Source organism: Podarcis vaucheri (genome assembly GCF_965113315.1).
Source record: "Podarcis vaucheri genome assembly, chromosome: 8".
In the NCBI taxonomy this organism is placed as follows: domain Eukaryota; kingdom Metazoa; phylum Chordata; class Lepidosauria; order Squamata; family Lacertidae; genus Podarcis; species Podarcis vaucheri.
In genome coordinates, this window is record NC_138766.1 from 31226153 (window position 1) to 31297619 (window position 71467).

General features: G+C 45.9%; 1 protein-coding gene and 2 long non-coding RNA genes across 6 annotated transcripts; 1 reads left to right on the top strand and 2 right to left on the bottom strand.

Annotated features, from left to right (window-relative positions):
- Positions 1 to 8996: 8996 nt before the first annotated feature.
- Positions 8997 to 9619, bottom strand: LOC309539270. Its single transcript, XR_014222796.1, has 2 exons — positions 9459 to 9619; positions 8997 to 9087 (listed from the first exon to the last, which is right to left on the bottom strand). It is a non-coding gene; the product is annotated as an uncharacterized lncRNA (long non-coding RNA).
- An 11515-nt stretch (positions 9620 to 21134) lies between these two features.
- On the bottom strand, positions 21135 to 50436 carry TFAP2A (transcription factor AP-2 alpha). Of its 4 annotated transcripts, XM_082234501.1 has the most exons (8): positions 44814 to 44980; positions 40519 to 40545; positions 38832 to 39266; positions 35059 to 35110; positions 31842 to 32073; positions 29517 to 29635; positions 24941 to 25082; positions 21135 to 22960 (listed from the first exon to the last, which is right to left on the bottom strand). In XM_082234501.1, exons 1-8 carry the CDS (start codon positions 44862 to 44864, stop codon positions 22672 to 22674), a joined length of 1347 nt encoding a protein of 448 aa, XP_082090627.1. In that variant the 5' UTR covers positions 44865 to 44980; the 3' UTR covers positions 21135 to 22671. The 4 variants fall into 4 exon arrangements, with proteins under 4 accessions (XP_082090627.1, XP_082090629.1, XP_082090628.1 ...); XM_082234503.1 differs by lacking the exons at positions 40519 to 40545; positions 44814 to 44980 and adding an exon at positions 50282 to 50436; XM_082234502.1 differs by lacking the exon at positions 40519 to 40545 and having other exon boundaries at positions 44814 to 44979.
- LOC309538898 lies at positions 45210 to 56837 on the top strand. The gene is made up of 2 exons (XR_014222474.1): positions 45210 to 47846; positions 56178 to 56837. It is a non-coding gene; the product is annotated as an uncharacterized lncRNA (long non-coding RNA).
- The last annotated feature ends 14630 nt before the right edge of the window (positions 56838 to 71467 follow it).

Sequence of the window (71467 nt, forward strand, 5' to 3'; positions counted from 1 at the left end):
AACATCTGGAGGCCCACAGATTCCTCATCCCTGCTATAAGATGTAGGGTAAATGAGTGTTCAGTTATGTCCTGATGTGAAGACACAGCAAGTCTGGGTGGGGTCAGTGCCTGGATGGGTGACTGCCTGGGAACCACATAGAAGAATGATGGAAGAAAGGTGAGAGTGTACAGGTAGTAAATATGTTATAGCCCTGCCATCCAAACAATGATTCAAAGCCAAGACTATATCTGTCCCTCTATCCTTTTCTTAGCTCTCATTCTTTCCTGACCATGCCAAGAGAGACACAGCTAGGCTAACAACTCATCTGACTTTACTCCACTAGTGGCTAAGAATAGACAGGGACAAAGGCAAGGAACAGGAAACCAAATTGTTCTGCTGATGCACCCAGCTTGGCCATGGAAGTGTACTAGGAAAACCCCCAGAGCAAGGAAGGAGGAAACCAGGGTGGGGAGTGGGAGAGACCCAAAGTTCTGGAGCCGGAGTTGGTGTTTCCATTCTGGGTTCTGAGGTCTGGTGCAAGGCCACAACTTCAGAGAGACCTCTGTTCTCCTAAGGTTGGTATATCAGAAGAGATTGCAGCTCTCCTCTGATCTTAGTCCCAAAGAGACATCATATCTGATCACATTTTATTACATATTTGACCATTCATATCCCACCTTTTCTCCAGGGAGCTCAAGGTATGTGCATGGTTCTCCCCATCCCTGTTTTATGCTCACAACAACACTGTAGGCCAGTCACCATTTCTCCACCTCAAAGTCACCAATGAGCTTCATGGCTGGTCTCTCAGTTCCTAGCCCAACACTTTAACCACATCCAACTGGCTGTAGAACTGGGGGGGGTGCTTGCAGGTGTTGTTGGGTTGGAATGCAACACCATCGGCTTGCATGTCAAATGGTTAGAGGTGGTCGGAATTGTTATCCAACAACATCTGGAAGGCCAGACATTACCCATCCCTGCAGTAGGATGAGTTCTATTCCCCCTAATAGTCATCACGCCACTCAGAGGTGCTAGTCAGTCAACACAGGGACTGCGGGGGCCCTTAGGCAGGAGGGTTTATTGGAAGAGGAATAAACTACTTAACCCCAGCTGCCAGTGGCTAAGTTAATCTTCTTGGCAAGCAAGGTTAATGGGGTGACAAATACAGGATCTGGAGCCTCCACTATCCTGGAGGGTGAGAATACAGAAATGGAGGAGGAGGAGTTGTTGTTGTAGTAGTAACAGACACTGTGATCCACAGAAATATCTGCTGAGCTTCCACACATACATGCAGTGTGGATGTAGGTATCCTCACACTTTTACATCCACATCATGATCAAGTAAGTCATGGAACTGGCTAAATGTGCCCTTTCATGTAATTGAGGATCTACCTCACGATCTAAGGCATGATAAATGTATTAGGTGATTAGTTGTTAGGGTTGGGAAAATGTCAACTGGGCCCCAAAACTGTGCCTCTCAGAGCAGCTTGAGCCACAGCGCAGCAGGGGATACTATTTATCCATATAGGAATAGCTTTACTCACAGTTCATATTCAGTAGCAATCTGGAGGCAAGCTTAGCAGTTCGAAAGCACGTCAAAGTGCAAGTAGATAAACAGGTACCGCTCTGGCGGGAAGGTAAACGGCATTTCTGTGCGCTGCTCTGGTTCGCCAGAAGCGGCTCAGTCATGCTGGCCACATGACCTGGAAGCTGTACGCTGGCTCCCTCGGCCAATAAAGTGAGATGAGCACTGCAACCCTAGAGTCGGTCATGACTGGACCTAATGGCCAGGGATCCCTTTACCTTTAAGTCTCAGACTTAGAACATGGGCCTCCATCCTTTGTTATGGAGGAGGCATGAGAGATGAGATCGCAGAAAGCAGATGAAGAGGCACGAGAGTAAGAGAGAGAGAGATGGCGATGTTACCAACCTTTTATATGAGTTTGACAGGAAGTCCTCCCTGTTGGACCCACATTCCTCTGAGTGCCCATTCTAGCAAAGAGGAAATGTTGGACTTGACTGCTCTTTCTGGATATCCCACACACTTGCCAGTTCCCGAATCTCACAACTTTGGTGAAGACACAGCTACCATGATGCAGGTAGAGGGTTGGCAACCATATTCATCATATGTGACTAGAGATAAGATTGTGTTGAATGGGTTTTCTTTACTTTAGAAGAAGCTACCCGCTGATTAAAAACAAGAAAGGAATTTGTATTCTCTTCTTCCCATACCCTACCCCATCATGCACTTCTCTACAAAGGGAAGTGCTATAAAGCTATCTGAAAAGCTACAATGTTCAGATGTGTTTGCCACTAGAAGTCTTTTCAGCTCAGATGTTCTATAATTATGCCTCTTTTCCATTTATTCAATACAGTCAGGGTTAGGCTAAATGGCTTTGGTAAACCACATGAAATACTTTGGGGGCTGTGTATGTATGTTAATGCCTTTTAACGCCATTCCTCCCATATTAAACGAACAAGCTTGCTCTCATTGAAATAATGTCTTCATGGAGATATTTCAGCAGGTTCCCAGTCAATGGGAAAATTAAAGTCTTTTCCAGTTCAAAAATAGCATGTTAGCATTTTTTTTATTTTGTTTCCCTTAAAAGAAAAGAAAAAAAGACCCACCAAACACTGGATAATCAAAATTATCCTGGAGATTTCCCCACCCCCTCCGTTCTGAATGACATTACAAAGATTTTTGTTAAAGAAAGCCAGACTAATTGCTGCCAGAAGACTCTTTTCATAGAAAAGTCTGGTTTTCATAAGGCAGCTTGTGTGGGAGTTGTGGTTACATTTAAACCTAGAGGAGGGTTTTTTTTAAAAGTAGGGTTTTCTTAACAGCCATAGGAAAAGACCTCATTTTAGTGAAAATGGGCCGTAATAACACAGGAAAGATACACTAACAAGACTGCCAACTTTGTTCTTGGCTGTGCTCCTCTAGACATTAACAGTTATAAAATGGGAATAAATCAAGCCAGAGAAGCTTTCTACACCATTTCATGTGGACTAGAGAAAAGAGCTGTTGTTATCTTTCAGCTTGCTATGCACGTGTTGAGAGCACAGGAGCAGTGCTTTGATAAAAGTTGGCATCTATCTATGATAAGCCCCACCAAGCCAAATTCTGTCCACCAGCAATGTATTGTGGCCTGCTAGATGCTTGATAACCTCCCGTCCTGCAGGCCGAGGCAAAATCCTAAAACGGGAGATTCCACCTAAACATCAGGAAGAACTTTCTGACAGTAAAAGCTGTTCAACAGTGGAACAGAGTCCCATGAGAGGCGGCAGCGGTTGAGTGGCCATCTGTCATGTGTAATCTAGTCGAAATTCCTGCATTCCAGTGGGTTGGACTAGATGACCCTCAGGTACCTCCAAACTCTACAATTCTTTCTTCTTCTTTTTTGTATAATTTTTAATTTAATTTTCACATATCATTTTCAACAGTATTTAAACATATTTTGATATCTTAGACAATTTTTTGACTTCCATCAATCTCATCTGAGAATTTTCCAATCTAATCTCTAAATACACATTCCCCACTTCTTCAATTACATTTAATTCATAACTAATATTCCTATTCTTTCTCTAATTTGCAATGTTTCCTACGTTTTTCCTTACACAGCTTCTTGTAATCCTAGTAACGTAATTTGTTGGTTATAGTTGCTCTTCAAATAATTCGTATATTTCTTCCAATCTTCTGTAAATCTCTGGTCCCGCAGGTTTCGAATCTTTCCTGTCATTTTGTCCAATTCTGCATAGTCCATTAATTTTGTTTGCCATTCTTCTTTTGTTGGCATCTCATTTTGTTTCCATCTCTGGGATAACAATATTCTTGCTGCTTACAATTCTATGATTCTGTGAGGTTGTTTGAGTCCAGTTTGGGCTGGCACCAACGGCTACTTGAGTGTTGGGCTTGTTTTACACATAGGCAATAAGAGCAGTCGGGACGCGGGTGGCGCTGTGGGTTAAAGCCTCAGCGCCTAGGGCTTGCCGATCGAAAGGTCGGCGGTTCGAATCCCCGCGGCGGGGTGCGCTCCTGCTGCTCGGTCCCAGCGCCTGCCCACCTAGCAGTTCGAAAGCACCCCCGGGGGCAAGTAGATAAATAGGTACCGCTTACCAGCGGGAAGGTAAACGGCGTTCCGTGTGCGGCTCTGGCTCGCCAGAGCAGCGTTGTCACGCTGGCCACGTGACCCGGAAGTGTCTTCGGACAGCGCTGGCCCCCGGCCTATAGATGTGAGATGGGCGCACAAACCCCAGAGTCTGTCAAGACTGGCCCGTTCGGGCAGGGGTACCTTTACCTTTACCTTTAATAAGAGCAGTGGGACGCAGATGGCGCTGTGGGTTAAACCACAGAGCCTAGGTCTTGCTGATCAGAAGGTCGGTGGTTCAAATCCCCATGACGGGGTGAGCTCCCATTGCTAGGTCCCTGCTCCTGCCAACTTAGCAGTTCAAAAGCATGTCAAAGTGCAAGTAGATAAATAGGTACCGCTCCGGTGGGAAGGTAAACGGCGTTTCCATGCACTGCTCTGGTTCGCCAGAAGTGGCTTAGTCATGCTGGCCACATGACCTGGAAGCTGTACGCCGGCTCCCTCGGCTAGTAAAGCGAGATGAGTGCCACAACCCCAGAGTCTGCCACGACTGGACTTAGTGGTCAGGGGTCCCTTTACCTTTAATAAGAGCAGCAGTTAGACAGATCATCTTGCAAAATCGCTATCACCATCACTGCATGATCATGATCTCTTATGTATGGGCAATCCAGGGCACCTTCTGCCATGTCTAGCGTACTGGTAGGCCTTTATCTCTGGGACAGGATATGCCTATCCCCCCAATAGTGAGAGGAGAATTCTTCCTGTCCAAATTACCAGAGGGTGAGGCCACTTTCTTATCAGTCAGGAAAAGTAAAGTATTGGTTGGGCCCAGAAATCTTCTCCTGAGACGTGCAGCACTGGCCCTTTTTAGCAGAGATTAGTGAAACCCACTCTGATAATTCAGCATTGTTATACAGAATTCTCCGAGTGAGTTCACTAATCTCTGCTGAAAACAATTCCTGCCATCAGATTCTTATGGGGGATTATTCCATGGGAGTGAATGGCAAAGCAAAATGTTTATATAGCACAGCCTGTCAGGATCCCTGACATGCTAGGACTACCCAGTGCTTTCAATGCCCTGATGTGCCTGTGATATTCCTGGGACGTGCAAGGGCTGAAAAGCCTTAGTGCCTGCTGCAGCCTGCATGGTTTATGCATATGTGGTCATCCCTGTGGAGTCATCTAGAGGTCAGAAAGGGTGTGACTTGCACCATACAGGCCACAGCAGGCCTCCAGGCTCTGGATATTCCTCTAAATACGTACTTCCTGGAGGCATCCCAGGCTGCTCTCAGAAACTGAGATACAAGAAGAGGACACCGAATCATTCCTAGGGGATGATCCTGAAGATCATCTTGAGATGGAGCTCAGAAAGAAGCAATAGTTTAGCCAGGCAGGGATGCAGTTAGGCAATTTAGATTCTGAGCTTAGTCAGTGAAAAATTTGGGGCGGGAGACTTAATGATGCAGGCAAGGGGGTGCTTCTCTTTAGATGGTACTTCAACATCAACATCAAAGCGGCTACTCTATTCCAAACTTAAAAATGGAAAGTGAAATGTTGGTGGTCAACAAAGAGGTTTAAAGACTCTCTCATTCAGCTATGAGTGATCACCAAAGAAAAAAGAAGAAGGTACTATATACATCGGTATGTGGTTAGCAGTCTTGCTGTGCCCTCCCAGCGCATTCTGCCTAGTGGGCTCTGGACATCTTTCCCAAAGTCCTGTCCTGATGGTACCACTTCAAGCCAGCAACAGAACACACCCAAGTAGATGTCATGAGGAAAGAACACAGTCTGACTTCAGAGGATGCCTAGCATTTGAATGCCATTATTTGTACACACATATACTCAGATGGTATGATAGCATCATTAGCATTTAATGGAATGTTGGCTCCATGGTTGAGTTTTGGATCCTGTTGCTGAGCAGTCTGTTCACTGATCATCTCAATTTCACTTTTGGAAGTCAAGTCCATGTACATCCTGCATTACAAATACTGGATTGAACAGGGGTTCGGTCTCGTTTACCTCCAAGATCACTTCCAGCACTATGATTCTGTTTATATCCCATGGTTCCCTGCTGTTACTTTTGTTTATAAAACCATATACATTTGTTGGTGATCTGTACTGTAGTTGTACCATGCGTTCAAGAAGGAAGTAATATCATGTGTGCAAAATAGAAGGCTGAAGTGATGTATTGTAATAATAAATTACGGGAATTCAAATTAAAAATATACAATGTATTCTCGTAATTCAAAGTAATCTAAAATGCTGTTATGCTATGCAGCATGATCCATTCTTTGTTAAGTAAAATCTTGCCATTTTTAATCTGAATGTCTCCTCTTTAGGGTGCGGTTAACAGATAGCTGAGTGGTGCTTGTCTCCTGTCATCCAATTTGCTACACCTGGCTTCTCAGGGACCACTTGTTCTCTCTCTAGACTAGGGGTGGGCAGATAGATTCTGATCTCCTGGTAGAGCTCTGGATTCTTTGCAGCAGATCAACAAAGGTTTCTAAATTATTTAACAACAGCAACCACAAAATGGCTTCTCCCCATTAGGCTGCTGGAAAAAAGAAAGCTGACCAGAGAGTGGATTTTTCTGTGAACGGATTATCCTCTCAGTACATTTATGGTGTGGAAGACAGGAGTGCCTGGCGTGCTCTGGTCCATGGGGTCACGAAGAGTCGGACATGACCAAACGACTAAACAACAACAACAACAACAACAACAACAACAACAACAACATTTATGGTCTTGAAAATAAATTCCTAGGCTCAGAATGAGGCATCCTGTTTTTTAAAATTATAACTATTAAATTAAGCTGTTCTTTTGCAGTTAGCACAGGATAATAGATCTTTAGGTTCTAAGTAAAAAGCAAAGTAGATTCAACAAGCCCGAAGTCTGCCAACCCCTGTCTAGATCATGTTTTTCACTCAGGGTTCTTTGTGCTTTCTGTTCATGGATTCTGCAAAATTTTACCATGCCCCACCTCTGGTATCTCACTTTCCACTCCTATGCCAGCCGGTCACCAACATTCCTAGAGTGGGAGCGAGTGCGACAGGGATGGGGAACCTGAGACCCTCCAGGCGAGACAGAAACACTGTTGAACTCCATCTCCCATGAACCTTAGGTAGCATGATCAGTGCTCAAGAATGATAGGCGCTACAGTCCAACAACATTTGGAGGACAACATGGGTTCTCTATCCTTAGTCCATGAGTAACATGTAGCCCAACCTAATCTTTTCAGTTGTAGCACTCCATTTATGGAACTCCCTTCCCTAAGAGTGTCACCTGGTGCCATCTTTATTTTATTTTCAGTAACTGGTGAAAACTTTTTTTAAATTATTTTACCCCAAACTTCTAATACAATATGCATTTTATGCTAGAAATCGTCACTACTGCCACCACCCTCTTCTTGATTTTAATGCTGCTTGATATCACGATTCTTTTCTGGGTTTGATTGCTGAATTGATTGTTAAAGATTTTTTTGGATGTATGAAAGCTGCTCTAGGAGCTTTGTCAATTGAAGAGTGGGACAAATAAATAAAAATACCTTGAATAAAAAGTAGGAAATGTGTAAGGGCTGAAAACAGAGCAAGGGAAACCCAGAGAGTGTCTATATAAAGGTGTGATATAAAATTGAAACTGGCTGGATTGGCTCCTGAGTTCTCTCCCCCCCCCCCCGCCCCCCACCAGAAGCCTGAGGACAGGATTATACACAAATTAATGGATTTAGGACTGAGTTCACAGGGCAAAGTGATAGGCTTTCCCCAAAATAGCCTGGATGGGGGTTTTTTGGGGGGGAGGGGGAGGAGAAGAGCTAACCCAGTAAATCCATTATTAAAGGGACTTGGGGAAGCTAATTTTGGGGTTTTCTCTTTCTTTCTTTCTTTCTTTCTTTCTTTCTTTCTTTCTTTCTTTCTTTCTTTCTTTCCTTCCTTCTTTCTTTCTTTCTTTCTTTCTTTCTTTCTTTCTTTCTTTCTTTCTTGACCATGTGACAAAATTTGCCATGCAAATGAACATGAAGTCACTCACAGAAGACTGTAAAAACAAATTCTGGCATTGGTGCAACTTGCTTTGTTTTCTCCAAAGACTGAGCTGCAGGAGTCTTGGAGAAATCAAAGGGTAAAACTGCCCTTCAAATATTTTAGCAATGCTAAAGCAAACATCAGGCACTGGGAAGAGAACAGAAAACCAACCCAAATCTTTCTTGGTCCACAGCAGATAAGATGAGGAACTCAGAGCAAGATAATGCTAGCTGAATGGTTTTATTCCTCTTCCTTTTACTGTATTTTTGTAGATTTTATATGCCTTTGCATACTACCCTGAAATAGATTTTTGGATGAAGGGTGGTTTATTATCGTATTTAAACAAACAAGCACACAGAATCAAGTAAGGACTTATCCCTACAAACCCTACCCTGTGTCTGGTCTGTACCGTTTCAAATTGCAGGGGTGCACAACTGAATAGTGCATGAAAATCCCCTGCAGTAGAAAAGGTAGAATCAGGGAGATGTGATATCTAATCTAGCCACAATAGATTTCTATGCATAGGGGTAATCTTGTATGCAAACCTTCCCTCATGTGAGCAGTTACCTACAGTTATGAAAGGCAGATCCCAGGCACAGATTTAACACCTCACCTGCTGTTTGTAGGAACTAGGCCTGCAATGCTCAGATCATAGCCTATAGTCCTAGGTCCAGCTGCAAACATTTCTGTTCTTCATAACTTTGTGAACTAAAGGCCTGGTCTTCAACCTAGTGTATATTTTAACAAAAGTGCCAGACTAGTGGAGTGGTCATGGTGTTGAAGACAGGTTCCAACCCCCACTGGGTCTGTCACTATCTCTTATCCTAACCAAAATAGGTGATGATGGACAAATAGGCGATGACTATGTTTCCTACCTTGAGTTTTTTTTTTTTCAAGAAAGGACTAACAATGTCATAAATACAACTTTAATCCAAATAGATGGAATTCAGCTTACACCTAATGCACTGAGGATGTAAGTTTTATGGTAGAAGGTTTTCCCCTTCTACCATAGGGGAACCCTTAGGCTACCCTTAGGGGACGCGGGTGGCGCTGTGGGTTAAACCACAGAGCCTAGGACTTGCTGATCAGAAGGTCGGCGGTTCGAATCCCCGCGACGGGGTGAGCTCCCATTGTTCAGTCCCTGCTCCTGCCCACCTAGCAGTTCGAAAGCCCAGCGGGAAGGTAAACAGCATTTCTGTGTGCTGCTCTGGTTCACCAGAAGCGGCTTAGTCATGCTGGCCACATGACCCAGAAGCTGTCTGCGGACAAACGCCGGCTCCCTCGGCCTATAGAGCAAGATGAGCATGCAACCCAAGAGTCGGTCACGACTGGACCTAATGGTCAGGGGTCCCTTTACCTTTTTTTTTCCCCCACCACCCAGAACCTGATTTTCTATGAAGCAGAAAATGGAACATTGAAAGCAGCCAGTTAAAGAAGTATGCGTCCTTGCTAGCATTATGTACTTGTGCTAGTATATTGAAAGTATTTGGATGTTAGACAGAAAACTATTTAAAGCTGCAGCCCTGTACCCACATACTGAGCTCAGGGAATGTAGTGTTAGTTACCTTGATGGAATAATTTTGAACCCAAACACTCCACATGCAATGGATTGTGTCGTCATTCTAAGCAGGCTTCCTTCTCAGTTACTATGTCATCATTCTAAACAGACACCCAAGGCAATTTCTTCCCACTTCTCTGTCACTGGCGGCAGGGAGTCATTTCAGATTTCAGTAGGCACAGGGCACAAGAGATTTCAGCAGAGACATGCACAGTTCTGAGCAAGAGAGTTAAGAGTTCACTCTTGGATGTAGTCGAGAGTCCACTTCACTGTGTTTTAAGAGCCTTTCTTGAAACCTTCCTTTTTATATCACATAATACCCCATAGCAATGCTGTAAGCACAAATCAAGCGATTCGCCCAATTTTTTTTCTTACGGAAAATGTCGTATCCCATTCACATAATTAAGTAGAACGCAGGGCCATTTAATTGTTTCATAACAATGGGTGCTTTGTGAACGTGGGTGACACTTTAGGATTTTCACAGAGAGAGAGATTTTCCAGCTGGGGTGGGAGATGCAAGATTCGCAGGAAGACCCCCGTCTTAGATACCTTCAGCTGCATCCTACCCAATCTGACCTATCTCAAGTCCTGTGCATTTTAAGAGCATTTTGCTGGAGTTACATTTCATATCTCTTAAAAAAAAAAAAACCCCAGCCAGAGATATAGCTGCTCCTACAGAAGAAAGGCATAATCACATATGTTCTGAATCATGGAAGGTGGGAGAGATTACCTTCCCCCCCCCCGCCCCCCACTCCCAAGTGGCATTGATGATCAATGGGACCAAATGAGAGGACTTCTGTGTAATTGGGTTATAGATCTTGCAGTGAGTGGAATAAAAGATGCTGTGTGTTTGTGTCCCTCTTCGGAAGGGCTGATAACCTTGTGCTCCCGAGAAGGGCTCGGTTTTTTGGTGGATTTTATTGAGAGAGAGAGAGAGATCCATTTTGTTTGAGACTGAAGCTGCCATAAATCGCCTTCTTCACCCTGCTGTGGTCCCCATGACATGTTAGCAGGATGCCCCTGGATTTCGCGTCTGTGTGGGTGTGTGGCTTTTCCGTCTCTTTTCTTCTCTATATCTCTCTCCCCCCACCCCCAATTCCTCTCCAGTGTTCTCTCCTCATTTGCCGAGGCTGGGATTTGATAAAAGCAGACAGTATTAGAGAAAGAATTTGATTGAAATGGCGTGTGCCAAGCGGATGGGAGCCAGCGAGGGACAAAAGCGCCCAGAATCCATGGCCACTCGAGCAATTATTCCTCCACGCTAAAGGTGGATTAGTGCTATGGAAAGAAGCATATGTTTGGCCTGGGGCGACTCTCCCCCTGGCTGGCTTTAGAGAATGAGCGCCGGGAAAGGAGAGAGAGAGAGAAGGAGAGGGAGAGAAAAGGCTGAACCTGGAATATCAAACTAGGAAAAGGCCAGGCAAGCGCGCTCGCAGCCCCCGCCGAAGGGGAAGGGAAAGAGGGGCCAGAGGTGAACATCGCCCTGAAAATGACAATGGGAACAAATAAGCAGCCGGTCTCCAAATCTCATTCCCCAGAAGCCGGCCCTAAATGGAAGGATCGGGGACAAGTCTTTGCTGAGCTCCTTCCTGCCCAGATCTGGTTCTCCAGCAGCATCAACAACCAAAAATCTTGCCCATATTCAGAAGCAGATCAGTTCTAGCTTGTGTTGTGCTTGACCGCATTTCCTCACTCAGATAAAGCGCACACTGGATTTGCAAGCGTCTCTTTTGCAGGTTCTATGTCGCTAGGGCAAAACGCACGAACGTGCCACTCCCCTCCCGTCTTTCAGTGAGTTGGTTCGTTTGACTTATTCTTTGGGGATGTTTTCCTGAGATTTGGTTTCTGCGCGCACGTGACCTTTCAAAAATCCTTTGGCAGTATTGTGCAAAAGAAGCCACATTCTGGAAGGGCGTCAGTCACCAAGACTCTCCAAAGGGCTCTTCTCTCTTGGGTCACCTTCGGGCTGTTCATTTTGCAGATCCACCAGGTGGAAGAAACGGGTTATTTGGAGCATCTCCTCTCTCCCACCGTCCTCTTCCTGCCTGCGTTGATCTTTAAGGCAGCAGGCTGATTCGCCCTCGAAGGCTCCCCTCCGGATTTCTGCACCTTTGCAGGAGGCCCTGTCGAAACACATAGGAAAGTTAAAAGTTCTCGCTGCGTTCACGCCCCAGTCAGCGAATGATGCGAGTCCTCGCGTAAACCGGCCACTCCTTGTCTCCTTTAGGGTGTCGGCTATTCAAGTATCTCCCACGAGGGATCTGCTAAGAAAATATATTGTACTGTGTGGGAAGTCGAGATCAGAGAAGACACCTTCAAAAAAGATACGGTTAGATTCAGAGGTCAAAACCGACGTTCGTTTAACTCAATACAGGCTAGTGTTTTCCAGGTTCAGCTGCGGTCAAAGCTCCAGTTTCATTTCACTTTTAATTTGTATACCGCCTTTCGATATTACTAAACACAAGTCGGTTTACAAAATGAAGAAACAACTAAATAGACACCAAATATCAGACCCCGAGTAACAATCTGATCCAATACAAAAAGTCATAATAAAACATAACTTTAAAATAAACCGATTGTATCAAATAAAGCAATATTCCATATTCCATTAGGATGTTGAACATAAAAAAATCAAGAAGGATGCCCAAGAAACGAATTCCACTGAAACTAGTAGGACTAACAAAAAAACCCCAGCCATAACAACAACAGTGACAATGCTACTTATACTGGTGGTGATAACGATAATAAGTAATAATATTTAATAATTACTACAATACTTTTTATTTTATTTATCTTCCAGGAGTTCAAGGCTGCGTGCATTGCTCTCAAACTCCTCGTTTTAACCCTGGGGGGTAGGTTAGGCGGAGAGACTATGACCTGGACCAAGGTCACCCAGTGAGTGAGCTTCATGGCCGAGTGCAGTTTTGAACACTCTAACCACTGCTCCACGCTGCCTCTCCTAAAAACTGCCCAGTCCTGTTGGGCGATGTATATACTTGATAAATTATCCATGAGTGTGAACAATTAATTGCGGGGGGGGGGGTGTCAAAGATTTCTGAATTCCTGGGCAGGCAGTGCTTGTTGAAATTATCTCTCCTCTTTCTCCTCCTTGAGGAGCCAAGTGTCTACAAACTAGGAAATGAACAAATGCACGCGTCCTGGGTACAGATAACACTTTTCTGAACCTAGTGCAGATCAATTTTCCCTAATTGTATGTTATTTTCATTCAAGTCCCAAATCAAGTCTGTTTTCCCTGGGCAGAGCGAAATAATAAATAGCCCGACAACCTGTATACTACTAGACCAAAAACACTGCAGAAAATCTCCTTGCTCTGGATAACATTCCAAGATTACCCAGAGAGCGAGGGCGGGATCCGGATAAATTGCCATCGAAGTTACAGTAGGAAACCCTCGATCGTCTGCTTGGAATCACCTGTGGAAACTAATCCCAGAGAATACTCCCATGTCTTCTACAAGACCTCCGTGAGATTATCCCCGAAATAATTGCCAGCTGGTAGTGTTTTGCAACAGTGCTCTAATCCTTTTTAGGGTTGTATATGGAAGACAGGGTTAAAATTGACGAATATGATGCCCAGTTATGGTTATAGACGTTGTGTGTTCTCCTCCATTCCTCTTCCAGCTGCGTTACAGCCCGGAAGGAAAAGCTGAAATACTTAGAATCAAAGTCCAGAGGCACAAGAAAGCACCTATATTGCATTGGCTTTCTTCACATTTTTTTTAAGGTGCTTAATTTAGGCTGGGTTGTGCTATTTCAAACAGCTGCGAAGAATACAGAGTGGTTAAAGTGTGGTCGAGGTAACCTGACCCAGGAAGATTTGTTAAGGCGCAACCTTCCAGAATTAATGAGTGTCTGCTGCGATAATAAAAAGAGGTCAACAACAAAGAAAGGGTAGGATCCAGCTGAAGTTAACCACTTTCGGTGCAATCCTATGCATGTCTACCCAGAATTCCTCAGGTAAATGTGTATAATAGGGTGGCAGTCCCTTCCAGTCCCACTGATTTCAATGGCAGAAATTCACTCCCATTAAAATCAATGAGGTTTTCTAGGACTTCGTTTTGGCTGGATTGCTGCTCATGTTAAAGATGAAACTAGGGGTTCGGTCTCATTGAACTCATTGCGTTCATCCTTGAGAAATCTTTCTCCTGTACTTGATTGCTTGGAATAAAAGTAAGATATCCAAAGTTCCTGTGCATCGTTATTAGAACAATAGTTTACAAATGTAAGTATCACGGTGATTTAAGATTGGCGGGTGGGGTTTTTCCCAAAAAATATATTTTTTTAAACATACATATTAAGTTTATTTCATTCTTTGTATACAATGAAAAATCTATTTAAAAAAAACTTTAAAAAATAATCTTAATGTAATGAAAGGTTTGACGTAATGCAGAGTGCAGTCTAAGAAAATTTTCAGAGATTCTGTAGTTCGAAGTAGGGGATCTCTGAAGTTCTTCCATCTTCTAGGGCTTGTGATTAAATATATAAAACACGTTTCTAAAAGTATCTGCAGCCCGGCTATTTTCCAGACCTTGTTTTTCTCCGAGACCCTAAGGAAACGGTTCTATAAAGGCCATTTCCTGTTCAAAATTAAGCGTGCTGATGGTTTTCTTCTTTTAGATGCAGCACAAAGAGTATGGAATAGGCTTGGACCATGTAAAAAGTCCTGTTTCCTTAGGTGAGAATGGTGTTGGGTCTTTATTTGACCTTCTGGCATGAGCTGGTCCATGCTGCACCTGCTGTATCCTCTCTGTCCGACAGCAGATTTCACTAAACACTGAAGCTGGCGACCCAAATCCTTCACGACATTCGCCTACTTTGTCCCAAGTCAGGCTGTTATGCATAGCCTACTTAAACTGGCTGCAATTCTCCAGCGTCTCAGGCGAGGCTCAGCGGCACCACCCAGTCCTTTGAGTTGAAGATGTTAAGGACTGGATCTGGGAATTCCTGCGTCAAGAAGGTGAGCCGCGCCGCTGAGCAGCGGTACCCTAGGATGGAGTGCAGAGTGCTTTGACATAATCTATGGAGCGAAAGCAATCTGGGCCACGAGGCACGCCGACCACTAAAAATAGACTTAACCTGCCAGAGATGCTGCGATCTAATCTTGTTGTGCGCAGAGAGTTTATGGCATTGACCCCACCCCCAACCCAACCATTCTGCATCACAGGGGACCTATTTCGAGAGGGGTGGGGGCAAGATTGTTAGCCCCAGCATATTAAGGGAGGGAGGGGTGTTTGGCTGGATCCGTAGACTTGTGAAATCGAAATTTCGAATCGAAAACGACATGCACCACTGATCCTGGCGCATTTTTACTCTGAAGGAAGTCGCACTGAGCTCAGTGGGTTGCAGCCCTGGAGATAACAGAAGAGGCTCAAAGCGAGTCCAGCTCCGGTTTAAATCGACCGTGGGGTGTGTAATTGCACCCATAGTTAGGATTGGAGGCTCCCAGGGGTACGAGGGGTGCGGCGGGAGTGAAATAAGCAACATTATTTAATTTACTGCGTACAGAGAAGAAACACTGTTTCGAACTTGCTGGTTTCGCTGGCTTCGCGAAACAAATCACGCTGTTTATACACAGCTTCGTGCACCTTTCTCCAAAAACGGCTGAGCAAATCCTCTGCAAACCGATTCCAGGCTTCTTGTCGCGTCCCCCCCCCCCCACACACACACGTAAGCTATCTGACTCCGGATTCGTTTATTCGAAATAACTGACGTGCCTGGTGGTTCAGTGTTCAAAAGCACGAATGAGGAGTGGGATCTGGATCCCATCGTTCTGGGGAAATGAGATGGAGCGAGGGGAATGTTTGTTCCTCGGAGGGATTTCCGGAGCATTTCTGAACGTTCAAAAGAGCAGCTAATTCGGGTGAAGCGAGATTGAGTCCGAATAGGCATTCGCTTCTCCTAGAAATTTAGGCGTGCGAGTGGGAAACACACACACACACACAAGCACACGGTCCAGTCTTCTCTTTCACAGGGGGCTGTTTTCCATTCTTTAAACGGGAGCCACCGAGCGTGACTCACGGAAACGATCAAGAAGTCCTCCTCTCGGTCCTTCTACTCCTCCTATTCCTCTAGCTTGTAGTAAGAAATCAGGTGCGAGGGGATGGGATGGAGGCTATTCTGCAGCGAGAAACATCTCACCTCTGCACGGTGGAAGGGTGTTGGTTTGGGGGTGGGGAGAGAGAGAGGGGGGGGAGCGATTAGTAATCCCGAACCTCTTCGCTTCCAGTCGCAACTCCAGCAGCAGCGGCGATGATGGAAAGTCCTTTGTCATGCCCGGCGCTCCCCCCCCCCCCAAAGTCGTGATCTAACGATCCGTTTCTGCTTTATGGCCCTGACCCCTGCGCCCAAGACTCGCCGGCTTCTCCCCCTATAATGGGCCGATAAAGGGGAAGGGGCTTTAACTGGGGGTGGGAAGGGGAGCAGATGTTGGTTTTCCAGCACTTGTCTAACCTGATTACTCTTTGGACACGTTAGGCAAGCGGGAGTGATGGATAATGACGCTTCGTCGCGGAGGCCCCTTCCATCCCGAAAGAGCAGGGCTGGCTGGGCGGATGACGGCGCGAAGAGATGGAGGCGATGAGATCCATCCATACAGAGGAAGAGATCAGCCGGGGCCCCGGCCAGTAGAAAAGCGTGCAAACGAGTTGATAGTGTGATGGATTCGCGTGTGCCGTGGGCTGCTTTGTCTGTATGGGCGATCTAGCCAGATGTTGCTGCTGCTGCAAACTGCGTTTCTTATGACGAGGCTAATGGAGAGCTGCGGCTGAAGCCCCTGGTCCAAATCTCGATTTATTCACTAGATAAGCCTTGGACAAATGGTTATCTCGCATCCTTGCCTCCTTTGGCTGTAATGTGGCGATAAAAAAAAACAACGGACCTACCACGCAGTGCTGCGCAAATGCCTCCACTTATAGCTCAATAGAGCATGAGACTCTTAATCTCAGGGCGGTGGGTTCGAGCCTCAACTTGGACAAAAGATCCCTGCATTGCAGAGGGGGTTGGACTAGATGGCCCTCGTGTTCCCTTCCAACTCTACGATTCCATGATTCTAGTACTGTAGTAGTGAAGCTGGCAGTTGTCTAAATTGTACGTGGAGAGAGATGCCACGCTCAGCACTAACGAAGTGACGAAAGGGAGGTCTTTCAAGACAGCGATCGTTTCCCGCCTCTTTAACTCCATTAAGCGAGCTGCTGCGCCAAAAACAGGGTTCCTGGTTTTCTTCTAAAAACTCCCTCGAAACATGCATATTCAGCTGTTTATTTAGGCTGTCGTTTTCCTCCGTTAAAATCAATGGGATTCATTCATTCATTCAGTTTCTTTGGCTTCAAGAAAGAGCTGAATTGCGACCGTGCAGCCCAATCCTATGTATGCTGATCTGGAGGAAAATCCCACCGTCTTCAGATAGGATAGTATCCTTCCAGCCCAATCCTGTGCCTGCGCGCCCAGAAGTCTCACGGAGTTCAATAGGCCTTCGCCCCCTTATAGGACTGGAGCATTGGTTGTTAATGGCAAAAAGCCTCCGGGCGTTAATACTCCAAGTTGAGAGGGGCTATGGATTTTGCGACGGCACTTCTTTATTTTGGAAGAGTATATTCGTGAGATATACATTATCCTCATCTTGGTTTTGGCAGTGAGTTAAGTGGCAGCCCAGCTAACGAATGACATACTGAAGAACCAAGCACATTTTCTACTTCATCCTATACATGTTTTGGAACTTCAGCCCGAAACACATTTACTTAAGAGTAGGTTCAGCCGGTTTCAATGAAACTAAATCCACATTCTGTGATCTAGCATCCTAGTTGTTTTAAGTCGAACTCAGCGAAATCGTAGCTTGCCTGTGTGTGTGTGTGTGTGTGTGTGTGTATGTATGTGTGTGTGTTAGAGAGAAAACGAGATATACCCATTATGGAATTTACAGCGATTCCAAGCAAACAAGCAAAGGCTTGATCTGATTATGCACTTAGATTTAACATGGGCAATCAAAGAAATCTCCTTTATATTTAAGGATTTGGATAAATGAATATTCCTAGCAAGTGAATAAAATGTATTCAATTAACTCAAAACCTCCTGCACTTCTGAACTGAAGTGGAATCGACTGTAATTGATTTATTTGAAACCAGAGGTTAAGGACTGAATTAGCTAAGTACAACTGGGTATTTCAAGCCACTGACTTATCAAATGTCAAATCTCTTCTATTTTAAATATTATTTCAGCTGCGGGGCATTGCTGTCCTGATGGCTGTTCCACCAGTTAAATCTCAAATTATATTAATATTCGATTTTGGAGGTTGGAAGGGAGGAGGGATAGATGATGATTTATTACAGAGGAGGGTGGTAACCATTCAACTCGAAGAAGCATTGTGCTACATTTTTAAAAATGCATAAATTAGCATAGCATGAAGGAACTGAGCTATAACTCATTAACATTTAACCATTCATCCTAATTTCAGTTAATCTAAAGAGCAAAGAAAAAAAACCATTTTGGGGTTAGCAGCTAAAAGCATGGCCTAGAATTTGAAAGACTGAAACAATGATTGATTACAATGTGTAAAATACCACCCTCCCCCCCCAAAAAAAGAATGTGAAAGTAATTAGCACGATTTGGTAACTGCACTTTGGTCACAGCAGATGAGCCCCAAACTTCAATGAGCAGCATTTCCATTAATTTCACATGCAAAAGTTACCAGTTCCCTTTGTTGTTTTTTTAAAAAATGGTAAACAAAATGAAATAATAGCAGGATAGAAATTATTCAGTAATTTCATTCAGTTTCTCCAAAGTGAAATAGTGAGGGTACCTTATTAATAATCAACACCATAGTTCTAAGTAGGTTACTTCCACTGAAAATGCAAATGAATGAGATTATGTTCAAGTAAGGATCTAAACAACGACATTGCACTGAAAATACATTTCAAGCTTATTCAGCTTATTTTGAGTGCAATGGAAGTCAGCATATATCAATGGCAAATTTCAAGAAAACTATCAATTAGCAGTTATAATGTTCACTTACTTCAAAGTAGACCCACTGATTTCAATTGACTTTACTTTGAAGTAAAGGTACTTAACATTGGATTGCGGGGGGGGGCATAGAATGCAATGGCAAATCTCTAATTGATTTCACTAGGCCTAGATTGTAGTCTTAAAAATATAGAAGTCTAAAATCAATTGGTTAATTATATATAATACACCTTTTAATATTATATCTGGGCTATGTATAAATGTTAGTCATTCCTTACACTGACTTTGTATAATAATGTTACAAGGCCACAATCATGAAAACATCTTAAAATAGTTGTTTGCAGTGTATCAAATATGCAATATTATTCGTTGCATTTAATTTCTTAAATTGTATTTTATAGCCACATCCTTAAAATTATTAGGACCTCCTTGTGTTTCAAGATTAAGTCTGTTTTTATACATTGCCCAGCTACAGCCTAAAACGATTAGGCAGACTTTTTTTAAAAAAAGAAAAGTAACAAGCATCTGTAAAACCAGATATGAATGAATGGTATTTAATAAGATTGTTTTTACTCATTTAAAAATGAGTATTTATGCATAGCTGGAGAAAGAGCAGCAGTGTGTGCATTGCTGTTTATGAATGCCATTGTGCCTGAGGTTAGGATCCCCCACACAATCTGTGATGCAGCCAACAAAAACAGCCCAGATAGACAATGCTTCACTTCACCTGCTACAACGCTGTGCATTTCATTTATGTCAAGGCTGCGTGTACAGTTAGGGTTCATTCACCTCATTATTTTGTTACATCCACTTTACAGTTAACCAATGTATCTTGGGGAGGAAAAATGAATAAGCATTTTCAAAATGATGCCATCTTTACAAGCAGAAGATCTTCTCTCTCTCTCTCTCTCTCTCTCTCTCTCTCTCTCACACACACACACACACACACACACACACACACCATTTCACCAACAGTCTGTCGCTGTAAAAATAGCATTTCAATTTCACCAGCTCTCCTTCCTCTGCTTGACCACACTGGTTTTCTACTGCCTTCCCTAATGAGATTACCAAACTGGGAGAATGGAACATCTTGTGCTTTATCTTATGCATTTGGCCTCACCCACCTACCAACAGGAAAATCACAGAAGCAACAGGCCCAATTCTCTTTGAAGGCACACTGAGACATGTATCAAGCTTGCTAACCTCTCTCAGTTCTGCCTGAGAAATATAAAGCCTCCAAAAACACACAGTGCAAAGTTGCCTCATAAATACCATCACACATTCACCTATTTTGCAACGCTTCACAAAATACAAGATGGAGCCAACCAGATTGCACTGGGAGTTAAGTTTCACAATGTTTTGCTCACTCAGACGCTTCAGGTTTAGCATTCCAAATAAGCACTGTAAGCAAATTGTTTTGCTGTTTTGTTTTGTTTTTTCAAAGTTACCACAGGGAGAACATCTTAAGGACAGCCCTGGAGGGGTCCCCCACCTCCACTTCTGGTCTATCAAAGCCATCTTTGCATAGACAACCCTGCACCACAAAACACCACAATGAAGCTGAAACAATGAGGCTAACTGCATTTTTTCCACAATTCTACATTCTGAGACCATTTAAGTTGGTTAAAAACAAGCAAGTATCTGTTTCCACTGAATACCTATTCTGACTGGAGCCGGGATCTGCACAATATGAGAATATTCTATATCCAATATTTAATTTGCACTGATAATAATTTGGAACATTTATTGCTGGGATGCCACACTTTTCACATCCTCCCTCATCCAAAACAATAAAAAAGCTGAAATCTATGAATAAATATGTACATCAGATATATATATATATATATATATATATATATATATATATATATATACATACTGAAACACAATTATTATCAAATATGAACAATAAGTATTGCTTCAGTATACCTTTATACCATTATATACTATAGTCACACATTAAATCAATTATTTAAAAGTTGTATGCAAGCATTTGCATGTGTACACTTGCAATTATCCTTAACCAGGTATATGCTTTCCCCTTCCTCCCCAACTGGCTAATAGAGATTAAAAGGCAATGCAAATTAAGATTATGTCGGACATTTATGATAAGTAATACTGATCCTTAATTATGAAGCAGGAATAAAAACCTAAAGATCAAATAAATAAAATAAAACTTTATTTTTTAAAAAATAAAAGTACCTTTCAGTTAAAGAAAAGTACGCCATTTCTTTAACAGTACAATTTTTTTTATCCAAAAGAGTACATTGTGTTTTATTGTGTAATTTGTCTGAATACAGACTCGGTGGAATATCTAAATGATACCCTGCTCTGAACTCCAACTTGAAAGTAAGTTTTTATTATACTTGAGGGAAACAATGGGTTCAGCTGCTTATTGCAAGGAGCAATTGTCAAGGGAGAGTTAAACTCAATTACTGTAACCATACTGAATAAAAAATACTGCCAAGAACAAAAATACGCCTGGGTAAAGACAGCCACTGAATAAAAAAAAATCGACATAAAGCGTATCAAATATTTATTTATCTGGGCAACAAAGGACTATGATACATTGACAGGCATGGAAACTACTGCCAGCACAACTCAATACAATACAACTATAACTGCTTCCAATATGGCTGGTGGAAATAGAGGATACCAGGTGGTCCCAAATGTATGGAAGTTCTTTGAATAAAAAAAAACAACTCAAAATGAAGGGGGGGGAGAAGATCCCTAAATCCTTTATCTGAATAGACAGTATCAATTTATTGCTCTGATGATGCTTTCAGTAGAAGAACACGGGATATCAACTTTTTATTTTCTTTCCTTCTTTTTAAGCCACAACACATAAGGGGTTGTTAGAAACTACTAATACTTGAAAAAATCTGTCCTGAAGGAGACTGAACATCATTTCAGGTGGTGGTTAGGGGTCCTTTTCCGCTTTTATCCATTAGAAACTAAAGGTCATACTAATAATATATATTTTTAAAATCCAGATTATTTTATTTGTTTAGCTGCTTTATTGTTTCCTTTAAAAAAACATGCTACAACAGGGCTGAAGTGATGAATCCCAGAAAAATTCCACCCCCTCCCTCCAAAAAAGCTTCCCCCTCCCTTTTTTTTGATTTCTAAATAAGTAACCATGAACCACAGTGATGGAACTAAGGAGGGGGAAAGATTTAAAAACCCACTAAACAAGAGGCAAACGAGATCACCAGATAAATAAAAAAAAAGTTTCAAACAGACTCACCATATTTACAATTCCCATTAAATTACACATAAATAAATATATACATACATGAACACTGATCCCCTTATAGAACAACTGTGGGTTGGTGTTACCATAAGAAAGTTCAAATTGGTCGCTTTACCTTGGGCAGGAGAAAAGTTCTACAACTGAAGACATGACATGGAACTGCATGTGGTTTGTGTTCAAGTTTATTCACAATACTGATAAAATGTCATCATCCTCCTTTTTGTCTCTCTCTCGCTCTCTCTCTTTTAAATATGGCTACAATCTTAAACAGAAGTTTATGTAAGGGAAGATGGTGATTCAGTCCGATGAAACTCATTTGTTTTCTCCACATTTACTTAATTGTTCATTAATTGTTTGTTTTAGTTCTCTCTCACACACACACTTTGTCTTTTTTTTATAGAAAAAAAGTTCTATTTGTTTTGGGGGTTTTTTTGAATTTTTCATCGTTTTTGTTTGTTTTTGCTTTTTTTAAAAAATGGAAAGTCCACACAAACTGAGTCGACCAGAAATAAAAAATAAAAAATCCTAGGCTGGCTCCATCGCCTTGTTCATCTTCCTAGGCTCCAGACTGGGCAGCAACTGAGAATGAAATGGGAAGTGCAGGAGGGAGAAAGGGAGAGAGGAGATTGGGGGCGGGGAGGGCCGTGGGTTTCCAGTCCTACTACGTGGGGTAGAAGATCTCTGGGCTTCTGCTGCTGTAGCCTTGGGGCTGATGAGGGACGGAGGGAGAGACTGAAAGGAAAATGCAGAGAGAGCCAGGCTGGCTGGTTGGGCAGGGGGGTTTGGAGAAGCAAAAAAAATCCTCATTTTCTGTGCTTCTCCTCTTTGTCGCCGCTTTTGGTGCTGTTGTCTGTGTGGCTGTTCGGGTTGTTGCTGAGGTACATTTTGTCCATGGCCTTGAGCGCCTCGGTGAGATAGTTCTGCAGGGCAGTGACTGCAGCGCACACAGCAGGGCTGCCGAAGCCGTGCGAGATGAGGTTGAAATGGGTCAGGCAGCTCTGGATGCCCGGCTCCAGGATGGGGGTGGGCCGAGAGTTCCCCAGAGGAGATCGGTCCTGAGCCAGCAGGTCGGTGAACTCCTTGCAGATCTGTCTGCAGCACAAATGGAGCAGAGAGAAGGAGAAGAGGAGGAAAATGAGCCAGCCTTGTCAGCAAGCAGCCAAGCCAAGGAGTCAATGCCTTCAGAGATCAGCGGACACAAACACAAACACACACACACACACACACACACACACACCTACCTCCATGTGCACATTTCTTCTCCAGGAGCAATATTTTCCTTTCTGCTTTCTAACACATCTATGCATTTTTAAACTGAAGAAACCTCTCTTTTTTGTCTGCAACACACACATTCTCGGCCAGCTTTCCTTTGTGTTTCTGCTAGTCTCCTAGGCAGTTTGCCTGAAGGAGGGGGCTGTGCCTTTATTTCCTTCTAAGAACAATATTTGATTCCTGTTTACTTTAACTAACAACAACAACACTGTCTCAATAATCTTACTGAGCCACCCACAAAACCTTACGAAAGCACCATACAAATGCTATTAATAAATAAAGTAATCTCAACCCTACTCCCCTACAACTATCAGTTGTAACCTATCTAGCATTTATTCCTCCACTTGCAGGCACTCAGGTTGACTTCAGACACACAATACCTCTCTTACACACACAATACAGGTCTCTCTCCCTTTAACACAGCTCCTCACTTTCATAAACAGATGTGCATCTTCATACACACGCTAAATACAGCAGAAACCACACAGGCACACCCCTTCACTACACAATTTCTCTTTCACTTCCTCTCTACATCTTCCTTTCCCCCCCCCCACAAAATACACCCCTTTCAACCATTTTTAAAAATGCCATACCCAAATTCAATTCAGCAGTTAGCTTATAGCATGATTTTAAAAGCCATTATTTGTTGGAAGTAAGTTGAAGAGATTGCAATAACACTTACACCCAGTAAGATTTTTAAAGAGATGGGGTCCTTTGAAAGTTCTGCTAGGCCTATCGACCCAAGGACTTCCCCTTTGACAGAAGTAAGAGCTACTTTCCCTGGAGCTGAAACATGGAGGGTCTTGAGCAGAAGTCACATTCAGAACAGTATCTGAGCCAATTGTTTTTGGGGGGAATACAGCAGAAAAATAAGTGGCATATTGAAACACTTGGCTCTCTAAAGGCCAGCATTAAATATCTCCCAGGCATAAACTACCTCCAACTTCAGCTGGTGGGTGCCCTCTGGCGCAATGCCCTTTGGTGACATCGCCACCGGTAATTAAGGAGTGCTAAACAAGGCTTTTAATTTCCAGCAAACACATCATGCACAACAGCCGGGGCTTCTCTCTCTTCCTCCCCCACCCCACCCAACCTGGAAGTCTAGTTGGTTTTCTTATCCACTAGACTTTACAAACACATATCCTTCTGCTAAAACAACCCCCACTGGCATTTCTGCAGTTTGCAGGTTCAATTATGTCTTCAAGTTAATGGACAAACTTGTGGGGAAAGGGTAGGAAAATGTTGCCAGTTCTTAAGATCTAGTATGCAGTCTGTCTGATCTTACACGTGTTTTGGGTATCTCAAGTTCCACTGAGATCAATCCTATTTACTCCCAAGTAAGTGAACACAGAATTCTGATATCCTATGTATGTTTACTTGGGAATAAGTCCCACTGTGTTCAGTGAGGCTTTTTCAAGGTAAGTGTGCACAGGCTTACAGACTTAATGAGCCATTTTTACTTCACTGCTAAAAAAATGGAATATCCTCCCTCTTTGAATTTAGAAGCTCAGATCTAACCATCACTTTGCAGACATCACAATCTCGGGGGGGGGCATGTGGAAGGGTCCTTCTCAGTCATCTACACAAACTTGGTTTGGACAGTAATAATAATATACTCTTGAATGAATGCATGTTTTATAAAGTTAATTATACAATGAGAATCTTGTATGCATGGTGAAAGCTACCGCCCACAATTAATAAATGTGAAAGCTAATAATCACACAATATCAGAACAAGCAAGCAAGCAATGGAAAGCCTTCCTTACAGCTCGTTGATACTCCACAAAGGTAAATGTCTTACTTTGTAGCTAGAAGCATGTTTTTTCTTGTGACTTGCTCATTTGGATCGGAATGTTGTCGGTTGAGAAATTCAGCTACTGCTTTGGCAGGAAATTCTGTTTCACAGACATAACCAAAATCTCTTGCTAGATGAACGGCTTCTCCTGAAATGAGGGGTAGGTGGAGTGGGAAGGCAAAGCTAATCAATACACAAAGCTCAAGCAGGGCTGAGAAGGAGAACTTGCTAACATGGTGGAGCAGCTAGGCCACTCCATTACAATCAATGGGAGCTTTCTAGTTGACTTCCCTGGGTGTATAATTGCACCTTTGGACTTTTACCATACACTCCAGACAATGAAGACCCCAAACTACTAAAAAATCTGCAAATGTATAATTTGTAAGTAAAAAAAAAAAAAAAAGCTGGTTTAAAGAAAGTACTATGAAAACCCTGGTGTAAGATTAATCATAACACCTGATTGTTATAAATGTAAGATTTCAGTGCAAGGAATATTTTGTAAGCATTTCCTGCAGGAAATGATCAGTTCCTCATTAGCTGCACTAGGAGAACACAGCTTTTTAAAACCTTGTTTTAAAATCAAGCAATGGGCATTGTTTACATAATGAACATTAACACTGAACACTGTCTCTTCACAGGCAACAGATCATATTAAAGTTTGTTAAAATTTGCTGTGGGAGGGGACTGTGATTAATAAACACCTTGGTTAAACTGCTTATTAATGCACTAAACTCTTTCAGTGTTAAATCATACCGCAATATATTTTATTTTAAAATACACAAATTTTATCTGAAATACTTATTTTCTGCAAAGTGAATAGTGAGCTTGTGTTTGTACTCTTAAGGAGATCCATTCACGCCTTAGATACAGGAAGAAAAAATATATATGCATGCCTGGGCAAAAGCATATGTTTAAACTATGCTAATTCTTCTTATTTCTTATCACATACTAGAGATTAATATTGATTATTGATCACCATTAATTCTAGAGCTCCCCTAAATGGATTGCATTAAACAGTTAAGTGTTTAAAATTTAACTTGATCGCATATAATTATCCACCCTTCCCTTCCCCCCTCCCTTCAAACGATTAACCATAAGAATTTTAGGGTCATTCTGCTGAGTCTGTCTGTTTTGTTGATTTTCAAATCTTTGGTTTTAATTTCCTGAACCAGTTGGTTTTTACTGCAGGGCTTCCTGCCATTAGCTTTAGGTCCGGAAGAACGCATGCGCCAATTAGAGCTTCAAAGCCTCAGTCCAGTGAGCTTGTTTCCATAAAATGGAGCGGATCATAAACAATAACAGTACTTTAGAAACTGCCTCATCGCACAGGGACTCACAGCCAAAACAACTGTATATTATCTCTCAAAGGGGAAAAAATTGCCCACTATTATCAGTTTATCTGAGCATTAGCCTTTACTCCTTTGTTTTTTCTCTAATATAAGTGGATCAAACCCTAGCCAATTGTTATTTTTTATAAAACCTTTATAAAAAAAAGTATGAGGTCAGCAAATAGATCCTATTAAACCTTTTACATATTACTTAACATCGCAAAAGCATTAGAACTGGCCAGTTGCCCCTGCCAATTCTTTTTGCATGTTTCCCATTTTATTATTTTCTTCAGTATACATTGAATTCTTTTTTTCCCTTCAGCTGCTTGTAAACTTTGTTTTGCTTTGCTTGGTTACGCATCAGTTACTTATGCCATGTAAATATACTTTAGTTACAAACGACAAATGAAAATCTCCTTGATACTCTTTCAGTTGTGGCTGGCATTCTTAAAATACTCCAGCTTTACATCTTTGAACCGTTCAATATTTTTTAAAGCAGGCCACAAAGCAAAGAAAACTATTAGGCTATTTCTAAGCAAAACCAAAGCTAACCAGGGGTCCAGAAAAGCTTAAAAAACACTCTACAGTTATTGAAATCGGGGTTAAAGACCTCGAGAATTAAACACTGGAGAAGAAAGGTTGCATGAGTATCAACCCCATATCAACTTCCTTGTGTCAACAGCTGTGGCAAACTAACCCCACTTAAAGCTGGACCAATATGTTTCTTTCCACATTATAAGGCATTTGGCTAAATGAAGCTCCCTAGCCCTTGCACTCTCATTAATGTTAGAATAGTATGTCCTTCCTCCCCCTTTTTACAATTGGAAAAGATATCAAAGAAGGTTCCCCCCATAATATGCAGCAATTGGGAACAAAGGAGGAGTTCAGTGGCTGGCTGCGAAGCTTTCAGGACACCATTAAATCATGACTTAGGTCAAGGATTCCAAAACTAATTCAGGAAGTAATGGTCACGCATTTCTCAAATGCAGATGTCAGAACAACTTAAATTATTTACTGGTATGCAGTTTGAAGCAGCAGAGGCTTACTTCTTTTCGGGTGGCTGCAGCACCTAGCATTTAAAGCTGCCTAGTGATGAACTGAGAATGAAAGGGGAAAGGCTGGAGATCTGCATTGAAAGATGGTCTGCTCAGATAGACCTGTTAGACTGCATCAATGCAGCACATTAATAAACTGCCAAATGAAAACGAAGAAGGGTCCGGCCTAATTTCTAAACAAGTTTCTTTTTTCTACCCAACTTCACAGAAATTGGAAAATTTGTTTGAGGCAGGAATTTGTTGGTGCGGTGGTAGTCTTGGTGCAGCAACTGGCAAAGTCGGCGTCTTCCTAGCGAAGCATAATGATGCCATGCACTCTTTCAACGTAGGCCATTCATATAGAATGTGCGGCCTGCTGGAACCCTTTTAATACGCTATTTAATCCTGAACAATAATCGCATCCCACAGATTAATAGGCCAAGATGTTACTGGTAGTCTAGTACTACCCCTGATATATGTATTGGAGCTGTTGTGGTACAGGGGTCTGATTGCTGGACTAGGTCCAATGAGACCCTAGATCAATTTCCCTCTCACTCATAAAGCTCACGGGGTGTTCTTACCCAGCCTTTCTCAACCTTGGGTCCCCAGATGTTGTCAGACTACAGCTCCCATCATTCCTAGACAGCATGATGGGAGTTGTAGTTCAAGAACATCTGGGGACCTAAGTTTGAGAGAGGTTGGCTCGATCTCACAGGGTTTTTCTGAAGATAAAATGAGGCTGGGGAAAACAGATAAGCCACCTTGACCTCTTTGGAAGAAAGGTTGAATATAAACTCTAATAAATAAGTATTCTGTCCAGCTTTATATTTGTTGCATTTATAAGGTCTTCACGGGTGATGGGATTTTTTGAGATTGGAAGTGGTCAACAACTATTGCAACGTATTAACATTTTGAATTCATTATAATGTCCTTTCTGCAAGCATCTACTCATATAAGCAGCAAAGCAGCATGGGTTTCATTTTACACACAAAGCTCTTGCACAATTAAGAGTCATTTTGAACTTACTTAGGCCCATTCATTTCTGCAAAACTAACAGAACAGAACCACAGGCTTCAACAGTAATACACTTTTCTCTCAGTATTGCAATGAGTATTGTTTGTGCCTGATTGTCATCTGGATTCACAAACTAGCAAAACAGGAATGTTTGAATTCAACCTGATTTGAAGAGTACATACAGGCCTACAATACACTTAAGTTAACATATTTGGCTTTTAACAAATTTACACCCAGTTCCTAAACACATTTAGGCTGCAATCAAACCAGGAGTACGGTATGTCTCATTGAACTCAGTGTGTTTTACTTCTGAGTAGACATTCATAGGATGGTACTGTCATTATGATCTGTTAATTTATTTATAACATAGAGAGAAGTCTATTTGGAGAGCAGCCTTCATTCAATTGATGTGAATGACCTAAACAGGTTTAAATGAAACTGGATTGCAGCTTTACATACCAATTTAAAACAAAAAACTCTACCCATACTGACTGGTGAATTAGAATCCAGTTACCTATAGTAGCACAATTAATCAGTTCATTAATAAACACTAAGTTTCACTTCTCCCAAAAATAAACTTCTTTTGACTAAGAAGTCCAGCTAAGTCATATCTTGTTTATAAAACCATCACAACCCCCAGTTCCTGTTGTCTGAATTAAGATGTGTGCAATGATTGTACACATCACTACCATGCCCCTTTCACTGGGGACTGCACTGATGAAAATCCAATTAAAATCCACCATGTCAATCAGTGATTAATAAATTAATTCATTAATTATGCTTAATTAATATTTTCAGCCCTACTTTTTTTTAATGCAAGTGAACAACCCAGTTAAACTGAACTTTCAGAATTTATAACCAACTTAGTTCCATTCACTTCACTGAGACCTGGCAACCCAGATCCTAACCACATTACAGGGATTTAAGCCCAGATTTCAACAGAGCCGGCTTCAAATTATATTTAGACATAAATGGATTCTGGACTGGGCTGACAGCTTCAATTCACCTTTTGAAAAAGTACAAAGCAAAAAGGTCAAAATGAGCATTTTCCTCAGACATAATGATTTAAATTAAACAATGCCCATAAACATTTCAGCACAGGCCTCCAAAAGGTTCTGGTTTTGTTCAGTGGTAAAAACAAACGATAAAAATACACATTTCCCAAAGAATGCCCTTCTCCTCGCCAAATCCAAAGCCATCACTTACCTTCCACTAGTGATGTCAGCAGGGTAACATTAGCAGCCTTACGTCTCCCGGCTGGCAAATTTAATCCTATTTTGTCCAGTTTTTCTCTCAAAGATCTCCCTCCATTTTTTGATTTCGCCCTGTTCCACACGTTAAAAAAAAACAACAACAACACTTAACGCATGACTAATATCTAGCAGTTCGTATTGCAACTCTTTCAAATATTTTCCTCCAAAGCTATTTTACAAATCCTTATTATAAATGATATAGTGGCATTCCATTTCAGGAAATGCTAGGTGTGGAAGACATGCTATGAAAGGGACAATTAAATGCAAAACAGGGAAATGCCCTGAAATATTTCCTTGTGTCTGAAATAACCATGGAGATAGAACAGCTAAAATTAAGCCCTTTACGTTCTCACAGTGTCTACTGCAAACCATAAACAGGCACTAGGTGGCCCTTACCTTATCCTGGTATGGACCAAAGTCATAACCACTATTAGTGCTTTCACACATTTGCAATCCAGTGGGGACTTGCTTAAGCCAACCCTCCTTGCATTGTTAACTAGCCTAATTCACAATTGTTAAGTGTGTTCATTTGTCTTCCATTATGGAAACTGCACTCAGTTTGCTCAAAACATGAAGTTGGAATGATACCTGCTATTTTGTCCCTGTTCAGGTGTGGTTTTCTTTTTAAAAGAAAATACTTCATCGTATCCCTGTAGCCGGCAACTTGGATCAAATCTTTTTAATATTCCTTATTGTATTGTAGCTTAGCATTACTCGCTTGTTGCAGCATTACTCAGCAAAGCAATGCTGGCAGTGCCCTCAGCTGGTGTGTGTAAGCTTTCAAGAAGCTTTGCTGAGATGCATGCCCTGCTATGATGAGGGGACAGTGTTCATTGCTGAGGCTGCTGACTGGATGCATTGGCGTGTGTGGCAGTGTTGTGTGATTGTGGCACATGCTACATACAACAACAACAACCACAATGATAACAGCAGATATAATCGATGCTTTTTCATATTTAAGGTCATCTCTGCACTTTCAGGAAGCACTTTTCTATCTACAGTTAGAAAAGTGCTTCCTGAAAGTGCAGAGATGACCTTAAATGCTGTGTAATATGATCTCATTATTAACAACCCTGTGAGATGGGTGGTTCATTTTGCAGAGGGGTGTTGCTGTTTTTCAAGGCCCCAAACTAAAACTGAAGAATAGTTACTTGCTCAACACATTTTCCAGGTTCAACGGCTTGAAAGCAAGTGATGCCCTCTCATTAAAGACACTCAGGTCACTACTGAGCTAAGATTCTGATCTCAAAATATTCTGCAGATCTGGTGTGTTCTGAGGTTAACTACTGCCTTCTCGTGCCCCATGTAACAACATATCCACACAAAAGGGATAACTTTTTACATTTGTGGACCCGGAACAAATATTAACACAAGAGGCACGGGGCTTTGCGATTGCACTGAGGCGAGAACAAAACCACTTAACACGTGAGTAATATCAGGTCTGCAATTGTCGGAAGTCAGGTGAGGCCACCACCTTGATGAAACTACACAAGTCTGGGTCTGGTTAGTGGCTGGATGGAGAGACTGTCTGGGAACCACATATATGCTAGCTTGGGTTCCATATTGGAAGAAAGGAGGGAAATAAACAGGTGAAAGATAAATAATACATTTCCCTCCAAAAATCTGTTACAAGGTATCCTTATTATGAAGGATACTTAGCTTATCCTGAAATGAAGCCATAGGCCATGAAGGCAGACTAGGCTGACATGATTTTACTGTTTCAGATAGGTAGCAGTGAGGGTCTGACGCAATCAAAATAAAAAATTAAATTTTAAAAATTGTCCAGTAGCACCTTAGAGACCAACTAACTTTGTTCCAAAGCTTATACCCAGAACAAACCTAGTTGATCTCTAAGGTGCTACTGGACAATTTTAAAAAATAAATAAATATTTATTCTGATTATTTTATTGAAATAATTATGGAACTTGGCTTAAAACGACCAGGTTGGCAGCACCTGCTCTGGTCTCTTCTTGAATGTGACCCTGAAGAGTGTGGAGCATCACTGACAACACAAGCAAGAGCAGTTTCCCCTTCCCTTCTGACTAACCCAAGGCACCGTGGAGGATCTGCCTAGGTTTCTAGCCTAGGGGGATGCACACTGAACAATGGTGCCCCGGGGCTTGGGAATTAAGCACGAGTGGACGAGTGGCGCCCTTTAGCGAGCAAGTGATTGGACGGGGCGCTACCACCTCAAGTCGCGCGCACGGTCCCGTCCAATGGGCTCCCTTCCCTCCAAAAAGAGATCCCGCCCCGTTTCCTGCGGCTGGGGCTGCCTCACCTCCGAAGCACTCCGCCCAGCAGAGACGCGTTGAGGCACTCCGGCGGGGACAGGCGCCTCTGCACTTCCGCCACCGTGACCTTGTACTTGGAGGTGGAGCTGAGGAGGGACAGGCGCCCGGGCACCGAGCAGAAGACTTCGTTGGGGTTCACCACGCCGCCGAAGAGCGTGTCCTTGTTGATGGGGATGGAGGAGACGGCGTTGGCGTTAGACTTGGACAGGGACACGGGGCCTGCAGAGTCCGGGAAGGGGGGGGGCGGGTTGGGTAGGAGAGGAAGAGGGGAGGGCGAGGGGAGGGAGAGCCGCGTTAGTGCACAAATGCTGAGGGGATTAGCAGCTGCCAGCAGCCTGAGGGGGGAGGGGCGCCTGGGAGGGGGAGGGGCTGCCTCGGGATAAACTTCGTGGTGGGGGGGGCGGGGAAGAAGACGACGACAACAAGCCAGGAAAGGTGGCGGCAGATGGAAGACGACAGGGGTGAAGAGGAGGGGGCGCTCAGTCGACCACTATGGCGGAGCCCCCTCGGGCACTGTCCTCCGCGCCAAGGGACGCTGGAAACCCCCCGGGGGTGACTGACTGGCGGCTGCTTCTTTCTCCCCCCCCCCCCAGCTCCAAGCACCACTTCCTCCTACCCCCTCGCTTTTTTTACTTTGAAGGCTGAGAGAAGCAGTTTTCTCCCTTCCTTCCCGCACGTTGCACAGGAGGAGGCAGGGGTGCCAACTCGAATGAAATACTCGGGGGAGCGGGGGCAGGTTAGCCCCCCCCCTACACACACACACATAATCGATCACAGGACACGACACATGCACACCATTTAAATGGCCATGCCCATCTCAGATACTTTATTGGCTCCTATGCGAGGAGAGAGAGAGAGAGAGAGAGGGAATGGGGGACGACGACGACACGAAGGCCTGAAAGCCCAGACTCCGCCGCCTGTTCTGAAATGCCACCAAATAAACAGGCAAACCAGCAGCCGCACCACCTGACTCAACCCAAGATGTTATTTACAGAGCACGCCACGTTTTGTTTTGTTTTGTTTCTGGGGGCGGGGAGACATTGTGGGGAGGTGAAAGCTCAAGGGGCTTGCAATCTCTGGCTTAAAAGCTTGATGCATCCCGATGTATATTGACTATGCCTTGAACTGAATTAAGCTTCTTTAAAGGAGCTGGCATGAGGCAGGGACACAGACAAGGTGAGCGTCTGGGCTGGTTTGTTCTCCGCCCGCCCCCTTCGGGAGAAAGGCCAATCAGAAGCGGGGGTTGTGTCAAGCGGAGAGGAGGGGGCGGAGCTTACGGGGAATTGCCTCTCATCTGCTAAACGGTTCCAGGGGCATCTAAGTCCTATGGATCTCGCTGGAACTTGGAGCCAAATTAATGTTCTCAAGCTGGTAGCCTGATGAACACTTACCATACTCGCTATATCACACACACAGAGAGATGTTACATTCGTCCTTTTAGAGATAAAAGGGAGACGTTCAAACAATGCACCTTAGCCGGTTCTGGAACATCTAAGCGTGCCATTGTTCTAGAGTAGCCTCCCCGCTTCCCCAACACACACTGTCTCCAAGTGTTTCAAATAAACTGGGCCGAGTGTCGCAGCCTCTCTGCGTGCAACTTTTCACACTGGGAAGCGTGAAACAAGGGAGGCGGTTTCTATCGTCAAAAGAACACGACAGTGGAGCGCTTTGTTTTTTAAAAAAAGAAGCACGCAGCCAAAACAAAATAGGAAAACAGAAACTTCCTAGATCCTTAACGAGCTGGTTCTCAAAATGGGAAGAAAACAAAAACAAACCACCTCCCTGCTGCCGCCTTCATATCTTCCCCTTAAGAGACAGAAAGATCTAGGGCTTTGTTAGAAAATATCCAGGACCAGCAGAAAACTCAGCAAGCCTTATTTTTCGTTTCCCAACTTGGCTAAGCATAAGTGAAAAAATAAGGGCAGCCGCCTTTGCATGCGATGGGCGCTGTGCTCACGTTCCAGGCCGGTTACACTATAAATATTTACTCTTTTGTCATCATCTGCTTCTTCCCCTCTTTCCCAATCCCACCCCCGTTTCACATCCTCACTTTAGTGGGCCTAATCCAAATGTTAAAGGGTGGAGCGAGGGGGGGGGATATCTAGGTTTTGGATAGATCACTTGTGACATTAATAGCTCTGGGGAGGCTAATAGAGACAATAGGAGTTAAACGAACTCTTGAGATTACTAATAAAAGAGCCAATTATCATGTCGACTCGGAAAGAGCATCTCTTTAAGATTTATTCCTTGCACATCTAATTTGACGTGACAAAAGCTCCCCAGATTGAGGGGGGTGGGGTGGGTGAAACTTTAGCTTTCACTGTGGCAGTGCTGAGGTTTCCAAAGCTTTGTAGAGCATCAGACCCTGGCGGTGCCTAAAATACCCAGACACTCCGCTAGAGCGAAGGCAAACACGCGCCCCTTTCCCAGCGAATAATAGCCAAGCGCTCAACCCGGAGAGAGCTTCACTCTCTCCAACAGCAGTCTTCCGAGGAGTACCCAAAAGGGGAGCCCATCGTTTCGCTCCCTTGCCAACACTAAGAAACCAAGAAAGGAAAGCCCAAGCCCATGAAACCCCTTGCAAAGTCATTTGAAAGGGGCTGGGAATGAGACCACTCTGTCTTCTAGACACCCAACGACAGCACACCATTAAGAACCAGTAGCAGCAACAACAACCCAGGAGAGACTATTCCAGTTACAAGCGGAAGCCACCGCCGCGGAGACGACACCAAACTCCCCTTCCCATATCCTTAGCTCGCTTGTTACAACAAAGCCTACTGATATAAACAATTCAGAACAATCTCATAAACCTGAAGTCCGCCGTGGGGGTTGGGGGGGGAGAAAGAGAGAGACTAGGGTCTGGAAAGGGTTGGTGTGGGGTTCTGGTCACGAGAGATAATTTCACTGTAGAAATTCGAAGTCAGTTCCGAACCGCGGGTGGGATTATTAGGAAGAATTAAAACCTAGATCCGTTCAAGAGAGATAATATAATCGCACACATACAAAAATCACGGCGCGTTTGGGCTCGCGTGAAAGGTGGTTTGCAACCAGGACTGTCCATGTCGTTGTCCACTTTCAAAAGCCTGTTGTGAATTACATGGAAGGGGGTGAGGAGGGGAGGGGAACAATGGCTTTATCAAGTTCTCTCCGCAACAGCACCGAGCTTGTGAGGACATGCCTGGAATGTTAAAGGAAATGGCTTACCTTTCTTAATTACAGTTTGATCTGGGATGTTAATACCCGGGTCCTCTACGTGCTGCAACAAAAGGGATACACAAGGATGTGAATATTTAAACATACCAAAAGAAACATGTTACGAAGCTGCTTCTCTTTCTTTCTTTCTTTCTTTCTTTCTTTCTTTCTTTCTTTCTTTTTCTGATATTTCTGCCTTACGGTACTTGGATCCAAAACACACAGATATAGATATATATGCAGTGCGGAAATGTTTAATTTCGATGCATTATCGTGCAAGGATTTAACAAAGGGGGGGTAATATTTTAACCACAGCCCCCAGGTCTAATCGGGATGGGGCATTTGGCTGGACTGTTGGAATCTTACAATTAATAGCTCAATCTTTTCACTACGTTTACTCGACAGTAAAGCCGCATCGGTTTCAATGCAACTTACTTCCAAAAACGCATGCACACGATTGCAGCCTGTGCAGGGGAACGCTGAACATATTTACTCGCAAGTAACACCCGCTGGCTACAAATATGGGCGTCTATTTGCAGCCACGCAACGGAATCTTTTGCATGTTTACTCGGAAGTAAGTTGCAATTGTGTCCCCAGGAAATGTGCACAGGACTAGTGTCTTAGTCTTGCAGTATTTTTTTTTTTTAAAAAATGTGATTAAAAGTGATTTGGAGATTTCAGAATGGTAATTTTGTGCCACCACTGGGCACAGAGAACAGAGGGGAAAATACAATGGAAACCAGGGAGAAGAGGCAGAATAATCCGTTTGGGAAGGAGGCACAGAGGTGAGGACATTTTTTAGGGGGAAACGAACTGGAGGGGAAAGGAAGCCAGCTTTATATTAGCTGAATAACCCCAAAACATGAAGCCTCGCTCGCGGCTCTATTGTCCACTAGCAGATTCGGCTGGTGCCTTTTTAATTCTCCTACAGATGGATTTGCGCGCGTGTGTGTGCCCGCGTGCCCGCCAGGCGCGCCCTCGACTTCGAAACGTGATTAGAAAGTAAAATGAAAATCATGTTTTCTAATTCCCAACCTGACAGTCAATCTAATGTGTCTGTCTGTGTTTACAAATTAGCACTAGCGCTGCTGAGAAATAGAACATTTCGCGGCCGCGTTGCAAAAATTGCAGGCGACCGGCCGCCGTTCAAAAGACAGGCGCGCAGAGATACCCCCAAACCCCCTTTCCCCCCCTTCCTTCTCTGTCTCTGTCCAGCAATAATACCGAGCCTAACATTTTCCATTCTGCCTTGGATTTATGCTCCTGTTAATTGTGCCTGATCTCAATGATTCCGGGTGGATGGTACGAAGTTGCTTTATTACGGGTTTTATTGTACTCAATGCTCTCATTTGTAACTTGCCTAAAGTGCTTCTGGATTTGAGCATAATTAAATTGAGAAATGTTCAGAAATGACTAACGCTGCAGTTTTCTTTGGGGGTCTTTTTTTTTTAACTATATAGGGAAATATGATCCTTTCAAGCAGGAGGCCCCAAACCCATAAAGTAAATGTAGTGGGGCGTAACGTTTTTATTTGTCTGATTCCTCTACCTATATGGAGTCCACGCAAGCCGCCGACTGTTAGGTTTTAAAATCCCGCCGAGATATTTATGCTTAAATAATTCTCGCCCTCGACTTAGCATGTCTTCAGAACCGAGGAGTCACTCCTAGGGAAAGGTTAACTGCGGCAGCAACGGGGACGCTGAAAATGACCCTTTTTCTGTGACCCACATTTCTTGATAAAGGGATTCACAACCAACCCCACAAGCGATCTCTCTCTCTCTCTCTCTCTCTCTCTCTCTGTGTGTGTGTGTGTGTTCAGTTGCCAAAGCAGTTTCATGCCACTTTTGTCTGCTTAATGGAACCACAACTCAAAGCAAGGTACTCCTGCTTAACTGTGTTGTGGATCCGGCTCAGTTTAAGGGCGGCCGTGAGGAGTGGGAATTTAAACTAGCTGGCAACTGATTTTTCTGAAAACGTGCCAGCGATAAGTCATCTCTTGCCAGCGCAGGGAATAAAATGGGATGTATTTATCATTCAAATGAAATTTGCGCTTTGCAATAGACTTTGAACAAAACGAAATTCCGAAAGAGGAATATATTTTAGCTCATGTTCCTTGCAAGAACCGAAACCCCAGCTGCTAGCTTCAAAATCGTTTACATCTTGACATGTGTTGGGAAGTCCCATTGGTTTCAACTGTACTCCTTTCTCTTGGAAGTAGATCCCGGCCATTTAAAAGGCGTTTCCATACAGAGAAGTATTTTTAAGAACCGCGGCCTGTCCCAAACGTGCTTTGCGTATTGTTCTGTTCTTTTAATCCCCAACCGTTCCCTGAATTCCCACACACGGGAATGCATGCGTTTGTTGCAAAACAACAGACTCGGTTTCGTAGGGAGGGCGGGATGTCACGAAATCCCCTATTCAACACCACCTCCAAGTATGATTTACTAAACCGGGAAGGAATAAAAGGCTTCCAAAATGACCCCCAAATAGGTGAACCCATCGGAACATTATCCTTGCAACATGAAACTGTAAATCATTAAACTGTCAGTGGACATATTGTTATAATATTTGATCCTGTAATTTGGGGTGGCGTTTAAGCAACAACAGCAAAAATCACATCCAGATACCAGGAGCTGCTTCTACCAGCCAGCAGCCCCAGCTCCCCCCCCCCCCCGCAAATGCTTTTTGCCTGGTATAATGAGCCTTGCATAATATTACTGGCCTACTCAAATACTCTTTTCAGCCGGGGAGCCAGAAGGCAAGGGGACCTCTGACGGCGAGTTGCCCTTTGGAGCCAAGCACGTAAGGTGCTTCCCCGCGGACAATGGCCCTCTTCGCTTGCAAAGGGGCCGAGACCCGAACGCCGGGCTTCGTGAGAAATCTTCCCCAACGAGTAAGAGAGCCCAACTCCAGAAAGAGGGCAGCAGATATTCAGGGTACTAAAAGATATTGGTCAGAATATGACTACTTATCTGTTGTTAGCTACTAGTTCCTCCTCACCCCCAACGAATAAACGACATTAATTTTAAAAAACACACCCAAAAATAATGCATTCTCTTTCTTCCATCCGCCTGGCTAACCACTTCAGACTATGCCAATTCTTCAGTCCGGAATAACGTGGGGGGTTTTGTTTTGTTTTTAATGGTTTGGTGTTGATTTGCAATTCATTTTGCAGGCTCCCTTTCTTCTCCTGACCGAGAATAGCATGAAGCCTTAGGCATGTTTAGGTCGACTGATTGCTTTCCCAAGACATCTAGGATCCTACCGAAGGCAAGGCCCGAGGATCACATTATTAATTCTAATTCTAATACTATTATTATTATTACTACTACTACTACTATTATTATTATTACTACTACTACTACTACTATTATTACTGCAAGGCCTTCCCTATAGCTCCCACTCATTGTCATTGGGCATGGGGGGAAAACCGTCAAGGATGATTTTGGTTGGATTATGTCTCTCCTGGTGTGTTTCCCTCTCAACTCCCCGTTAAGGCAGTGGTGGGGACAGATGCAAACAACTATTACTGTGTGCTGGGTATTACTACTATTATTCTATTTTTTGCAGGGGGGACGCTGGCGCGATTTAAGCGGCCCGGTTGAAAACGGATGGAGAGACACCCTCGCCTCGCTGCCTTTCTCTGCGGTCATTTGGCTGGGTGCGCCCAGCGCAAGTCCCATCCACCAGCCCGAGGGCGCGCGGGATGTGCGCATCGCAGGCCGGAGAACGAGGCATTGCTGGTGTCAGCGGCCGCGAGGATACAGGCGCGGAGTTCTCCTTACCGGTACGTCTTCTAAAGAGTGAGGTATCGAATGAATGGGGATGTCTCCTAGTCCTGAGCTCAAGCCATGAGGTCCGTGCAATAGATCTTCATGCCGCCGGTAATCCCTTCGCGGATCCAAGCCGGAGAGCTGGTGCGGAAGTCCTCGGTGGGTGTGCAAAAGCCCCGTTTCCTGGTTCTGTCTCTGTCCCGGCCAGCCTGGGTGTTGGGGTTGGGGCTGGGCGTGAAGAGGGTTCAAGCTATAGGGGTCGTTAACGTGGGAATAGGGGTCTTGGGACTGAGGGTAGATGGGCTGGTACGGCGGCGGGAAGTAGGGGGGCTGGAAGTCAGCGTTGGGGGTGTGAGAGAGCGGTGGGGCGCTGGTGTAGGGCGACTGGCCCACGCTCCCCAACTGGGGTAGGCGGGCTGTCCCATTGCTGGTGCCATCGTGACGGTCCTGGGGAACGAGGAAAAGAGGGGGAGAGAAAGAGAGAGGAGATCAAAATCAGGACGGTTTGAAGGCCTCGCGCACACCCCATTATACACCCAAAGCGCACACACAAAGGATGCGATTTGCAAACATTTGGTTCCAAGCATCTTCCAAACGGAAAGGCGTTGAAATTCCTTGTAACAAAAGGAAAATCATAAATAGAAAAACCAACCAAATCCGTACGCTGACGGCAGATCCGAGGGCGGGGAAATCTTAGAGGGGATTTGGTTTTTTTGTCATTCGAAAATTCAGCCTATCTTTCTCCCCACCCCCACCCATCCAACGCGTTCCCACACCATTTACGAAAAAGACTCTCATCTGCCTGGAACTTTTAAATGGGAACGACTGTAAATGGTGCAGAAGCGGACCTGTATCTTCGTCGCATTCCCAGGGCAACGTCACCCAAAAGAGCAGCTATTCCTTCAAAGCGCGTCCATAAATATGATCAAAATGTGGGTTTGAATAAGTCATTTGCAGAAAGAAAAAAGATTGATGACTCATAAAAAATGTGCTGCTTTGTTAGTTGGAACTGTGATATAATATAAAATATCACACACACACTATACACACATATATTGCATATGCACACATATTCTTCATAAAAGAATGAAATGTCCAAAAATTAAGGGGAATAACTAGAAAACAAAAATAAAAATAAAGCGCGTGGAGAAAGAGGAACGAAAATGTAAATGGTTTTGCCGGCGTGCAATTGGGACTTGGAAGGTTATGAAATTATAGCCCACAGGTACGACTAAAGGAAATTAACAGCCACAGAAATGGAAAGGAGGGGGGGGACGGGCGAGGGCGGCAGTTGGGAATTATAAGAAAGATGTCGTTAAATGCCTTCGACTTCAATCTCTCAAGGAGCGTGATGATCCCCGGGAAAAAGAGAGGAGCGGAAAAGATGTGAAATCCAGCGGGGAAAGCGGGAAGGGACAGAACAGGACAAAAACACCAACACAATAGACGGGCATGGAAGCGGAAACGAGGATTTCTGTAGTTAACTTGCAGCAGCCAACGCAATAATAAAGAAGTTGGGGTGTTTTTTTTTTTTGTATTCTCGAAATAAAAAATTAAAAAAGGAGGAAAGACACAGAGGACGGACAGACCCTGGCAGGATGTGAAACACGCACACATAGAAGCAAGACTGAGAAAAGGCACAAGCAAGACCAACCCAGCCCGCCAGCCCCCGAGAGAGAATGCTAAGAAAGCCACTCACCATCGCTGAGAAACTGTGAACTAACATCTGCGCGGATTCGGGGGGACCAAGTCAGGGCACAGGAGAAAAACAAAAAGGCAGAGAAAAGTCGGCTCTTTTTCGCTCTGGCTCTCGGGCTCTCTCGCGCTGCCTGCGTCTCTTGCTCTCTGCCTCTCCCGCACGCGAGCAGCGCGCTCTCCCTATCCCTCTCCTCTCTCACACACACACTCACACACACGCACAAAAGGAGGAGAAGAAGCCCAGGTCTAGACTGTGACTACACCAAGTGCCCAACGCCCAGGCTGGTCCGCGAGCAGCCCTGGGGACGCGGCGCGACTCAAATCCATCAGAACTTGACCCAAACGCCCGGCGATCTGCAGCGGCGAAAAAAAGGCGAGGGAGAGCCGGATCCGGCGGTGCTATTGCGGTGCAAAGTTGTGTGTGTGTGTGTGTGTGTGTGTGTGTTCCTTAATCCGTGTGTGCGTGTGTGGTGCGTTGCCCCCACACACCTCTCTTTCTCTCTCCCCTCCCTCTCCGACGGCTTCACGTGAGCTCCTAATAAGAGAGAGAGAGAGAGAAAGAGAGAAGGAGGGAGGGAGAGATCTGCGGCTCGCTTTCCTCGAGAGTCCTAATAGCAGATATTCATGACTGTTAATATTACACGAATACTTAATAAGGGAAGAATGGCTGGAAATCGAGCGTGAAGCGAGGAAGCAACTCAAGGCAGAGGCTGTTCTAAATGACGTCCATTGAATGAAGAATCAGTGTATCTAATCAGAGGGGGGAGGGGAGCGAGAGAAAGGGGGGGGAGGACGGAGAGAGAGAGAGGGAGAGACAAAAAGAGAGCGAGGGGAGGGGGGAGGGAGAGGGAGAGAGAGAGAGAGCCATGCCGCCGCCGCCGCTGCGTCTGACGAATCACAGGAAAGGGGCAACATTTTAAAAGGTTGTAGGGCATGAAGAAGTGTGTGAGAGAGAGAGAGCCAGGCAGAAGCAAGAGGGTGGGAGCAGGCAGGCGGGGGGGGGAGAGAGAGAGAAAGAAGAAAGGCGAGTGGATAGGAGAGAAAAGGGCAGAGGGGTAAGTAGAGAGGGAGGGGAGCGGGCAGCGCGCGTGGGAAAGGGAAAGAAAGAAGCGGCAGGCCGGGGGAAAGGTCCCGGGTGGATTCCGGGGCTTGGGGTGAACTTGGGGAGGGGGCAGCAGGGGAACCTCGGGGGACGGAGGAGAGAAAGAGACTGAGAGGGGAAGGCAGTGAACGAGGAAGAAGCGAGAGGGAAGAGACGGCCCGACGAGGAACGCAGCAAGGAGGCAGGCAAAGAGGAGACCTGGGCCCGGTGGGGCAATCGTCGAAGGAGCGAGGGAGGCCCAGGCAAGGTCCTGGGGCAGCAGGGAAGCGAAGAAGGGCGCACCTCGGGCGGCGGAGGCTGGGCGAAGGCCGCGCCGTCGAAGGGCAGCGCCAAGAGCTGCGCGTCTCCAGCCGCCCTCTTGCTCCGCGAGGAGCCGCTCTCGGAGGAGGCCGCCTCGGCGCCGCCGCCTCCTTTCAGCTGCCCCGGCTCTCCTGGGCCTGGCGGCTCGGCTCCGGCGGCGTCCTGCTGCGTCACGTCCATGGCTCGAGGGCCCGAGGCGGCGGCGGCGGCAGCAACAGGGCCTCGCCGGAGCCCCGGGCTGGAGGGGAAGGGCCCTCCCTGCTCCGCGCGTGGAATCTCCGCCGCCCTTGCGGAGCTCCGTTCTCCCAGAGGTTGTGGCGGCGGAGGGGACGGGAATCGGGGCGGCGGAGCTACTCTCGGGAACCCCGCGGAGCCCTTTTTTCCCCCTTTGGGGCTGAGGATCGTGGAAAAGGGGTGGTGAAGACTGTCGGGGGGGAGGGGAGGGAAAGAAAAAGGGAGGCGACTGGCGCTTGGCTGGCCCGGACAAGCTGGGGCTCCCAGGCTCGGCCCAACCCGCTCAACTGGCTGGGCAACTCGCAGCCAGTGAATCCTGGGAGGTGACAGGCATGCTTCACTTTTCCTGCTGCTGCTGCTGCCGACTTATCATAACAACAGGCGCTCTGCCGCCGACCGAGCATGTCCCTGCAAAACTCCCAGAGAGCGTACCTCGCCGAGTGGAGAAGGATAAGGGGGGGGGGGGCAGGGAGAGAAGCATGCACCTTCAGCTTTTGTAAGCCTGTTACCTCCCGACTTTCTATTTCCATATAGAGAAAAGCAGGAGATCTGTAGCTTCACCGCCGAAACACCCTCTCTTACTATTGCTTATGTCTCCAAATTGCTGCATGGGCGATTTGGGGCGCCATCCGAAGCCAAGCGCATTGAGCAAACGCCGAAGCAAGTTCAGTCCAGCTCAAGAGCACTACCGCGTTCCAGAAGCTGCTGCCGCACACAGACAGGCTTTAGAAATAAAATTGAAATCAAGCCCATCTCCTCCGAACTCTGGAGCACTCAGTACCTTATGTATGTTTACCTGAAGTGAATCCCACTAGAATCAATGGGACTTACTTCTGCGTAAGTGGGCGGGTGTCACTGCAGCCATAAGCTGCAATTCTGCACCGACTGACCTGGGAGCAAACCCCATTTAACTCCCATGCACGTCTAGGATTGCGTTGCTAGTCCATTTCAAGAGCTGCTAGTCAGCTTCAAGCGCTGTGCCACCGCCCTAACCGTAGCGATACCTTCTCTTAACAGAAGAAAATCGCGCCTAAGCACTCACAGCTCTCCAAACACACCACCCTCGCCTGCTCTGGAAGCCTCACCGCTGGATTGGTTTGTTTATCAGCTCCATGTGAAGCAACACAAGCCATTTCCAAGCAAATCCACAACCGCACGTGCACTTCGCTTCGACACTGAGAAGCGAACGGCTTTCGCCCCAAAACGGCTTTTTTTTCCGGAGGGTGGGTGAAAAAGAGGGAGAGAAGCACACATCCTTTTCCATTCTTTAGAGAAAGTGAGAATGAGATCTGCATGCCGCCTACTCTCAGTTTCTGACATTTGTAGACAGGCTCGCCTCTCCAAAGGAGCCATAAATCTCAGCACCAACCCACATTTGTTTTCTTAATTAATCTTCCAGGCTGGCGCTTGTCAGATTCTATTCTGTGCACAGAATTAAGGAAGTGTGCGTGTATTTGTATGTGCGCGCAGAGAGAAATAATGTGTTGCTCACCAAACCGTTGGATTGAGATAGAAAAGAAAGACTTGCAAAACAGAGTTTTGACGCAGCAAATCCCATCAGGAAAACAAATATTTTAAAGACTTCAACAGTACTGCTCTTGTACACAACCACTCTGAGATGCGTTTATTTGAAAAGCATCCTTGAGGTCACCCTAGCGGTTCAACCTATCCATCTGTGCCTGTCTATGCACCTATCTCCCTGGCTTTTTAAAAATAATAATCAACATCAGACATCACATATATGCATCTCTCCGTCTCCTTCATCGACCTCCAACATCATCTCTAGTTACATTTTATATACCTCTAATAAATATCAAGAGTCTTGTAAAGCGAAGGAACGAGTAAGCATCTTCTCTGCCACCGCGCGCAGAAGGCACCCCTGATCTGCTTCTGTCTCTCCTCCACACTACCTGTGCGAGGAGCATCTCCCAATAGCCTTCGAGGAGGCTTTTGGAGTTTGAAAGGCGTGCTCTTAAAAGCCCAGCAAGTCGTTAAAACCCTCACCAACTGGCTGAGGAGAGCGAGGAGAAGAGCAGCCAGCAAGATCTGACGCGGAAGTGACAACGGTCCAAACCAGAGGAAAAAGTCGCTCAGTGCGCCTCAACAGAACTTGTGGCTCAAAAAGACCTCTGTCGGGGGCAGACCTCTATAGGACATCTTGGGGCTCCTTCTGCTGACTCAGAAGGGTCGTCTCGCTCGTCCTCATTCATTCGTTTTACTCATCCATTCCATCTTCTCCCCCTCCTCTCCTCAATAACTGTTTCAGCACTGGTGCAGAAAGATGTGCCTGGGCTTCCTCCTCCCACTCCACCCGCTTCCTATCTCCTTCTGGTCTCCTTGGGCCGAGGAGGTCGATCCCCCCACCCCCACCCTGCCTAAGCACCCCCTTCCTTCCTCAACGCGTAGCCTCCTCCACCTGGCACCCAGGTATAAACCCACCACAGGCGCCCTCTCTCCAGCTGCGAAGTCTGCTCGGTCGCCTAGTGCAGAAGTTGGTCTTCCAACGGCATCGCTAGCTGCTGCAAGGTGCCTCCCCCAAACAGCTGGGTTTTCTGTTTGTTTGTTAGGTGGAGCGGGGGTGGGGAAGGCTGGACGGATTGGGGGGCGGGGGACCGGGAGATCCTCTCTGATGTGTGCCCCAGCTGCGGGAAAGCGCTTACCTCACATTCCTCATATTTGATATTATCCGTCAGTTTCCAAAGCATTTTCATGGATTGGCGCGGCGAGAGAACGAGAGAGACAGACAGATACAGACAGAGTCAGAAAGAGAAAAAGGGAGGGAGAGAGAGAGAAGGAGAAAGAGAGAGAAGAGGCTCTTTTGCCCTGCCTGCCTGCCTTGCGCTCTCCTCTGGCATGCAGAGCGCGCCCGCTGGAGTGCTTGAGCAGGAGGAGGAGGAGGAGGAGGAGGAGGAGGAGGAGGAGGAGGAGGAAGAGCAGCAGGAGGAGGAGATCTCCCGTGCCCGCTCGGAGATCTCCCTCTAATGGTCGAAACTTTTCCCTTTTTTTCTTTCCAAGCGAGTCTTTTCACCAACAGCCTAATCGCCTCATTAGCATAGCAACAATAGGCCAATTGCTCCGCTGCGCAACAACCTGCGCGCGAATGGACTCAGGTAGCCAAGAAAACGCCCGCCACCGTCGCGTTTGGGGTGGATTGGGCTAAGCTACTTTTAAACACAGCAGGACTCCTGGCAGGCGAGAGGGAGGGAGGTGAGACAGGAGGGGAGGGGTTTATTGTGATGGAGGGGCGTATGCGTGTTTTTAAAGTCACTATTCTTGCGATCTTCTACGTTGAGTCCACTTACTTTTTCGTTCTCACATCCTTCTGTTCTTACTTTTGCTATCTAATTGCTCTCTGTCTCTCCCTTTCTCCCCCCTCTTTAAATAACTTTTAAACTTTAAACTAGATGCAGTTTTACTTGCAAAGCTGTCAAAAGGAACATTCCCATGGGCGCGAACGGATCTCAACGTGCAACCCGATCCTATGCTCGTTTACAAGTGTGCGTGGCGTGGCGCTAGTTTACTCCCGATTGTGATAAGGTTTTACCCGCGCAGCCCTGTCCTGTTCGTGTTTACCCAGAAGTGAGTCCTATCCCACCGAGGTCGATAGGATTCCTTTCCATAGGGTTGCAGTTCTTTGACTTAAGGACACTACTGCGTTTAGGAGTTCCCAGCAAGGCACTCCATCCTTCCTTTTCTGATTTGGGTTTTGTTTCGCCAAACTGAGGCCTATTCTCCCCCCTACATCGTAAGGACCAGATTTGAACCAGCAGCTCCTTTTTGGGGACGAAAACAACAACGCCCACTTCCTGGGGTTTTTAACATCTCTCCCCCTCCCCGCCCCGCCGTGGGGACAACCGAGAGTCTATTATGTTTTTGTGTGGTTTTCTTTGCGTCTAAGGACAAGCGACGCTTGGGCTGAAAGATACATTCGTGCAAATAATCCTAGGCTGCGCCAGTATTGTCCAAACGTGGGATCCTGAGCGCAATTATTTCGGAATAAGTTCGGCAGAAATCGAGGAGAGCTGTGGCCGAGAAAGGCGGCGGTGCAGTTCGGGGAATTGTAGATTCCGGAGTTAATAGACTTGGTGGGTGGGTGGGATATCGTTACTTCAAGATGTGCCCTGACGCATTTGGGGGGCCTTCAACTCGTTTTGCTGAGTGGAGTCCTGAATTCTTCTGCCACCACCCCCCAATCCTGCCCTGTAAGGGCACCACTGAAGTACAGTATTAGGAACCGATCAGAGGGCAGAGACAGTGGACAGTGTAGGAAGTTGGGGGTGGGGTGGGGAGTACTCTACCTGTTTGAACCCCATGCAAACCTTTCTCTCAGCCACTTGAAGAAAGGCATAAACGCTTAGCCCACAGGCTATTTTGCTCTGTGATCCTAAGCAGACCGCATTCAGACGAGTACAGACAGGCAATAAGATTTACCTCCGGAAGACTGCAGTGTTTGGGGTCGGATGGAGGATGTGCGGGAAACGCAGTAGTACCACCGGAGTCAATGCCACCTGAGCTTAAACTGGGAGCTGCGAGATCCAGCTTCAGTTCCCGTTACCCTCACCCTCTTTTATGCGAAGGCTTCTGCCTGCTCTCTCTTTTCGGAACCCGAGGGCGAATGCTGGAACATGTGAAGTCATACTAGAAAGGAAAGTGCCTGATAAGCATGTGCAGAGTGTTTTTCTCTCAACAGCACTCTGTCCCCGCAGCATTCAGGTTTAAACAGCAGGTTGCAGAGCATCCTGACTGGTTCGACCAGGGTCCCGGCATTGCTGTTTTGATCAGCACTGACTCCAGGGACAGACAGGTAGGTGCATATGTGAACTTGCCCCTAAATATAGTGAGGACTGCAACCTTGAGCTCTAATGGGAACGGCTGCGCCCCCTTCCTCTCCAGCTCCCCAGTGCACACCTGATTCCTTTCTTATATTTGCTTTGTATAGCTCAAACACACTGTTTCATAATAGATCCCTTCGGACTCGGGTTGGGTTTTTTTTTTTTTTTTGCCATGGCTGACACTGTTTTTGATTTTTAATCCGGATTCATTTCGGATCGCTCAGGTTGGGGTCCTCCTCTGTCTTTTACTAGAAACCCTGCTTCCTGAGACAAAGAAGCAACACCTTTCCTGCTCTCCCAGCTTTGCAGGTCAGGATCAAAAGACACCAGGTGTCAAGGCAGGTGTGCTGCCGGCCCTTTTATAAGCGAATCGTCGCATTTGGCGGATTCAGATACCGGCATGCGTACACTCTCATTGGGGTCTGTACGTGTCTGGATAAAGAGGCCACCTAGAGCTGCAATTCGAGACCAGCCTCCTGAATAGAACCAACCTTCCGCGATGCGCTCCTATTGTTGAACCACAGCGAGATCTACAGGTCCAAGGAGGCAGAGGCATCCTTTGCACGGGAAACGCACTGCAATTCGCCTGTCTGGGAGACTCTGAAGTTCCCCCAAAAGGAGGACCTAAACCAGTTAAACCGGATGAAATTGGATTAAGGTCCACTGGAGAATTTAGAATTTGGCATCGACTCAGGTTTGTTCCGGCTTCAGCAGCTTGTAGATCGGGATTGTAAGGGATTTTCTTTTCTTTTTTTGAGAGAGGGGGGGGGGGAATCTACAAGCCAACGCCACGGCACCAGAGATTCTGGACGACCCAAGAAACGGCGAGTTTCCCCAGAGATTCTGGACGGCCACAAAACGGTGAGCCCCCTTTATCGGATCCTGCAGGACCACCGCGCCTGGCTGGCTCCCTCGCCACCTCTGGGCTCTTCCTAGGAATAAAAGAGTCGGTGCACTGTCCGTTGATGGTCCACTTCCAAGGGAGCTGTGGGGAGGTGGCGAGAGAGAGGCCACTCCGACTAAGGCGCGGTCTCCCTTCCTCTCACCCCTCTGATACACAGGAGTCCAGGGTCCGTCTAAAACGCACATTGCCTTGACGCCAGGGCGCTCGGTGGCAGATCAATGTGCACGCGCGCGCGGCCCTGCGCCTTCCAGCGGCGATTGCGCCACTGGGCTCCCAGGCTCTAACGGGAGTGGAAGATTCCCCCCAACACACACACACACCCCCCCCTCAATACTACTGCCGGTTGCACGGACGCACGGGAAGGGGGTGGATCTCTCTCTCTCTTTCTCCGCTCCTCTCCTCTCTTCCGCTGCCGGAGAGAGAGGGAATCAGTCCAACCGGCCTCCTTGGCGGCACAGCCGTGTGGGAACTTCGCAAAGCTTTGGGTGCTCCCTCCCGCCGAAGACTTCGGCGGTTGCGAAACCCAACAGAGAGCTAGAGGCGTGCAGCTTTTGCAAGACTCGGGGAATTGCATTGCCGGGCAGGGCTTCAAGCCCTCGCAGGAACCGAAGCTAGTGGTAGTAGTTCCCCAGGTGGCTGCAGAAAACCGACCTAAACACACACACTCGCGCGCGCACTCACACGCGCGTATCTATAAAGATTAGCTAGCGAAGGGCCTCAAGGCGCCGCGTCGCCTTCTCCTCCCTCTCCCTCGCAGCGCCTTCCTTCTGTTGCCCGCCTGATAGCGGCTGGATGAGTCCCAGTTGACTTCAGAGCCACAGGTCGAAAGCGAGGCGACTACTTGGGAGTAAGTGGAAAGAATGGGCGGCCCTGGGAATGTAAAGAAAACGCGGGGTCCTAATCAATCGCTTAGGGTCTTCTGTCCCCTTGAGCTGAAATCAGTGGCGCTTCCTTCCTTAGAATTAGTGGGGGAGGGGGTGCTGCAAAGCCCACACTTTTTGTGACAATCCCCATACTGTTTGTACTGTTTGTGCAGCGCTATGGGGAAAGCATGATTAAGATGAAACTGGGACTAGTCCGGAATAAGATCTACTTGGGTGGCTACCCGCCTCGCGGTGGGGGGGGGGGAGAAGATTCAGTCCCAGGGGGTTAGGCTCAGAATACTATAAATACAATATTTGCGACCCGATCAATATCTGCATAGCTGTACTTAAGCCAATGCAATTCTGTTAAATAGGGACAAAATAGGAAGACAAAACAAAAAACCTTAACTTTTATCCAGCCTCATTTGGACACATTTTCCACGGAAGTGTGCTTAGGATCAGGTTTCTTATAGGCAAGTTATGCTCCATTCAAACAAATGTCAGGTGTGTGCCCTCCCCCCCCCCCCCAGCAAATGCCTTAAAGATTTAGGATTGCTCTCCATGACTCAGCCAAAGTTAAGCACTCTTAAGTCCCTGGAGATTTTCAGTTGGAGAGAGTTTAGCTTCTGGTAAATCTTTCCAGTGAAGTCAATGGGGTCCCCTGTTTACGATCGTTCCCAAGGGATAATTGGGGTACTGAAAAACCATTCGGAATAAAAGAAACTGAATTTTAACTTCCTCGGATCGTTTACTCGACGAGGAAAAGCCACCGGTTTCAATAGCGCACCGAGTTCACTTTTCCCTGTTTGCGGGGCCTGAAATCGGAAAAAAAAGGCGCGAGCCACAAGGAAGCGGCGCAAGTTCGGCCACAGGTTGAGCATGGAAGTTCGACGCGGAGAGGGAGAGTTTCCCAACCCTGCTTCCCTTTGGAAAAGAAGGCCCCTACCTTTCACCCAGTAAAAGCCTGCGAGGCCTAGTCTAGCGCGGAGCAGCGTTTGCCTTTGAAAGTGCTCAGAATTGGAGCACTTTAAAGAGTTAGAACTCCTGCACAACTTAGGCTGGGTCTATTAGAACCTTTTAAAAAAAAACCTTTCACACAAACCAGTTTTCGGCGACCAACATAAAGAGAACCAGTTTACAGGAGAACTCCACCACCGGTTTGCCAGATCAGTGGTGGTTTAACATCAACAGCGATCACGCGGCAAGTTTCTTTCCAAATGTTGGTGGGGGCGATTGTCGTGGACGAGGAAGCCCGTGGCGCCGTTTGCTGCTCCGTGGGCTCTCTTCCCCCACCTGTTGAGCAGCCATCAAAGGTCTCCTTTACGCAAACAATTTTACGCGCTGTGAATTGTCCTTATGAGGTGGCTTGTCCTCCCTAAAATGCCCCGAGAGAGGAACCCCAAGTCGCTCTTCGTCTGTTGGGTCTGGATCCGAGGCTCCTAGTTTTCCCTATCCTTAACCCCAGACAAAACGAGGAAGAAAAGCAAAGGCGGGCGGGGGTGGAGAGAAGAGAAGAGAAATCGCGTTACCTGCCAGTCTCCCATTTTCGCAAGGAGTGACATTCTGGCTCCGGGCTGCCTATCACAAGGTCCCTGCCGGTCATGGAAGGAGTGATCTGCCCGCCTGCCTCTCCTGCGATCTCTTTAGGCAAAGCCTTCTTTTACCTGCCTGAGGAGCTCACCTGGTCAAAAAAAAAAAAAAGGCAGGGTGCTGCCTGCCCGCGCCTGCGCACTGGCGCAGGAATGCATTTCGACCAGCTCCCTTCCAGAGCTCGCAACCTGTCTCCGCGGGTGATGGATTTATAGCAAACAGCAGCTCTCTGGAGCGGAGTTTCTTGACTTCCCACCTCCGGGGAGCCGTCCTGATCTCCTCCTGGAGGGGATCAAAACAGCAGGGAGTCAGAGGAGCTGCTGGGATTCCTCTTTCCCCTCTCGTCGCCTTTCTCCCCTCACCCCCACTCTTCTTCTATTGTTTGGCTTTACTGCCGTGTGGAGAAAAGCCAGGGGAGTGAAATTGGGTGTATATTGGTGGCTGGGCGAAGAAATAGGGGAGCGAGAGAGATGGAGACCGGCAACTAACTCCCGCTGGCCCCAGAGATCCGGAGTGTGGAGCCGGCGCTGCTGGGCAACCTGATTTTGAGCTGGGGGGGGGGAGGGGGGCAACGACCGAAATAAGGAGAGACGAAGAGTTTTGTTTCGAAAAAGCAGCTGCCACAGGGGTTCAGTTGCAGATTTGGGTGCTTTAGGTCTCCTGTTGCTCGGGGAACATAAAGACTTCGCTAGAGAGAGGCTGTCTGCTGGGACAAGCAACCCCCCCCCTTCCAACGGAGGGCAATTGCTCTTCAGACCCCCCCTTCTTTTCCCCGGCTTTGAGACATGACTGGCGAGGATTCCCCTTCTGTCTGCGCGGCATCCTTTCAACGGCCCTTTGCCAAGACGGCCCACTTGCGCAGAAGCGCCCGTCGAGTCCGGATTGGAACTCGATCGGCTTTGGCGCAAAATAGCCGGGGCTGTAGGACGAGTTGAGGGCCAGAGCAGCAGCAGAGATGATATGCACCGGATCTCTCACGTTCAATAAAGCGGGGATTGTTTTAAAATGTGTTCGGTATCCGTTAGCAAGACAGTTAAGACTTTTTGGAAAACTAAGCCTGGGGCGCGGGAGGCAGTAAAAACAGCACTGCGTACGCGGAAGAATTGCGGGTTCCAGTTGCTACAGCGAGAGGCACGATTCTGTTAAATCGTCGCCGTTCATGGGTTTAATTCAAATTGTGGATCGGGTTGTTAAATTCTGCACGGACTCTGTTTACCGAAACAATGCAGCTGTTGGAGTGATAGGAATTACCGAAACAATGCAGCTGTTGGAGTGGAGGAATGGGGTATAAGACAACTAAAAGCAGCATCTTTTATGGGTTCAGGGTCTTTTCAAACGCGTCTGGCTTCACTTTTCCATAGTGAACAAGGGGCTTCCACTATTGTTCCAGAAGAAGCTGGGTCTGCTTAAATGTATGAAAGGATATTTTTCACCTAATTACAGCGAGCGAGCAGCAGAGCCAGAGCAGATCACCGCAAACTGTAGTTTTCGTTTTACCAACTTTCAGAGACTTTCCACAAAATGTTAAACTTCCTCCCACAAAATAAATAAATAACAAATCTTAAGACAAGGTCTAGGAGTTTTCAAAGCCTTCTTTTCCCGAGAGGTTAATAAAAAGGGGGGGAGCCGCACTTCCTGTGACGCCATTGTGTGCAAGTATCGGACGAGAGATCTGCGCGGAACTGTGCTTGTATCAAGATGAAACTTTGTAGGTGGAAAGGGAAATGCGGTAATAAAAAGAGAGTCACGCTCCTTTCTCCTTTTCAGCTCTGGTCTCGACGCGCTGAGCCGGATCTCGGCTAGGAAATAAGTTTTGGCTAGGAAATAAGTTTTACTCTAGAGTAGCTCCGTAAAAAGTTTAGGGTCAGTGGCGTCTGTAGAATCTGCCCTCTCCCTAAATACCTGGGGAAAAGGACGGGAAAGACCCTGCATAGCCGCGAGGTGATTCTCTCTGGGTAGACAGAGAGACTTTGGTCAATTTCAGAATTAGGGGGAACAGTTGCATGGTCCCGTTTTCTGAGTTTCAGCAAGAGTGGGACATCAGAGAGGGAGGGAGGGAGGGAGGGAGGGAGGGAGGGAGGAAGGAAGAAAGAGGAAGGAAGGAAGGAAGGAAGGAAGGAAGGAAGGAAGGAAGGAAGGAAGGAAGGCATTAGAGAGAGAGCTAGCCATGTATGTAGGATTTGACTGAAGGCGCGCTTTGGATCCTGTTCACCAGTGATGCCTTCAGGGCGCAGGACCTTGGGACGGAAATCCAGGCCCCACCAAAACCAGCAGAAGGAGCAGGAGAGCTTCCCAAAGGCAACAGGTCCGGCTTCTCACATTTTGAAGCAAAACACCTCACCTGTCTAAAAAGGGAACTCGCGCCCTCCCCTCCTCACGGGACCACGAATCAGAGTCCACAGCGCCCTAACTGTGCCACTGCTGCTCAAAACAACCCCAAATTAAGCAGGGAATGAGAGACCCTTTAAGTCACCAGACCTACATCAGCTGCGTTGGGTTGCGGATCGGTGCCCTAGTTTTTACACAAGTTTTTCGCAAGGGGCTTCCTGGAAACGATCCCTTTCCCCAAAGGAGGGAGGTTTTGCACGCGCCCTAAAGTGGGGTTCAGGTATCTAAGCAATGTTTAAATTTTATTTTAAGGGCGCGTCCTTTATTTTTCCGAAGGGCAAAGAGTTCTTCCGACTAGCAGTTACGAGACTTCTATCCCTGCGGAGGGGGCAGGGCGGGCTGGGAAGTAGAAATCTGGGCCCAGCCAGATATTTGCAACGAAACAGCCACCTATGACCACCAAACACTAGCAGCATCTTCACCACGGTGCTTTGAGCGCCAGGAGAGCTCAGAACCAAGCTATGCTCTGAATGAATCCAGCTCACGGATTTCCCCCCTGGTCAATTCTCCATTGGGACTGCTGATTTCAAAGGTCTCCGGCCGAAATCCCTTGTGAGTCTCAGTCCCACCAACGCCCACTGGTAAGCCTTTAAAATCAACGAGATTAGATCCAGTCCCATGTGCGAATCTCTGTGGCATCAAATTTTCCCTCTGCACCTGGTCCGTCCTATAAAAAAAGTTATATTAAGTGGCTCTAGACCCTTGGAGAAGGGCGAGAGGACGCGGTTTAATCGGAAAAGAAGTGTCCGGGTCTGCCCGATTTCTCCCCATGGACAGCAATAGCGCGAACAGGTTTACCCCGCTGAAGGGTAGGCTGTTCAGAGGGCGCAGCAACAGGTGAGAGTCGTTAGGAACTTCAACGGGGGAAGGCTGACGGATGGGCGGGGAATAATAATAATGGTGGTGGTGGTGGTTGTGGGTGCAAGTCGGCTCGGACCCCTGTAGTGTTCTATTTTGGGTATCTGCAAAAAAATAGCGGAGACTTCAAACCCTTTACTGGGATGCAGTGGGATGTACCTCCTGAACCACCAACCAATTGCTTGGATTATAAATTCCTATTGCAAGCAATGGAAACTTGATTCAAGAATGTATGAAACTCACCCGATATTCCACTTTTCGAGTTTCTGCCTGTTGCAACATGAAACTGGCAACCTTTCCTTGCTGATTCCCAGCAATATATACTTCTACTGTTAGTGGAGGTTCCACTGAGTTATCATTCCGTTTGGAAAACCTCGCGATAGACACTCCCACATCTCTTTTTTTAGCCGTCTAAACCAGCGGATATCGCCACATCTAGCGACCCTTTGAGCTCAGCGAGGCTTACTGCCAAATCAGTGGGCATAGGATTGCAGCCTACATACGGACAAGTTTCTGGTGTGCTGCAATCTCATTAGTCTGCAACTGACGGCCAATCAGTTGCATTGGAGTATATGGGACAAGTAGAAAAAACTTTTCTCTGCATTCTTAGAACGTTATGACCCTCTTATCTTGCTTCTCGTCAGGATGAGCAAAAGGTAGTTTGGGATCTACTGGTAGATCTCTGGATGATTTAGATCAGCAAGGGTTTCCAAATCCCAAGAGCAGCAAAATTAGTTTGCTAGGGGAAGGGCGTTTATGGGGTGGACTGACTGACTTATTTAGTGTCAAATAACTTAGGAGCTTGATTCTGGTACTGGTTACACATTCTTTAGCTCCTCCTGTTCTTAGAGGCACATCTTTACTTACTTGTTAACAGAGTCACTATTTTGCACCCTGTTCCGACTGGTAGACCTCACGGTTGCATTTACAAAAATACAACAAAACCCCACAGCCCTGAAGTATGTGGACTAAGCTAAGCGCAAATCTGCCCCAAGCAAATAAATGTGACTGAGGCGCTAGTCCGTGTGAATCGCGCAGCTATTGTTTAACACAGATTTAGAGCCAATAATAGTGCTAGGCGCTGCGGCTTCCCCCAATTACGCGGGGGACCACGAATCTGGGCTAATGTTGGACTTTGGGTGATCGTCATCGTCATCAGAACAACATACTGGTCCTAGTCTTGCTCCCTATTCCTGCTGAAGCCAGATTCAATCCTATGCCTATGTATCCCGAAGGAAGTCCCACTGAATCCAAGGGGATTTACTCGGATGTAAATGCGTATTGCAGCCCTGGATGCAGTGTGCTCCATGGAAACCGAGCCGTCAATAACTTCACCTGGATCGGCGCCAAAATCAATTCAACAGAACATCATTTCCAAGCTAGTCTTAGGATGGGGGTCCGAGGCAGAAAATACCCTTGAACTGTGTGGATTGAATCCCCAATCTCCGGGGGAATCGCGCGGACCATCGTAGATGGAGGGTCCCGGGAATTTCTCAGCCTAGCCGCGCCCATGCAGAAACTATTCGACTTCATCCCAGTCCCAGCGCCTCGGGGCGACCTGCTGCAGTTAGAGTGAACCGGGAAACGCGCGATCCGCATTATGCGAGGTTAGATACGTTTAGATTGTCGGACTGTAACAGCCGGCAAGGTAGAGACGTTGCATTAATTTCTCTCCCGCTCTCAAAGGTGGGATTCTACCCTGGGCCAAAAAAAAAGGGCGGGGAAAAGTTAGCAAGGATCTGGGAAAGAACCATAAACGCGCCTCTTTGGCAGTGGAAAGGAGGTTGAAGGTGACACCTCAAAGGAACCTACACTTTTGCACCTTGGAGATTGTAAGCCTTGAGGGGAGGGCTTGCCTCCTAGCAAAATTAATTGAGCAAAATTAAAGTGCTGCGTTCAGTAGGTTTCTTCCACAGTACTCAGTGCAGACTAGCCAAAATCTAATCTTGATACTTATACAGATATAACTGAAAGGAGAAAGGACACGATCCAGCCAACAGTGAACTGTTTTAGATCTCTTTGGCTTCAGTTGGAGGATTCACTGCCTCTCTTCGAAATCAAGAAGACATAAAAATAGTTGGCTGGCTGGGTCGTCGTGCCTGCCTAAATCTCCTCGGATTTCATTGATGTTTTCCCAGGTTGCAGCTCTGAAACCGCTGGTTCCCACTCATGTAACCTACACGTGAACCCAAGGGTGTCAGGGGGTTTTCTGGCCCCAGTACACTGTATGTAGTCTGAGACCTCCACGCCACCCGCAATATATTGGCAAAAACTATTATATCGCCTACCATACCCTCACTAGCTCCTCCTTTGGTTTATGGTTCTGTTGTTGTTGTTGTTGTTGTTGTTGTTGTTGTTGTTTAGGTTGCTACTTGGGAGTAAGTACCTTTGACTCTACTGGGACTTATTCCAGAGGAAACCTGCATAACAGGACCGTAAAAGGCCACAACCTTTTCGGAAAAGTGGTCCAAGCGGCGGCCTATGATGGCCCCATAGCCTTGACCCATGAATTGTGCATTTAATCCAAAAACCCGTTGAGATTATAACGTAGAATTTTATTTCTCTCGCACCCTCCCATTTGCTACCTAGGAACTGGCCAAGAACTGCCATCCCCGCAGAAGAGAACGTTGCGCCCGATCCTAAACAGATAACCAGTTGTCCGAAGTGGAGTCACTGCAGCCGACAGGAGTGGACTTCGACCTTCCAGGCAGCCTGATCTAACTCCGTTAAACTAAAGCCCAATGGGGGCAAGGGATTAAAACTGGTTTAATCCCCAGTATTTTGGTTTACATCCGCCAACAAATACAAGTAACCCAGCACTGAGTCCTCACCCCCTGCCCAGAGATTATTTCTTCTGTGGATCCTTTCAAAGTGCGCGCGCGGAGAGGGGGGGGCGTTTCTTCCCCCTCCCCTGCGGCGCAATTGGAGCGGGAGGATTGTTCTGTAAGCTTTCGCAAGTTGCTGCGGAGGCATGGCCATTATCAGCCTGAGATTTTCCTTCTGTTTACACAGCAATCCCGGCATCAAAGGAGGCGAAATCACCACTTATCCGTCCTGTCAAAAGTTTAATCCTCCCTGGAGGAAAAACCGTATAAATACTTGTGCGGGGAGAGGGACGGAGGCGAGGAAACCAGAGGACACACTTCAAAACGCAGCTTCTTCTGTGACTTAAAACGCATTTGAATATTGGCAAAGGCTGCCCGTGGAGCAAGACGCCCTCCCTCAATAAATCCATTGTCTGCTGAGTAATTTTCTTCTCGCCCCACAAAATAAGAAAAGACATTAGAAGGACATTATATACAATCCTATATCCATTTATCTGAAAGCCCCTTGAACTCCCACTGAGTTTCTTCGGGGTAGAGTTGTACAAGATTGCGCTGATAGGGAAATATTTGAGGCAGTTTATAGAAGCGTCCACTCCTTAGCCTTTTGTTGCGGAATGATCACCCTCGAAAATCAGAGGGAAGGCAATAATACTTTCCATAAAGAACTTCCCTGTTCCACAAGTATTCTTATAAATGGGCTAGAAGTTCAGCTGGGAATTCCCACTGTTTTCCGTCGTGAAACGTCCACGGGTTGCAGCGGGAGAGGCTCAAATGCGCCTCGGTAGAAAGCGAAGGGGATTGAGGTTCTAGGCGCACGCGCTTGTGAACCCCATTGGACTCACTCAGTGCGGCTTCTGCGCAAAGATTCTCAGCGCAGGGTTTACCTCCGGAGTTGCTTTTTGGCTAGAGATCGTGGCAGTGTCCGTTCACTTCACGTGATGAATTTGGGGGTGGAAGAAAGGGGTTGTTAAAAAAAATAATAGTTCTGGGTCACGAGCAATCCAGACAAGCAACCGGATCTGGATCCCGGAACATGTTAAAGACTAAATTGAATGAGGTTTGATGTGTAGTTTGAGCGATAGATAGAGAGGACGGGTTGTTGCTCACATTACTGCCCTCGCTATAGTGACAAACCCACTTACGTACCTGGAGGCAATGCGGAGCTGAAGACCAGTGGGTGACGGCTCGATCCTAAACATATTCACTCGGAAGTAAACAAGCCTCGGTTTTTTGCTTATAAGGGAGACTGATACGTCTTCAGGCAGGGCTAATTGTCCCTAGATATACGTACGTGTGTGTGTATTTATTTATATATATGTGTGTGTGTGTGTATACACCCCCCCAGGGACACGGGTGACGCTGTGGGTTAAACCACAGAGCCTAGGACTTGCCGATCAGAAGGGTGGCAGTTCGAATCCCTGCGACGGAGTGAGTTCCCGTTGCTTGGTCCCTGCTCCTACCAACCTAGCAGTTCCAAAGCACGTCAAAGTGCAAGTAGATCAATAGGTACCGCTCCGGCAGCTTAGTCATGCTAGCCACATGGCCTGGAAGCTGTACGCCGGCTCCCTCGGCCAATAAAGCAAGATGAGCGCCGCAACCCCAGAGTTGGCCACTACTCGACCTAATGGTCAGGGGTCCCTTTACCTTTATACACACCCCGCCCCGCCCCTCCGGGTTTTCACATTACAGTGGGAAAGACTAACAGGCTTCTATGTATTGTATATGAACCCTCTCTTATCCAGTTTTGTGTTTACTTATCTTTAACAGATAATCTGAACATTAGTTATAAATAATACGTACATTTAGAGTAACCCTCCTGAATTATGCTGTCATCCTGAAGACAACCCTAAGAGGTAGTCAGTTAGTAAACAGAGGGAGATTATATAACGTGTTAAAATGCAATCCATGTTATACTTGGGTCTTCCTGTCTTTTACACAGTTCCCCAAGCGTTTTGTATGTGTTGCTTTTTCCCCCTAAGGAAAATTTTAAAAAACGTTTTAAATACCCAATCATAAAAAAAAAACAAATCCGAAAAGATTGGAGCTATGCAATCAAACCTTGAAGCCCCTTTGATTTTAACTGGAATGCGAAGCATCCATTGAAGTCAATAGGATTCAACGAGCGCTTCGCTTTGCGTCCCGCACAACCTTCCAGCCCCTGATGTTTATCGGACACGAATGTTGCTCTGCAAGTCTTTTACTCCGGTGAGATCTCCCTCAAACTCGGCTGTAAGTGTTCTACTAGAGTTACTCCAAACCATGCTTTGGGGTGGATTACAACCCTAGAAAAAGGCAAACGCTCTACCCACTGACGTGGGTGTCAGGCTCTACTTGTTTGAGGTACTAACGTAAATTATGCAATCTAGGATTCCGATATTTACGCAGGTTTTCTTAGACGTAACTACCATTGGAAATAACGCAATTACTCCTGGGTAAATAAGAGGGCAGGGACCCTAGAACACGTTCAGTCCTCGGCACCTCCAGTTGCAGTGAATAGCAGTTATTCTTAGTCTGTGTACTATACATTTAAAGCACATTATCTCCCCCCCCCCCGAGATTTCTGGGCTCCGCAGTCTGCTCCTCACAGAGTTACAAATCCTAGCAACCCTTAACGAACTGCAGAGCCCAGAATTCTTTGAGGGAAAGAAAGTGCTTAGAACATGCTTTAAACGTACCGTGTGAACACAGGCTTCGTAAATGTGAAGTGGGTTTGCAACGTTTGCATGTTCCAGGGCGGGACCTTTATGCAGGCCAGAGTTTTGGGGTCGGATTAAGCCTTAGTGCTGACTAATCGGTAGGGTAAGGCACTCACAGAAGAACGAGCCTGCTGTCGCCCCCCCCCCCATGGGAGTTTCACTGCTTGGTTGAAGCAGGAGAAGTTGACCGACGTTCACCGTATCCACCAGGGGTCGTCAAAGCGGAGAGATTTCCTGACAAGTTAGCGCGCAATCCTATAAAGGTTAAGGAACCCCTGACCATTAGGTCCAGTCGTGGCCGACTCTGGGGTTGCGGCACTCATCTCGCTTTTTTGGCCGAGGTAGCTATACGTCTCCCCAAAAGTAAGTCTCACTGAGTTCGGTAGGAGGACTCGCTTCAAGTCAATGGATAGGATTGCAAATTTAGTCACCCCCTTGGATAATCAAAGGCTTGCAGTCTTATGGACTCTTACCAGGCGGAGGAAACCTCTTAGGACTTACTATTTGTGAGTAAACATGCATAGGGTTGGGGGGGGGGGAAGTCAGCCTCAAATAAGACGTTGGCATTTATTTATATGTGAATACACATGCAACTCCCATTCTTCTCAATGGGACTTAAGGATGACTCCCTTCTCTAGGTCGGGCCCAAGGGTGTGTTAAAAAAACAACTCAGCGGGGATTTTGTTTTTGTCTTAGGAAGTCGGGTGACGCCGCTTCTCCTGCACAGCCCTTAAAGGTGCAAGGAACCCTCTTTTCTTGTTCACCTGGACTCTTTAGTCTAGTTGTAGGAAGAGCTTTGCATCCACTCCACAGAAGAACATCCCACTCGGATTTCACCTGCAGACAAAAAGAGCAGCTCTTCCTCATGACTGGGAAAGTAAAGTTTGGGGAAACGTGGATCTTTTTTCTATCGCGTTCAAGCTGATCATCTGCAACCACGAATGAAGAACTTAAAGCCCGTCCCTCTTGTGTGTAGGAGTGGCATTGTAATTCCAGATGTATTACAAACTCGATCTTCAACTCAGTGGCTCTAGAACTGGATTTAGAAGAAATCCCCATTAGGGTGAATGGAACTGGTATTGTAACCAGCTGCGGATTTCGAGCAATTTATCTTGAGAAAAGCGATTGTTTAAATCTGATTGCAACAGACTGAGCATTTTCAAGGACTGCAGTGTAACTTTATTCAGCTCTTCAGGCCGGATGCGCATGCTAAACGCACCTATTGGCCGAAGTAGATTCAATTGATTTGAAATCGGAACTGTTTCCAAGCTTCTACGCATGTTTATTCGCCACTGTTTGATAGGGTTACCCAGGGAAGTTTGCAGATGCTTGCAGCCATGCTTCCCAATCCTATACAACGGTAAGGTAAAAAAGGCAAAGGATCCATGGACGGTGAAGTCCACTCAAAGGCTACTATGGGGTGCAGCGCTCGTCTCGCTTTTCAGGCCGAAGGAACCGGCGTTTGTCCACAGACAGCTTTCCGGGCCATGTGGCCATCATGGCTAAACCGCTACTGGCGCACGGAGGACTGTGACAGAAGCCGGAGAGCGGGGAAACGCCGTTTACCTTCCCACAGCAGCGGTACCTATTTATCTCCTTGCACTGGTGTGCTTTTGAACTGCTAGAAGCTGGATAGAGCAACGGGAGCTCACCCTGTCGAGGGGATTCGGACCTCCGACGTTCCGATCAGCAAGCCCAGGAGGCTCAAGGGTTTAGACCACAGCACCACCCACTCCCGTTTTCCTATACAAAGATCAACACCTGGCAGCCCGATCCCTATTTAGGTTTACTCGGAAGTAATTCCCACTGTGTTCAATGGGATTCACTCCCTTGAAAGAGCTGCAGTTTACCTCTGTGTAAGCTCCGGCTGTGCACTTGCAGTCGTCGGCACGTTTACCTGAGAGTGCACCTTTGGACAGTGTGACTTACTTCAAGTAAAGGGCATATTATTGGGGTGCTCTTCTCTTACTTTCAAAGATCAGCAAAGATATTGAAATGAGTATTTGGCAGCACAGGCGGCATTCGGCAAGTAGGTTATCAGGAGATCAATTTCTCTCGAGTGAAACGCAACCCTCCCCCTCCCCCGCATCATTTAGAAAGCTACCTCCAACGTTTTTGGGATGTGGAAATATACTCTTGGCAAAAAGACTATCAGCACATAACGTGCTTTCAGTCAGCAGAAGCCTCAATTAAAACCAGTCACAAAATTAATCTACATTTGAATTTCTAAAAAGTAAGACTTCCTCGATGAAGCACGACCAGTGCACCAAGTCTTACTTAAGGCACGCCAGGTGTGTTCAAAGTCAGGTTTCCCCAACCTGGTCTCTATAGATTTTGGATCCCAGTTCGTATTTGCCCCAGCCAGCGGGATCCAAGTATGATGGTGAGCGGAGTCCAAACTACTTGGAGGGCACCAGATGGGGAAGCGTGGTCGAGACAAAAAGCGCATCGCCCAGTCAAAAGTGTTATTGGAGCATAGACCATTTCAGACTGCAGGTGAAAGACTGGCGAATGATATTCCCAGAACACGCAATGCAGGAATATGCAGTTGCAAATCTCCTTGTGCACAGAAAACTCAGGCAGAAGGATTCCAGGCACGGAGTTTTTAACACCTATACAAAGCGATCCTCGCCTGCATGCAACAATATTGAGATGGATTGTCACATTACAAAAAGAAAACCGAAAACCCCTAAACGTGTGCTTCCGCTAGGTGTCTAAGACAGCAGCTTTAGTTTAAAAGAACGTTTTCTAGGCAAACAAGCGAATCCTCCCCGCGGGTTCCTTCCTGGTATCTGTGTCAGCCAATAGCCGTCAAGGGACTTGACAAACGTTCGCCTTCCAAGCATTTGTTTGCTTTTCACACTTCTTCGCTTCCGATCTCTGGAATCCACCTGCAAAGCAACTCGGGAGGAGTCTCCTGCGGCAGGACTTGTTGGGCGGTTGCCAGCCGGGATTGGACAATCTATCCTTAGGTCAGGTGCCGAATTGCAGCTGAATTAGCCTCCCAAAAGCTGGTGCCCTCCAGATATTTTGGATTGCAGTACAGTGTATACAATCCCCACGGTGCTGGGTGGGGCTTGTGTGTGTCGTAGTCCAAAATATCTAGAGGCTGCGAAAGCATTTCTTCCTCCAAGAAAGGCAAGATACGCAGGCAACCTCTGGATCCGGGATTCTGGGAAACCCAGGTCTGAGCTGAGTTTCCCTTACCCCCTTCCAGCAAGGCATCCTTGGAACGCTACAGCGCCACCTTCCGAAGGAGAGGGAGACTCGCGCATCCGGTTGTGGCTGGCGACACTTCCGGCAATGTTGGCAGCCACTGTCCCCATCGGTTAAGTGGGCATAACCGTGCCTCCTCCCCACACAGTGTCGCCCTGAGGGTGACCACTGTAAAGATGAGAAAGAACTTTAAGGGGGCGGGCAGAGACACGGGGCGGGGGGAATTGAGGAGAGGCATAAATTGTGGGTTTAGCTTTGCTTCTGGTGCCAGATCTTGCGCGCGCCTTTATAACTGTTATAAAAGGACTAAACCCTTAAAGCTGCGATTCTTCGCGCCCATTGATAGGCATTTAAAAAAAAAAACAACGGAGCGATTAGACTGCAGTTGGTTCAGTTCCAGTGCTGTTAACAGGAACGAAATCGCTTCCTAGGATTGACTGGGGCGCTCGCCTTTGGTGTCTGCTACTGAGCCATCCATCTGCCCTTAAAAACGCTGCATTCCTCTTGGTGCCTGCTCTATTTGACGAAATGTAGCTGCTGGCAAGCGCGAGGCACCTTTGCCTTCCTCTTCTCATTTGATCAGGACCTGCTTTTCCGGGTGGGGCTGTTTGAATTCCTTTGCCCTGAGAACTTTTGTCAGCTTCCTCCCCTAGCGCCTCGGGAACGTGAAGGCGCCGCCCTAAAGACTTTCTCTGCTTGGAGCAGCAGAATTTCAGAAGCCTCCTTTCCATTCGAATGACTCCCCTCCCCTGGCTCCCAAAGCAGGAATTGGGTGTTGCTGGACTACAGAGCCCATCACCTGTGACCATGCTGGCTGGGGTTGATGGGAGTTGGAGTCCAACATTTAGAGACCTATTTGTTCCCTATCCAGAGGCACTGGCTGCAGAGCCTCTGGGAAGCTGCAGAGGACGCCACAACTGTTATTTAGAATGGAGTGTGCGAGAGGCGGCAGGACACTGAATTTTGGAGTTGCACAGGGTGCCACTGAAATTTGAGCCCTCAAGGTCCACCACTGCCCCATCCTTTTTAAAGAACTTCTGGGAGGAATACTGCGAAAGCAGAGAACATCTCCAATGTACTGTTGGTGGCTCAGGGAAAACAACCTTCTGTCCACCCCCCCCCCAAAGTTGAGTCAAAGTGGGGCATGGAAGGTCTTTTAAAGCTGCAGGCCGGCCCTCTTTGTCCCCCACCAAGTGGAAAGCAGTCAAGCAACCATGATGATCCTTTCGTTTTGCAGTCCCCCCGACAGGTATGAAGATCAGGGTCCATCCAACATAGTTGATGGGTTTGGTTTGGTTTTCAAGCCTGGAATGGATAATTCAGCCCTGTATGTACAGGAAAGCATATCCCCAGAGTGGCTGGGGAAACCAAGCCAGATGGGTGGGGTAGAAATGAATTATTATTATTATTATTATTATTATTATTATTATTATTCCAAATCCTTGCTCACCTATGAAGTTCAGTGGGTGACCTTGGGCGCCCATAGTGCACAGTATTTATTAGGAAGGCTTACTGTGAAGTTTAAATGAATTCAGCGAACACCACGATGAGCTCATCAGAGGATGGGCAGGAGATAAATGTCCTCACTGCCACTTAAGCACATTTGCAAGAGTGTGATATGATTGCTCCATCTGCACCCTGGTCCAGTCTGTTTTTTAGCTGGGAAAGAAGTAAGTGAATCTAATACTGTATCCTTATGCCCAGCATTTCTCTCTTCCTATCTAAATTGCTGGAGTGCTGCTCCTGCAACTGCAATACATTCAGCACATTTTTTGTCTGACATTGTGCTAGCATGCTGGTGGATACATCCTTTAAAAAACTTTTAAAGCTGTCTCAAACATGTTAAACTCTCTGAAGTGGTGCTTCTATTGCAAGCGCAGACCAAGCCTCAATCTGCCTCCAGGGTTTTCCATGAGAACCACAGCATAGTTTCCAATCCCAAAGACACCCCCCAACACTTTATTTTGCAAGCTGATTTTTGTTTTGCACCCCGGCAAAGGTTTCTTTAACCACTTTCTTCCAGTGTGAACAGCAGGCTGAACTCTAACAAAGTCTCTCTTGTTGTTCCCATTTGGCAGAAGGGGCTTTTGGCGTGACAGGGCTTGTGCAGGAGCATATCAGTGCTCAGAGCCAAACTGTCTGGTCCTTCCACCCATATTCAATTCAGAAGATGGCCTTAGATTCCCAAGTCATAAAATCATGGAATTGTAGAACTGGAAAGGACCCAGAGGATCATCTACTTCAGGGTTCCCCAAACTTTGGCCCCCATCTGTTTTTGGACTACAACTCCCATCATCCTTAGCTAGCAGGACCAGTGGTCAGGGATGATGGGGTTGTAGTCCAAAACAGCTGGAGGCCCAAGTTTGGGAAACTCTGATCTAGTCCACCCCCCTGCAATGCAGGAATAAACAGCTGTCCCATATGGGGATCAAGCCTGCAACCTTGGTGTTATCAGCATCATGCTCTAACCAGTTTCCCAGCATGGTCAATATGAGGTCCAAAGTTTCATTACAGGGAGCAGCATTGATTTCTCTCTGCAAAGGCTCCAGTTTTCCAGTGCCAACTAAGGCTAACCCCAACTTACATGGGAGCGAGTGCCCATTGACTTCAGTAGGACTTTGGTTAGGCTTGCGCAATGCACGAAACCTCTTGTGACTGAAGCCATGCATATGTCACTGCTGGGATGCCATGGTAGCGCAGACCTACAGGAGAGGAAGAGCTGGCAAAAGGTTTGTATTCAGGGGAAGGAGCTGAGGATGACACACTGCCCAGGTGTGTCAGAGCGGCCTCCCTGAAACCCCGCCATTCAGCAGTTTCAGAGGGCAGGAGTATAGTGGCATGGACGAGCAAGGTTACTGAGTCCAAGGAGGAGCACCAATTAGCCTGTGATGCAGTGGGTGGAAATGTACAGTTCCATGATTGGAGAAGAGCCTGCCCAGCTGGATTCACTCGGCTTATTTGTGCACCAAATAATAACCTTTGTTTGACTTCTGAGTGGGCAGCAGACACTGCAAGATTCAAATCACTCACTGCTCCCGAGTGATCTTATCTTACTGCCGTGACAGTAAAAAGATTGCCATCACCACGGCCATGAAGCACAAAACATTTCCCCATTTCATCGTTCGGATAAAGTTACCACTATGTGTCTCTTAAATTACATTGACGAGAGATTGCCATGTCTATACAGGGTGCAAATATATGATGCATTACAACAATAGTAGGAATTGTGTTTGCTAAGGATGGAAGAATACCAGCCCCTCCCCCAACAAACTAGACACAATTAGGAAAATATGGGAACAGCTCCATGTAATCCAACTATCAGTGATGTTATGAAAGAAAGATAATTGTGCTGATGTGCTAGACAAAGGAGTTTGATAGTTGAAGGGGTGGACTTCAGTCATAAGAGTTACCTATAACTTCAATATTTAATATTCATATTTTCTTAGATTTGTTACATTAGCACGGTGATGACTTAGGATGTATTTACTCTTTTGGGGTAGTTTCCCCCCTGTGTAATTTTGTAACAATTACTGTTATTAGAAAGCTGTGTAGCATGAAAATACTGTACCTGAATAAAACAGTAAAGTTAAGTCACCAGCAAGTATAATGAACTGCAGATATATCAAATGGTGTTGATAGAGGTGTGACTACAGGAAGCAGCTATGAGTAGAAACAGGAAGTGGAGTGACACTCTGTTCTCTCTATCCCAAGCCAGGTGAGAAAGTTCAAGTTCAATGTTTAGACAAAGAGATATGTTTTTAGGAAGGTTGAGTATTGTTTCAGCCACATTATCAATCCAGGTATCAGCAGAGCCAGAATCTGCCCTGATACCATGAGATCAAAGCTATATGTGTTTACCTGGATGTGAGTCCCATTGATCACAGTGGTACTTGCTTCTGAGTAGACAACACACAGCACTGCACTATATGGGTTCCTAAGTCCATACACTGAGTAGGGTCCTGTAATTTTAATGAGTTGCAGAAATGTAAGAATTCTACCATCAGTAACAGGGAAAACTGTGTTTGGTGGAACTCTGTCCTGTTCCATTCTTAAAGTTAGTAGAAGATTCATCTTGACCTGTCAGCCCTAATCAACTTTCTTCTTACTAAAATTAAAACAAGAGAACGGGCTAAACAAAAGTGAGAGTCAAGGTCTAAACTTAAGCTCTTACTTTTCCTTGAAGAAAGAGGTGATTTTATAAAGTTATACAAAATTTCAAACATTGGGTTATCTGCTAGCATGTTTCACAATCAAGGCGTGCATCAACCCACCAAGAATATACGAATCCTTAAAAGGCTACTTTCAGTGGGGTTTATGTGAGTTCATTACACAACAATGGCATCATGAAGCATTGATCACCATGTATATATGAGTCACCACAGATCAAACATTCAGGCAGAGCTTCCTATCACTGCAGCAACCATACCTCAGTGGAAGCAAGTTCACATGGGAGTCATTGAGCAATTTTATTTGCATGGATTTGTGTCACAGTGATTTATCAGGTTACTGATGAGTGGCATACACGTGGCTGCAGTCCAGTCTTTAAGAACATAAGGAAAGCTCTGCTGGATCAGCCTCAAGTCCTATCTAGTTCAGCATCCACAGATGTCCATGGGAAGCCTGGAAGCAGAACCTGAGAACAAAAGTCTTCCATCCACATAGTGTGATTTGTTGATTCCTCACCACCACACACACATTCTTTAGCAGGTAAAATGCTTACCTAACAAGTCTTTATTCCGGTCAGAAGAATGAAACGCACCACAAAGGGGCAAATCTTCATATAATCTTTAGATTATCTCTTGCATTATTGTTGGACGATACTACTGAATGTAAAGTCCTTTTACTTCTCTGAATAAATTGAATAAGGCCAGGAAGAGGGACACTTGCTTCTTCTCACTGACTCTGTGTCTGCATCAAGCACCATCAGACATCCCTTTCAGCTAAGCAGTTTTTCTACTCCTTCATAATGTAAAGTAAATACATCTAGCTATCACCAGCAAGCTGCCAAGGGAGAGGCTCTTTTTTCTTTTTCTTTTTTAAGAGAATGGGAGTCATTTTGTTGTCGCCATCATTAAACAACTGGCAGACAGAAACCCTTGTTGTATAAATGCCAGCATAAGATCTATGTGTACATCCAGATTTACTTACTTGCCCTAGAAATGATTTCCAAAGTGGAATGTACTCCACATTCAAGGTAGATTCAGGAGGCGGCATTGAAAATGTCCCATGAAAACTTGTTATAGGCTGCACATCAAAACGGAAAGACTTGCCTTCATTTCTAAAACAGAAGGTTCTTTTTACCTGGACTTCTCCATGATTTTTATAATGGAATATTAAAAGGAGAAGTTTGGCTGTGGTAAGGCATAAAAAGAACATTGAGGGAATCCCACTGATTCCCTGCATAACAACTGGTCACAAACCAACACAGTCTCAAATGCAATTAAACCCTTTGATGTCAAGGGTTAAGTGTGCTTAACTTTGTGTTGGACCAAGGCCACTCTGGAGACCTTCAAAATGTATTTGTGCCCTAGAATAGGGTTGCCAATTTGGAGCCTTTGCAGTTAACGTACATACACATATTTAACTTATTTTCCTAAGCACATCTTTATTTTGTCCTGCATCGACAGTTGATGGTAGGTTTCAGGACATACAAAGTGATTATTATCTTAAAGCCGACTGCAAAAATGTGATTCTGGTTTTTTTTGGGGGGGGAGAGATAGACAAATCCCCCATTTAAAGTGTGGAGCCCTTTAGGCATTTCTCTTTGGCTGCTTGTCCTCTCAAATGCTGCTCATTAATGGCTGGATCCTGAAGACATTATTCAGACAAAACCTCCATTGTAGAGTCAGACAATAAGACTCAATCCTGCTAAAATTTACATGTGTGCTTAATTTTACCCAGTGAGTCATTCAGCAGATTTCAGCAAGCCTTTAGATCAGGGTCTGGGATGTAGTAATAAAGTTTTGTAGATGTTTTGCCTTGGGACAAGGCCTCTGAAACTTGGCTGATCTTTCGTACCACAAAGGTCCATATTATGACAGTGATTGTATTGTTCCTTAGGGCTGTTGGGTCACTCCTGAGATTCTCACCTAACACACAGTACTGTAACTCGTCGTTTCTTACACCCAAGGTAAGCCGTTCCATCGCTTGACGCTTTGAGGTTTTGGAATCACACAAATTCAGACAGACCATCCTACCTCCTGAGACAGACAAAGAAGTTAAAAGCATTAAACAGGAATTTCCACAGAAATCCATCCCGAGAGTGCCATTTCAAGTGGTTGGATGAATATAAAGTTTTCAGTAGGAGCCTTGGGGCAAAATTTATGGCATGATTCAAAGCTCATTCTGGATTAAATTCCATACAAAATGGGAAAAGAAGACTATGGGTGGATCTACACACAGGAAAAATCAGCTATAAATAAGTCAGAAATTAAATCATTATAAGAAAGGGGGGGGAACACTATGGAAAATTGCAGATAACTTTTTTTTTTTTTTTGCTCTCCAGCACTATCTGGTGTTGCATGTTTATAATGCATTTAAAATGCTGGGTGTTGGGTTTTTTTTACTAATGTAGCTGAATCCTATATTAAACCATTTGTTGATGATATTTTCTTCTGCATTAAGTTGTATAGCTGTCATCAGTGCAGATCAAACAATCACTGTTTTGTACACTTGGGGGGCCTTGTGCCCTTGGTATGACTAGGCAGAGGGAGGATTGCTGACTTCCTGCACAAATTGTGGTCTTCTTGGAAGTATCTGGTTAGTTACTATAGGAAAGAGGATGCCAAAACTTGATGAACCTTTGGCCTGAATCAGCAAGATTCTTGTGTTTTTAAATTGTTCACAACAATAGACTTAATGTCTATAAAATCAGTGGAAGGTTCTACAGAGGTGTCCCCCCCCCCAATTCTCTTCAATCAGGGATGGGGAACCTGTGGCCTTCCAGATATTGTTTGGCTACAGTTATCATCTCTGACAACTGGTATCTAACAACATCTGGAGGCAATCTTTTCCGTAACTGAAATCCTTGATTGACACCTCAGGACAGTGATTGACAAGATATGAGGTAGTAGTGAACAACAATTGTGTACCCTTTATGGATCCTAGCTTCTCAGACTGGTGTAATGTTGACAAGGACTTAGCTCAGATGCTGTGATACAACCCACCCCACCCCCCAACCTTCTGTTGTCTTGTCAACAGCAATAGCTGGCCAGAATGACACATCTCCACTCCCTTCTTTCCCAACTAGTAGGATTCAGCGGTGGAAACACAGAGACAGAAAATGACTAAAGTCACACAGAGCCTGGTATTGTATTGAGAGTTGCCATTGACCGTGCTTCCCTATGGATGGATCACTCTATACTGCCAAAATGAAAAGAAGCTGAGAGCAGAGGAAGGGAAGGAAACAGGACTCGGTTTCCGTAAGGAAGGACAATGTGCTATTCAGTTCTGGCACTCAAAAACAAATTCCTGGGCTCAGAATTCTGCAGTTTGAGTCATTGAACCTGTCTGTGCCTGGGAGATTTGGGGGTTCTAGTAAAAAAAAAAAAGAGGAAAGAAAGTACTATTTATTTTTATTCATTGGATTTGTTTATTGACCATCCAATTATAACCGTTCACAACAAAATAACTGGACATTTCCCAATATATTAATAAAACAATAAAAATACCACCCATAAAACCATCACATGTAGGTAAACCCAGGAATTTACAGCTCCTCATGTCAGTACAGCAAACAATAAGAGCAATTTAGATGACCCAGCCATATACTCATACCGCCCAAAGGTCTGGATGAATAGGTGTGCCTTGAGGTGTTCCTCAAGGATCAATCGCTGGCATCTCCACGTAGGACTGGGAAATATTCCTTGCCTGAAACACCAGAAAGCCACTGCTAGATGGCATGGGCAGTACTGAGTTAGAGGGTCCACCAGTCTGACTCTGTATAATAAGGCTGAGTTCCTGTGTTCCTTTGTCCCCATACAGATCTGCTGGTCTGCACTGTTGCATGAAACGAGGATGAACCTGCAATATACCTAAGGCTTCCTGGGGGCTGAACGTTGCTTGGGGAAGATTGACAGCTATAAGCAAGCCACCTGCCACTGAGGACATCTTGTTTGACTCATTACCGATCATCACACCACCAGAAGCTTCAATAAGCTTCCCAAGAATCCCAGGGATTCCTTAGAACAAAGCCTGGAATCCATTGTTCTTAGGGGTTGATGCAGGTTTACAATGCTTTTGATATCATTTACTTTGGGAACATGCAAACTTTGGACATCATTTCGATCTTGTAACCTTGCTTTATATAACTTCTTGGCTCCTCCCCTCATTCCATACACCAACATTCTCTCCCTCAGCTTTCATTTATTTTCAGACAGGTATACTTCCCAAGGCTTTCTCATCATTCAAGGCAGAAGATACAACTGTTGCCCTCCATGCCCCAGCTTTGTTGCTAAAAATAATTCCTTTTGTTACAGTTGCCTGAAGGAGCATCTCTATCCCAGTTGCTCAGTCCGGATACTGAAGCCCAGCTCCGAGGGCCTTCTGGTGGTTCCCTCTCTGTGAGAAGTGAAATTACAGGGAACCAGGCAGAAGGCCTTTTCAGTGGCTGCATCCACCCTGTGGAACACCCTCTCGGTAGATGTCAAAGAGTTGAACAACTGTGTAAGTTTTCGTAGACATCTGAAGGCAGCCCTCTTTCGGGAAGTTTTTAATGTTTGATGGTGTGCTTTTGTTGGAAGCCACCCAGAGTGGCTGGGGCAACCGAGTCAGATAGGTGAGGTATAAGAAATAAATTATTATTATTGCTTTTTAATGGATCTTCTAATTAGTATTATTTTGCGTGCACACACAGCAGCTTAGCACCCTGTGCAGGGGAACTGCCTGCGTTGCCCTAAATCCAACACTTCTGTAAGGAAGTTGTACAGCTCCAATGATCCCTGACCATTGGCGATGCTGGCTGGGGCTGATGGGAGTTGGAGTCCAGCAACATCTGGAAAGCGCCAGGATCCTCGTCTCTCTACTCTACTTGCTTATTTTTAGTATGCCAGGGTCTGCTGGAAGATGCAGACTTGCATTAGGACAATGGTTAAGAACTTAATCCCAGAGGTAAAATTAATTGCAGCTGCAGCAATCTGGTGTA

Excerpts from the sequence above, each read along its gene's own strand:
- TFAP2A (XM_082234500.1), bottom strand. The coding sequence starts at position 42,099 with ATGGACGTGACGCAGCAGGACGCCGCCGGAGCCGAGCCGCCAGGCCCA. Across the intron at positions 35,111-38,831 it reads ACTCTTTAGAAGACGTACCG|CACGTAGAGGACCCGGGTAT; the intron begins GTAAGGAGAACT and ends CTTTTGTTGCAG. Across the intron at positions 29,636-31,841 it reads CTGGGCGGAGTGCTTCGGAG|GGCGAAATCAAAAAATGGAG; the intron begins GTGAGGCAGCCC and ends CGTGTGGAACAG.